Source organism: Dromiciops gliroides, chromosome 3, assembly GCF_019393635.1.
Source record: "Dromiciops gliroides isolate mDroGli1 chromosome 3, mDroGli1.pri, whole genome shotgun sequence".
In the NCBI taxonomy this organism is placed as follows: domain Eukaryota; kingdom Metazoa; phylum Chordata; class Mammalia; order Microbiotheria; family Microbiotheriidae; genus Dromiciops; species Dromiciops gliroides.
Window position 1 is genome coordinate 140,358,927 of NC_057863.1, and position 72,089 is coordinate 140,431,015.

General features: G+C 34.5%; 1 pseudogene; it reads right to left on the reverse strand.

Moving 5' to 3' along the window:
• Nucleotides 1-11,888: 11,888 nt before the first annotated feature.
• LOC122747241 lies at nucleotides 11,889-41,318 on the reverse strand (annotated as a pseudogene).
• Nucleotides 41,319-72,089: the final 30,771 nt, after the last annotated feature.

Below are 72,089 nucleotides of genomic sequence, written 5' to 3' on the forward strand. Positions count from 1 at the left end.
AAATAAAATATTTATTAAAAATGGAAAAAAATGTAGATATTAGGTTTGGTTATTTCTTCAATGGTTATCTTTCAATTTTATGTCTCCTTTAATTATCAGTATTTCAAATTTGGTGTTTAATTGACCATTTAAAATTTGTTCTTATTTTTTACTATTTTTAGTTTCATGACCAAATCATTGAGCTCTTTTTTCTCTATTTTGTAGAAGTTAGATTTTAGAAATATACATCTTCTCTTAGGTAATGCTACGGCTACATTCCATGAGATTTAGTATGTTGTCTCATTGTTGTCATTCTCTTTACTGATATTATTAATTTTTCTTGATTTTTTCTTTTACCCTCTCATGTTTTAGGATTAAATTATTTAGTTCCCAGTAAATATTTAATATATATTTCCATTAACCCCTTTGCTAAATGTATTTTTATTGCATTATGGTTTGAAAATGATGCATTTAACATGTCTGCTTTTCTGCATTTAATTGTAATTTTTTCACCCTAATATGTGGTCATTTTTTGTGTAGGTGCCACATAGGTATATTTATTTCTATTCCCATTCAGTTCTCTCCAGAGATTTATTAAACCTGTATTTTAAAAAATTCTTTTCATTTTCTTAACTTCTTTGTTTGTTTGGATTTGACTAGATCTGAGTTGGAAAAGTTGAAGTCTCCCACTTATATATTTCCTTCCGTAACTCATCTGTTTTCCATCAAAAAAATCAAATGCTATACTGTTTGCTGAATATATGTTTAGTAATGATATTTCTTCATTGCCTATCATATCTTTAGCAATATGTAGTTTCTTTGCATCTGTCTTTTAAATAGATGTATTTTTTAATTTTGTTTCATGTGAAATCATGATTTCTACCCCTCCTTAAAAACAAAAAAAACTGCAGCATAATAGAATCTGCTCCAAACCCCAACTTGTACTCTGTATGTGCCTCTCTGCTTTAAGTGTCTTTGTTGTAAACAAGATGTTTAAGGGTTCTGGTTTGAAATCCACTCTACTATCAGCTTCTGTTTCACAGATTAGTTCATCACATTCACATTCACATTCACATTTATGATTACTATGTATTTCCTTTCATTCTGGTTTTTTGCACTTTTGTTCCTTCTCATTCTTTTATTTAACTCTGTTCCTACTAAAGAGTGTTTTGCTTTTGACCACTGCCTTTCTGATCATCCCTCCCTTCTATCAGTCACCCCTTCTCTTATCCACCTCCCCTCTTACTTCCCTTAGGTTAACATAGATTTTTATACTCAAATGAGTGTATATGCTATTCCCATTTTGAGTGAATTCCAGTGAATAAAAATTAAATACTACCTTCTCTTCCACTATAAAAGTTCTTTTGTGCCTCTTTTGTATAACAGGATTTACCCTGCTCTACCTACCTCTTCCCCCTTTTCTTAGAGTATCTTTCTTTCTTACTACTTAATTGTTTTTATCATCCCTTCAGTCAACTTATTATATATTATGTCTATGCCCCTTCTTATTCCCCTAATAGTGATAAAGTTCTTGGGATTTACAAGTATCATCATCCCACATCAAAATATAAAGTTTTACCTTATTACAACCCTTTTTATTTCCCTTTCCCGTTCACCTTTTTAGGCTTTCCTTGAGTCTTACATTTGAAAGCCATTTTCTTTTCTGTTTGGCCTTGATCTTTTTCATCAAGAATGCTTGAGAATGCTCAACATCATTAAATGTTTTTGGGTAGGTCATTCTTGATTGCAACCCTAGGTACTTTCCCTTTCAGAATATCATATTCTAAGCCCTCTCATCCTTTAATATATTTGTTTCTCAATATTGGATTATACTGACTGCTGCTTGATGATATTTGAATTATTTTCTTTCTGGGTTCTTTGCAATATATTGTCCTTTACCTGAGAGCTCTGAAATTTTGGTATATGAATTTTCATTTTTAAATCTTTTCAGGAGGTAATCTGATCAGTAGATTCTTTCAATTTATATTTTACCTTCTGGTTCTAGAATATCAGGGCAGTTTTCCTTGATAAAATCTTGAAATATGATGTCTAAGCTCTTTTTAAAAAGTCATTTCTAAGTTGTATTTTTTTTTAATTAAAGGTGCTACTAGGTGACACAATAGAAATGCACTGGCCCTGGATTCAGGAAGACACGAGTTCAAATCCAGCCTCAGACACTTGACACTTACTAGTTGTGTGACCCTGGGCAAGTCACTTCATCCTCATTTCCCAGCAAAAAATAAAAATAAAAAATCAGGTAGTTCAACAATTCTTAAATTATCTCTCCTTGATTTATTTTCCTGGACAGTTGTTTGTTTGGTTTTGTTTTTTCAATGGGTTGTTTTATATTTTCTTCTTTTTATATTATGTTTTATTGGTTCTTGATGTCTTATGGACTTTTTAGCTTCCACTTGCCCAATTCTAATATTGAAGGGATTATTTTCTTGATTAAGATTTTGCATTTTCTTTTCCATTTGGTCAATTCTTCTTTAAAAGGAGTCCTCTTGTCATCTTGACAGTGCATTTTGGTGTCTCCTTTGCCATTTTACTGATTTTTAATAAGATGTAATTTTTAGCATTAATTTTTGTGCCCTCTTTACCAACCTCTTGATCATTTTTCCCATAATTTTTTTGGATGACCCTGGTTTTGCTCCTACATATCTGACTGCTCCTTTTCCTCTCTCCTTTGCTAGATCCATTTCCAGATCACAACCTCTATATATAGGTGTTTCTCAGGTTTCCATCCTAGGCCCTCTTCTCTTTTCCCTCTATATTACTTCACTTGGTGTCTCATCAGTGTCCATGGAATTAATGACCATCTTTATGCTGATCTATCTATCCTGCCCCACTACTGATCTGGTTTCTCTAATTGCCTTTCAGATATCTCAAATTGGACATCTAGTAGACACCTTAAAATTAATATGTCCAAAACAGAACTGATTATCTTGTTCACTAAACCCTCCCATCTTTCCTATTATTGTACAAGGTAGTACCTCCCCCCTCCCCTTTTATCTAGTCTCTAGGCTCACAACCTAGTAGTCTTCCAATATCTCTCACTATCTTTCACCCACCACAGCCAAGATGTTGCTATTGCCCAATTTCAAGTTTGCAAAACCTCCTTCCTTCCTCTGACACCACCACCACTACAGTGTAGGCCCTCATCACCTCATAAATCAATTCACTGAAATAGTCTGCTAGTAATTCTGCCTGCTTCAAGTCTCTCTACACTCCAATTTATTTTCTCTTCAATTACTAAATAGAATTTTCTAAAATGTAAATCTGATCATATAATCTCCCAACTTCCACCCAATAAACTCTTGTGACTTTGTAATGCCTCCAGGAACAAATAAAAAAATGCTCTGTTTGGCTTTCAAAACCCTTCATAACCTAGATCCCTCTTCTATTTCTAGTCTTCTTATGCCATTCCTCAATGTGTCCACGTTGAGCCAGTATCACTGGCTTCCTGGTTATTTGATGAACAAGAAACATTATATCTTTGCTCTGGGCATGCTTTCTGGCTATCTGCCAAGTCTGGAATGCTCTTTCTCCTCCAATATGACTGCTGACCTCCCTGGATTCCTTTGATTGCCAAATAAATTCCCACTTCCTACAGGAACCCCTCCTATTTTCAGTGCCTTCTCATTTCATTATAGCCTATTTATATTGTATGAAGTTTGCTTTGTGAATATCTGTTTTCCTATTGTTTCCTCCATTACATTTTTTTTTTAGTGAGGCAATTGGGGTTAAGTGACTTGCCCAGGGTCACAGAGCTAGTAAGTGTTAAGTGTCTGAGGCTGGATTTGAACTCATACTCCTGAATCCAGGGCTAGTGCTTTACCACTGTGCCATGTAGCTGCCCCTCCTCCATTACATTTTAAGGTCCTTGAGGACAGGGACTATCTTTTGACTCTTGTATCCCTAGTACTTAGCAAAGTGCCTATCACATAGTAGACATGTAATAAGTGATTACTAAATGAATAAATGAATGAACCAAGATAACTAAGGTAATTGCTTCTTTGATATTTAAGTTTAAGCTTAAAGGACTATGGATGATTAGACAAGAGAAGAAAGTTATTAAGTAGTATCTATTTTTTTTCTTGAAAGATAAACTCGATGAGAAAAGAAATGCTCATATGCTTTGTATATGTTTTCCTATAACCAAACTATAGCTATTTAATACATGTTTTCACTGACTTGAAAGTGTTTGAGGCTAGTACTTACTCAACCCAATTCCCTGGTAGTTTATATCAGAGGACAAAATATTCATCAATAAAAGGTAATAAAAAGAAATTTCTTTCTTCATAGCAGGAGGATCTCAACAAAGTTTGGTATTGAGGACATCTTGTGTTGATTTGATAAAAGCTACCTTTCCTGAGTTGCCCATCATTTCCCACAAATCATGTATCTGAAGAGCCTGGCACTTCATTTCCCTAAAGCAATCAAGTCTTAAAGATGCTTTCAACAGCTTTAAAGGAAAAAAAATCTAACTTTGATGGTAGATTGAATTTGATATTGCTCCTCACAAAAGAGTTGTAAAACTGCACAGAAATTAGATTTGTTCTAGCTGACAAAAGATTACAAACTCTAAAAAGACATGCTCAAAGATTTGGGGACAAGTTCAGAAAATGTCACACTTTATCATTTATGCCAATTAGATTTGATAAAATATGTATATTAGAAATTATTTATCTGTTCTTTTAAATGTCAAAGCTGACACTGATAAGTCATTATTTAATCTCTCTGGGCCTCAGTAGTGCAATCTGCAAAATGAGGGAACTATAGCACATCATTTTTAAGATCTTTTGCAATTGTAACCATACATGATTCTGTGAGGCAGCCACTGGAAATTACAGTGCATATTTTCTTGGTATCAAAACCCTGTTTTTTATTAAGAAATTTGGAATTTGGACTTTATAAAAATTGCCAAGTGTTACTGCTTTATTATTTTCTATTTACAGATAGAAGAGGAAAAGCCATGAAGTTAAGCATACAATTCAAAGTCTCAGAGGGAGCCAATGTCACAGCTGGTATTAGAATTCAGAAGTTCTTTCTGCTCAGCCTTTGTTCAGACTCCTCCTCCCTAATTAAAACTCATCATTGAGATTTCCATAGAGAATTGTAAAGGAATTTCATAATGATTGGCAGTAATTAAACAAGACAGTAGAAAGCTATGGAAAAGACAAAATCTGTTTTATCGTTCCAAGCAAAATGCAAGTGTACTACCTTCGATCTTTTCAAACTACTTTATGCATATATGTCTTATATTTGCAGTGTAAATAAAGGTATTCATAAATATGCTTGTTAATATGGGAATTGAGTTGAAGAGCAAGGTTAACATTAAGGCTACCAACAGCAGGAGCATAATAGCACCACACAAAGAAGACTTAGAAATGCAGAGTGTGGTCTATCAGCAAAATAATCTGTGTCTTTTAAATATGTATGAAGTTTTAAGCAGACAATTTTCTATAATTTATCTCCCCACTGCATACTATCATTACATCTTCCTGGATAAAGAGATCAGCATGAATTATGTAAATTCTTGATTGTGTTATCAAGCACTCTTGTACCTTGATAATAGCTGCTTGATGCTTTGCACTCTGGAAATAATGTCATGCAGAATTTTCACAACCAAACTTGTAATTAGGTGAAGGAATAAATACAAAAACTTATTCATATGATAAAAAATTAGCCTTCCAATTAAAAGGCATGGCTACCATATGTTGAAAAGCAAGACTATTCTGTTATGTTTAGCACAAATTGCTTTTTAAAAAAGATGAAGTTAGTTGTTTAGGACAAATTTGAAATAACCAAGCTACTTTAAATGGTCTAAAGGTCTAAAGACTTTTATTTTTACTACCAGCAGTAAACACTCTCACTGTCTTGATTTTCTTCATACCATGAACTGTAGTACTTATAGTTCTATTACCTCTACTAAAATCAAACTGCATTACACTATATGTTTGGCATTGTATTTTAAGCACAGCTACACAAATTGTAGAGGACAAAACCAAAACAAAACTAAATGTTTTAAATAAAACATGCATAATTTAGTGCCATGTGAAAATATATTCTATTGAACAATTCCATGAAATGTGGTATTGCTGACTTCTATGTGCAAAGAATTAAAATAGGTCATGAGGATACAAAGAAATCTAAGAGTATGCTGGTATATGTATGTATGGCACACTTCTAAATTTAATCTACATTATTAACATTTTATCTCTCACTTTCTTAAGTCTAGAGAGTCAATAAAATAATAAATTCATTCCAGGTTTTAGGCATTCACTAATATCCTAGGTAAAAATCCTCATGCTCAAAATTTAATAATCAGCTCTGAAGAGCCATCTGAGCTGAATCTCAAAACACATCCTAAACCCTACTTTATTTTTTTAATTATAAAAGTATTTCATTATTTTCCAGTTACATGTAGAAATAGTTTTCAACATTTATTTTTATAAGATTTCTAGTTCCAAATTTTTCTTCCTCCCTCTCAAGCCTCCCCCCTTCACAAGACAGCAAGTAATCTGATATAGGTTATATATATACAATCACATTAAACATATTTCTGCATTAGTCTTATTGTGAAAGAAGAATCAGAACACAAGGGAAAAACCTCAAAAAAGAAAAACAACAGAACCAAAAACAAAAGAAATAGTATGGTTCAATCTCCAACCATATTCCAAAGTTCTTTTTTTTTCTGGATTGGGAGAGCATTCTCCATCATGAGTCCTATGAGAACTATCTTGTACCATTGTACTGCTGAGAAGAATCAAGTCTATCACAGTTGATCAACACATAATGTTGTTGATATGGTGTACAATATTCTCCTGGTTCTGCTCATCTCACTCATCATCCGTTCATGCAAGTCCTTCCAGTTTTCTCTGAAATGCGTCTGCTCATCATTTCTTATAGCACAATAGTATTCCATTACATGCATATACCACAACTTGTTCAGTTATTCCCCAATTAATGGGCAATCCCTCAATTTCCATTTCCTTGACACCACAAAAAGAGCAGCTATAAATATTTTTGTACATGTGGGTCCTTTTCCCTTTTTTATGATCTCTTTGGGGAAAAGACCCGAAAGTGGTATTGTGGGGTCAAAGGGTATGCACACCTTATAAAGCATATATGAAGTTTATGCCCTTTGGGCTTACTTCCAAAATGCTCTTCAGAATGGTTGGATCAGTTCATAGTTCCACCAGCAATGCATTAGTGTTCCAATTCTTCCACACCTTCTCCAACATTTATTATTTTCCTTTTTGGCCATATTAGGCAATCTGATAGGTGGTACCTCAGAGTTGTTTTAATTTGCCTTTCTCTCATAAATAGTGATTTAGAGCATTTTTCATATGGCAATAGATAGCTTTGCTTTTTTCATCAGAAAACTACCTGTTCATATCCTTTGACCATTTCTCAGTTGGGGAATGACTTGGATTCTTATAAATTTAATTCAGTTCCTGATATATATATTTAGAAATGAGGCCTTTATCAGAAGTACTGGCTATAAACAATTATTTCCCAGCTTTCTGCTTCCCTTCTAATTTTGAATGTATTGTTTTGGTTTGTACAAAAGCTTTTTTAAAAATTTAATGTAATCAAAATCATCCATTTTGCATTTCATAATATTCTCTATCTCTTGTTTGGTCATTAACTGTTCTCCTTTCCAAAGATCTGAGAGGCAAACTGTTCCTTCCTCTCCTAATTTACCTATGGAATCACTTTTTATGTCTAAATTATGTACCCATTTTGACCTTTATTTTAGTATAAGTTGTAAGATGTTGGTCTATCCCTAGTTTCTGCCATACTATCTTCCAGTTTTCCAAGCAGTTTTTGTCAAATACTGAGTTAGTGTCCCAGAAGCTGGAGTCTTTGGGTTTATCAAACAGTACATTACTAAGGTCATTTACTACTGTGTCTGTCTCCTGTGCCTAGCCTATTCCATTGACCCTCCACTCTATTTCTTAGCCAGTAGCAAATAGTTTTGATGACTGCTGCTTTATGCTTCAGATTAGGTATAGCTAGCCCACCTTCCTGTGCATTTTTTTTTCATTACTTCCCTTGAAATTCTTGACCATTTGTTTTTCCAGATGAATTTTGTTAATATTTTTTTCTAGCTCTGTAAAATAAATTTTAGGTAGTCTGATTGGTATGACACTGAATAAGTAAATTAATTTAGGTAGAATTGTCATTTTTATTATATTAGCTCAGACTATCCATGAACAATTAATATATTTTTCCAATTATTTAGATCTGATTTGATTTCTGTAAGAAGTCCTAAACCCTACTTTCAAGCAGATTGTGCTATAATACTGGAAATAACATGTAAATAATTGTTTTATAATGGATGGTGAAATCCACTTTACATGAATATATACACATAAATGTACATGTATATGTACACATACACCTACATATTCATGTCAAATACCCTATCAGAGTGTAAAGTCCTCAACATTAGAGACTTTCACTTTTACTTTATAATTCCTATATCTAGCACACATAATTAGGACTCAATAAATAAATGGGGATTGATTGATTAGTTGATTTAATAGGAAAGAGGATATGTCAAGAAAATATAAGTTATTTGAGAGATGCATCTCAATTTCATTTCTGAGTCAGCACGGAGAGAGAAAGAAAGGCTTGATGGAAAAGGTGGCAAGTGAGTTGTGTTTAACAATCCAATATAGATAATAGATAATGTTTATCTGCAGTTTTCTAAATCTATTTGTGGCTTGCAAGGATCCATTTCTATTTGAGTTTGACATCACTGTTCTAGAAAACAGATTCAAATTTATACAAATAAAAGCCACTACCCAGTTTGTAAGTACTCAAATGATATAACTAGGCCATCAATTTTCAAGGGAAGAAACCTAAGCTATCAATAACCATATAAAATTATACTCTTTTACTAGTAATTAGAGAAATGCACATTTAAACAACTGAAGTTGCAGAGTTGGCAAAAATGGAAAAGGACAAATACTGAAGGGGCTTTGTGAAAACAAGTATATCAATGCATCACTGATGGCCCAGCCATTCCAAAAAGTGACAAAATAATAGAATTTGGCAGATGCTCAGGGGTCCCACCTGTTTGATCTAGTGTTGTTTCAGAAAGTAAGTACCTACTTGGGATGATTAGATAGGGGCCACACCTGGCCTGACCTGAGTGACACATACTACTGATGTCACCATGTGGGACCACTCTTGGCCATGCAACTTGAAGGACCTCCCTTTTGGGGGAGGGAGAGAAAAAGTAGAAAAAGAGAAGGCTGAGGTTGGGAGCTCCCTTTTTCCTGCTGGTGAGCTTCTGAGAGTAGACTAGAGAGGGGCTACACAGCTGACTACAGACCCCAGGTAGGGAGTTAATAGAAATGAGGCCAGCTCTTTGAATTAGCTGAGCTGAAAGCAGGTTTGGGGATTGAGTCATTCTTTGATAGAGCCAGGGAGCTTATCCATTTTTCTCTTCACCTATTCCCTTGTCACTGGCTTGATTAATTTCACCTTTGTTTTATATTTTATTCCCATTAATAAAACCTTATTTGTTTGTGGAAAAGATATTGTTAATCTCCTTTCTTATTAGCCTGGGAGAAAAAAAAAACTAAAAAAATGCAGTTTGGAAGAGAGGAAATTTTGGACCTAGAGGTCCTTCATTTTTTCTGAACCCCAATATTGTGGTGCGCCACCAAATTAACTCTCCCCATATTAAATTTGGCTGCTACAGTTTAACTTATGGGTTATAATGTGATCAAAGTCCTTCAAATGGAAGAGGGTTGAACAGAATTTGGGGATGGTGCAAAAGAGTACAGTTTGAATTATATAGAAGATAGTTAAAAGATAATATGAAATAAAGCCATGTATGAAAATCAGATAGGATGAGGTCTAATATTCAAGCAAAATTACATGTACTACATGTACTGAGGAGCCACTATAAATTTTAAATTAGAGTCCCATGATCAGACCAGCACATTAAAAAAAATTATATGAGGAGAAAGAAAGTAGACTAGAGACAGAAATTCAAGAGAGGCTATTGAATTAGTTTTTATTAGAAGAAATCAGTGTTTGAACTTGGATGTATATAATGGGAATGAAGAGAAGAGATTTGTGAGAAATCCTGCAGAAATAGTATTAGTCAGTCTTGAAATTTATTTTATGTGGGAGTTTAGAGAAAAGAAATAATATTAAGGTGTATTCACAATTTGGGAGTGAGAAAAGGATAAAAATCCAGCACAAAAGGAAAGAAAAAAGTACTTTTAAGGAAACAGGGGAAGCAGCTACAAAGTGTAGTATTACAAATTCCAATTTGGAAGTGCAGCAAAATGGATACAAACTAAGAAGCCCATTGGCTTTAATTATAAGGAAGTCATTAGTGTTCTTGGAAAAAATTATTTGGCTAGGATGGTGGGAGGGAAAAAATTGCAAGAAGTTGAGAAAAAAAAGAGTGATGAGAAAGAGGAGTCAGGGATTGGAGACTTTACTTTCTAGAAGTGTTTCAGTAAAAAGGAACAAAATAAGGTAATAGCTTAAGGGTATAATAGTGCCAAGAATAGCTAGGTTGTACAATGGGTAGAGCCCCAATCTTGGAGTCAGGAGATGTGAGTTAAAATCCAGTCTCAGATACTTATTAGCTGTGGAACTCTGTGCAAGTCACTTAACCCTTTTTGCCCTACTTTCTTCTTTTGTAAAATGAATTCAAGATAGAGTCGCAAACTATGCTAGTCTTTTTTCCAAGAAAAGTTCAAAAGGGGTCATGCAGAGTTAGACATCATTTTAAAAACTGAATAACATTAGTAGAGTTAAAGAAAAAAATTATTAAATTTTAATTTAATTTTTTTTTATTCTAAGGGAAACTTTAGCTTGTGTGTTGGCTAATGGACAAAATGAGTACAGAATGAAGATTTATGTGATAAAGAGCATTTATTTCTTCAGGTCAAGACATATTTGCCATTGACAAGATCTGTATGGAAACTTCAATTATGTCAGAAGTTAAAGAAAAGAAAGTATTGAGTGAAGAATAAAATGAGGCAACATATCCCAGTGTGCTTTCAATAAATAATAATGATGGGCTATCAGGTTTAAGCTTCTTTCTTCACTCTCTTCTATATGAAAGAAATTGTGCTAAGTATTAAGGATATAAAAATGAATATATAAATCCCATGTCTCAAAAGCGTTTATACTTTCAAAAAAAAGTAAAGTCAAAACCAGACCATATACAATGTTCATATAATTGCTTTTGTTTTTATACTTATCAAATACCCGTTTTTTTTTTAAGCTTAGAAAAAGTTCTGGAATTTGAATCAGAATAACATGGTTTTGAATCTTGACACAGATACTTAAGAGCTTTTTGATCCTAGGTAAAGTTACTAATACCTAAGACATTTCCTTCCCAGTGTGAACATACTAATCAATTGTCACTGTGAGTATGTGTATGCATATAAGCATGTGCATTTTCAAGCATTTGTATTATATCTATATAAAGTATATAAAGCACATTGTAGATCTTAAAATATAAATGTATCATCATCCTCATCATCTCATCATCATTGCAATAATGACATTTCCCACTGAATTTCTTTGGAATTTAATCTGTTCTTCCTTCCCCAGACCCCAACAAATATTTGAGTTGTTTAACAATACCATAGTATTTCAATCCAGCTTTTGGATGTTAATATTCATTATTCTTTTTTATGGTGCCAATTTTAAATAGATTTTATTCTCCAAGACAAGAATTGTATTTCCACTTGTTTATAGTACTGATAAAGTGCAATGTTGTTCACTTCTCTCCCTCTGCAAATATTAAAGTATTCAGAATGCTTAGATTTATGCAGTAGCTTAAATGTTATTTTTGAACTGCCTTAGCTACCAATTTGAGTACTTAAAATTTTGGAAAGCTATGTGGAGTGTTCTTTGTTCTAGTCAACCTCTTCAATCATGGGTCCAGAAAATGTACCTCCAGATGGCACTGCTCCACTCCCTGGGAACCCACCAGGCATGCCTCCTAGCATGCCCCCTGCACTCTGGTACATCTTACTAATGACGGGATTGCAGAACTTCTCTAATTCATTCTGCTGATGCTCAAATTCTTTCATCTCAACAGTTTGGTTCTTATCTAGAGAGCTGATTGTTTCATTACATCTGTCAAGAATCTTCTGTTTGTCTTTATCACCAATTTTACCTTGCAGTTTCTCATCCTCTACAGTCGCCTTCATGTTGAAAGCATAAGATTCAAGGGAATTCTTGGAGGACATCTTATCTCTCTGCTTCTCATCCTCAGACTTGTATTTCCTAGTCCCCTGGACCATACACTCAATGTATTCTTCGTTTAGATGACTTTTGTCATTTGTGATGGTGATCTCATTCTCCTGGTCTGTGCTGTTGTTGTCAGGAGAAACACTGGGGATATGATTTTTATCAATGTCAAATGTTACTTCAATCTGAGAAATACCCTTGGGTGCTCAGGAGATTACTGTGTACTCAAATTTGCCAAGAAGATTGTTATCCTTTGTCATTGCTCTTTCACCTTCATAAACCTGTATAAGCACACCAGGCCAATTGTCAGAATAGATATTAGAGGTCTGCGTCTGGTTGGTGGAGATGGTGGTATTATGTTTGATCACATGTGTCAAAACTCCACCAGCAGTTTCAATTGCAAGGGAAAAAGGAGTGACATCCAACAACAGCAAGTCTAATAAAATTTCAGATTTTATCTCCACACAAAATGGTAGCCTGAACAGCTTCACCATAGGCATCAGCCTCATCAGGATTAATACTCTTGTTCAGCTCCTTGCCATTGAAGAAATCTTGCAGAAGCTTCTAGATTTGGGGGATTCAGTGGAATCACCCACCAGGACAGTATCATGAATATATGATTTATCTAGTGTTAAGGGCTAAAATTCTAGCTAGTCTGTCTAAAATATCTAATGAGTGGTCACCAATAAATTATAAGCTTTAGCAAGAATTAGACGTTTAGGCATTTATTAAGGAGAATAAGAATTTGGTAAACAGAGAGAAAGGTCTACATTCATCTATCTATTAAAGGGAGAGCAGGTTTCTAGCTCCCTTCTCTGCCAGAGTCCCCAGGAAAGAGAGTGAGACAGAGTGCCAGTCTCTTCCTTTTTCCTCCCACTACCCAATGTCACTTCCTGATGCCAAAGAAAAAACTCCTGGTCTTGCCCTCAAAGACCTTCGCTTCATGGGCGGAACTCTTCTAGAGTAAGTCTCCATCACGTGGTGTCATTCCAATCGTTACAGTTCCCCGCTTTGTTTCCTCAAGAAACAGTACGTTTCCTTGATGAAACTGTCAAAAATAACAGAATATAATAACCTATGCTAACTAACAATATGTTAATAACAATATAGAAAAGGGAGAGAGGAAAGTTTTGTCCAAAGGGGCGATTTTTTTGTCCTCCTGAACCGACGCTTTGACATTGGTCTTGCAAAGGGAGGACCTCTGCAGAGAGTACATGTTACCGATGGTGTATATTATAACAGAAAGAGAAAAGAAAAAACAACAACAACAACAACAACACAAAACTGTTCATTTAAAGTCTCTGAAAGTCTTTTCTCAGATGTCCTCTAGGCATAGTGGTGGAATGGAAGTCTTTTCAGGGGTTGATGTGTGGATACTGGTAATCAGCCAGGAAAATTTCCTACAATTTCCTAGCTTTGTCAATAATCAAATCAAACAATGAAAGTTCTCAAAAACATGTCTAAGGGAATTCAGAATCTTAGTTGTTACACATGAAACATATAATAAAACAAAAATTGAAACATTCTTTAAAATTATAATATTACTATAGTCCCCCCTTATGGAGGGTAATTGAGAAGACAATTGCTGCAATATTAATTTTTTAAAATAATTTTTATCCTTGTCTCATCACTTTTTGCATCATCTGCCTAATTATCCTCATGCCATTGTGAGAAATTTTAAAATCTAATATAATTGGTAACAGATGTCAAGGCCAAATTCAACACTGTATTTATCATGACACCTGAGATAATTATGGGGGTTACCATAAAAGAACAGAGAAATCATGGGATATGAGCATTCCCACACTTGAGCAATATGTACTGCCCATACAGTATGCCAGGCTTAAAATAGGTGGATGGAATATATGTCCATGCCACCGAATATATTTGAGGAAACTGAGTCAGACTTAATCAGAAGCATGGGATTCAGATGTCCATGGCATCAGGCATATAGGAGAGGGCATAGAAGCCAGGTGTAGAATGAGATGGGTGGGATGAATACTCCCAGCCATCTGTACAGTATTGTGGGGAAAAAGAAAATATTAAACCAAGAGAATCAAACCTCAACATTTGTCAAAAGCCATTCCCTCGGCCATACCTTGACTTCATGCATGTCTCCCCTCATGTGACAGTTCAGTGTCTGCTCTTACATGTATTCCTCATTTTGTGATTGGATGGCATCTTGGCCAACTGACATCTGATAACTCAGAATAAAGGCAATTAATGTCTTAAATGATAAGTTCCCATAATCCATGTCTCATATGGATTTAAAAATTGAGGATGATAAATGATTGCAAAAAATGTGAATACATCTTGACTCAGAATATAATATATAATTATGCAACAATTTCAAATAATACCTTTTTTTACTTAGTATACAATTACTTTTGTGAAAAATCTGAACATATTTAAATACAAGTTAAAGCACAACACAATCCTAAAGAAAATTTTTACAAATGTTCCCCTCTTTTTTTGGGGAATATGCTTATCAAAAATAATACTTCTAGAATCAATTTACACTTGCCATGGCAACCAATTTGCCAGGGAAATGCTTTAAAGAGTTTGATCAAATAATCAGTTCATTACACTAGCTTGGGATCTCTTAAGGTCTTTTTCCACAGTATCCAGTATGCCTCAGAAGAAATGAATATTCAGCTTGAAATGGGCTCTGATGATAGAGGTATAGAAGTTGAAATCTTAATAGAGGGAATCAATCTCAATAATGGCTGGAGTATGAAATAGAGGGTGCACTTTTTAAAAAAGTTTTATAAAAGTATTTTATTTTCCAGTTACATGTAAGGATAGTTTTCAGAATTAGTTTTCATAGGATTTTTAGTTCCAAATTTTCCTCCCACCCTCCCTTCCTTTCCCCCTCCCCAAGATGGAAAGCAATCTTATATATATATATATATATATATATATATATATATATATATATATATATATATATATATATATATATAACAATCTCATTAAACATATTTCTGCATGAGTTATATTGTGAAAGAAGAATCAGAGCAGAAAGGAAAAACCTCAAAAAAGAAGCAGAAAAAAGTACTCCAAAGTAGCAGCAGTATGGTTTAATCTGCATTCAGAATCCACAGTTCTTTGTTCTGGATGTAGAGAACATTTTCTATCATTAGTTCTTTGAAATTGTTTTTGATCATTGCACTGCTGAGAAGAACCACGTATATCACAGTTGATCATCACACAATCTTGCTGATACTGTGTACAGTGTTTTCCTGGTTCTGCTCCTCTCATTTAGGATCAATTCATGTAAGTCCTTCCAGCTTTCTCTGAACTCCTCCTGCTCATCGTTTCTTACAGCACAATTGTATTCTATTACATTCATATACCACAACTTGTTTAGCCCTTCCCCAATTGATGGGTATTCCCTCAATTTCCAATTCTTTTCCACCACAAAGAGAGCTGCTATAAATACTTTTGTACATGTGGGTCCTTTTCCCTCTTGCATGATCTCTTTGGGATACAGACCTAGTAGTGGTATTACTAGGTCAAAGGGTATTAATAGTCCCATAGCCTTTTGGGCATAGTTCTAAACTGGAAAGGGTGCACTTTGAATATTTACAAGTGGTGTGCAGATGGCAAATAGCCATCTTGTTCTCACTGATGTCCTTCTTGTGTTTTTTCCTGAACTTGGAAATAAAATGGTTGAACCTGTGGTTGTCAAAGTCCTCCCAACCCAAGAGGGTGTCCCCAGCTATAAATTTGCCCTCAAAGATTCCATCTTCAATGATAAGAATGGAGATATCGAAAGGACCACATCACCACATTTTTCTTGGCAGCAACCTTTTTGTCCAAGCCATAAACAATAGCAACAGCAGTTGGCTCATTGATGATTCAGAGCACATTGAGACCAGCAATGGTTCTAGAATCTTTGGTGGCCTGACATGGGAAATCAGTGAAATAGGCCACAGCATTTGTGACAGTATTCCCAAGATAAGCTTCAGCAATTTCTTTCACCTTAGTCAAGACCATAGAAGATACTGCTTCTGGATAGAAGCTTTTGGTCTCCTCTTTGTACTCTCCTTGGACCTTAGACCTGCCTGCATCATTCACCACTAGGAAAGGCCAATGCTTCATGTATGATTGTACAAGTACATCATCAAATCTTCTACCAATCAGATGTTTGGCATAAAAATCTGTGTTGGTGGAGTTCATTGCAACTTGATTCTTTGAAGCATCACCAATTAAATGTCCTATGTTATTGAAGGCCATGTAGCTTGAGGTGATCTTGTTTCCTAGGTCATTAGCAATTATCTCTACTTTCCCATGTTTGAAGACTCCCACAGGAATAAGTGGTACTGAGATCATTGACAACTGTGAGTCCCTTCTATATGGCTGCTGGGGAGTCAGGGATCATAGCTGACCACTGTGGAGCAAGAAGGACTGCTGGATTGTGCTGAGTAAACCATATATTCATTACTTTTATATCACCCTCATTTTGTCTATTTACAGATTAAACCAATATTATGATGTTGCTATTTCTTACTCTTTCTCTCTCTCTCTGTCTCTATATGTATACATCTATAGGTATGCATATATATTTATTTATATATCTCTATCTACCCTCTATCTACCTCTTTCTGTGTGTCTATCTATCTATTTACACTGTATAAAACCCTCTAATTTTTAGGGAGGAGAGAAATATAGTGTTATACATATACATATATTCAAGAATATATATAATATATCTATACATAGATATATACAAATACATCAATATTAATGGATGATAGAACAAAGGAAAATACTTTTTAAGGCCAGCATTTCTACTAAATGCTATTGTCCTTTGTCTAAGTTAATAGCAATTAAAATTGGTAACCAAATTAAAAAATAATCTAGGCAAAAAAAGGCTTTTCTCTCCACCCCCAAAATATCAACTTGCCCTATACAAAGTTTAGAAAGTATTGCAAAAGATTGACTACATTGTCCTATCAAAGTAAAGGACCTAGGTTTTGTTTTCTTTTTCTTTTTCTTTTAGAAGTGGAAAGATAAAGTCAGTATCATACAAAGTACATCCTCTAAAAATGCCTATAATTAAAATCCACACATTGTTGCTTGTGTGTTCCTAACTTTGTGAGATGTTAAGAAAAAAGGTGATCTTTATATTAAGAACTCCAAAAAAGAGAGATTATAGGGTTTTGTAACTCAAAAGTCATTTATTTGAGCTACACAGGAAAATGAGTAAGTAACACTGCTTATTTTACAAAAGAACTTAATATCAGCCTCATGTCCTCATTTATTTAGGCAACTGAGCTTTATATCATTAGAATTTTCTGTACTTTTAAGTATGATCCCAAATATAGCACACATTAAAATCACAATTAGAAATGGGGGGAGGACAGAATATGTGAGAAAAGTTCCTATTAGAATAAAGGTTGCAATCCACAGGGTATTTTCTAATAAAAGGAGATAATATTTACTATGGAAAGAATTCCCATTTAACTGGGGAAGACAGTAGGAAATTACATATAATCATTTTTTAGGAGGAAGAAGCCAGATGAAACTTGAAGTTCTGGGCCCTATACGCCTCTTTTATGGTTTGAATAACAGCAGGATAAAGATGAGAAGTGTTTAAGACTCTTGGCTCCCCCTCCAAAAAAGAAAAATCTTACAGCTAGATTTCTTTCCTGTGAAACAACCCTTTTCTTCCAAGAAGTTGTTCCCATTCTTTCACCCTTTACCCCCAGGCTTGCTACCTGATCTCTAAGTTATATTACTCAAAAATATTTGCTGAATGATTAAGTTCAAAATACTGTTAGGTCCTTGAGGAATGTATACAGTTCAGTTGAAACATTGTCAGAGACAATGATTACCCTCCTTACTTTTTATTCCACTTCTTTCTTCTCTGTTTTTATGCAAGGTGATAGGAATTTCACAAGATCAGAAACAAGAAAGCATCAGAAATAAGCATCAGAAAAAATTTTAATGTGGGCATAACCAACAAAATTTAGTTGCTGTGAGAACAACTGTGACAAATGAGGTATAAATAATATTTTCTAATATTAGGGCACAGTTGGAGGACATTCAAGGTGTACTGATTCAAAAAGATGGAGGAATGGTGGCTAAAAGCATCTCTCTCTTTATAATTGGGTCTTTGACCTTTCCCTAAAGTTCCATTAACAATGAAAAACTAGAGCCTATTGAGTAAGAAAATTAAGATGCGACCTGATTATGAGGTCTGCTAAACCTTGTCTTGATATCACTAGGACTATTTATGTATGGAATTCAGCTTGATACCTGGCTTCATTGAGTTCTTACTAAACCCTGCTCTGATTTTGTGGATTTACTTAAAATAATCTTTACTTCCTTGCCTAAACCTGGAAGCTGATTGCTAAGGACTTCTAGCCACTTCCATTTTACTTTAATCCGTGTTTATTACTTCTTTTTAATAGGGTCATGGGAAAAAATGAGAAGTAACTTTGTAACATGAATGAAGGAATCTGGGGTATTTTTGATAAGGGCTGAGTTCTCTATGATACTGAGAGTCTGTGTTTCAGGGTTTCAATGAGGATACAATAATGGACATGGAGGCAAAAGTCAGGTTCCAAAACCTATCTTTGATTCTTACTTAGCTGTGTAACAATAGGCAAATAAAGAACACTGTGATCCTCAGATTGGTCATCTAAGGAGTAGAGACAATAATTCTTGGAAATAGGATAATCTTTTTGTGTCTCTCTTCTCGATTTTAGACTGAGAGTTCATAAACGAGATCTACAATGAAAAAAAAAATATTGCCCTTAGGTTCAGTCACTATCTTCAGTTGGTTTTACTATTATGTTGTATTCTTTTATGTTACTCTGTTAAGTGCCTTGACATTCTTCTTAAGTAAACTTCTTTTTAAAGTTTACTATAGTTTGGGGGAGTTTCCTGTCCATCACCATTGTTATGATTCAATAATTTTCTATTTTTTACAAATTAGCAAACTGAAGCTTAGAGAGGTGCATTGACTTGCTCAAGGTTCAGTCATGTCAGTCATGTCAGTCATGTCCACCTCTTTATGGCCTCATTTTGTGGTTTTTTTGGCAAAGATACTGAAATGATTTGCCATTTCATTTTTACAGATGAGAAACTGAAGCAAACAAGGTAAAAAGTGACTTGCCTATAGTCACATAGCTGTGGAGTCTGAGGCTGGATTTGAATTAATGAAGATGAGTCATCTTGATTTCAAGCCCAATTCTCTATCCACTGAGCCACTTAGCTACCCTGCCCTTATCCACATTAGTTTCTTGAAAGAAATTCAAATTTTATTATTTCCTTGATCTCAGAATTTCATTCTTAGACTTCTCTTATAGCTGCTGGGCTGACTTCCCTTAATAAATGCTTATTCTATTGTATCCAACCTCCTATTTCTAAATTTTTAAAGATGTGATTCCTCTGGGGACAGCTAGGTGGCACAGTGGATAAAGCATCAGCCCTGGATTCAGGAGGAGCTGAGTTCAAATCCGACCTCAGACACTTGACACTCACTAGCTGTGTGATCCTGGGCAAGTCATTTAACCCTCATTGCCCTGAAAAAAAAAAGATAAGAAAAAAAAGATGTAATTTCTCCAAATACAAGATATATTTTATAATTTTGCCAAGATTTCCTTTCCTCTAACCCAAACTCTAGGAGGGAATCATGATTTTCTATAAGGATTTTTAGCATTTATATATATTAGCAGTTGTTTGTTCCATGTTAGCTGGAATAAGATGTAAAATTGTCATTGATTACTCTTCCAGCTTTTGAAGTATAGAGTTTTATATTTTAAATATGTGTTAGCATATTTAAAAAACAAAAACAAAACTAATGGCCAATTATAGAGGAAATAAATAGCTGTGTTCTATTTTATATTTAATGTTTTGTAGATAGAGTGTCTTTCCTAGAAGGGATGTAAATTAATTTGCACAAATTAATTGGATTATTTTCAGTGGGGACTTTAGATATAGAATATACCTAACTGTTTAAAACTTAATTCTACAGTTTTACTCTAGGACAGAAACATAATGAGTTAGAGAGTATGAGAAAATCATGAATTCTATCTTTTCAGATTTAGACTTCTTCTGTACTAAACCTAGTACACAAGTATCCACAGCCCTGGCCCATTTGTGGGAAAGGGTTCCTCACCCTGAAGTGATAAATATATATATATGGAAGAGGAATTTTGCAAATATTACCATCCTCTCTAAATGTCACTTGACATTATCATGTAAACTCTGACATGTAAAATTAAATTTGGGGTAACCTTATTTCTCTCCCAAGTTTGGGGAAAATTAGCTGGGGTTAGTAATATATTTGTTACTTATAAAGGAGAAGCTTTAGCACCAGTTTTGGGCATTAAACATTTATTAAAACATACCACGTATTAGTAAAAAGAGAACACCTGGGGGGCGGCTAGGTGGCGAAGTGGATAAGCACCGGCCCTGGATTCAGGAGTACCTGAGTTCAAATCCGACCTCAGACACTTGACAATTACTTAGCTGTGTGACCCTGGGCAAGTCACTTAACCCCCCATTGCCCCGCCAAAAAAAAAAAAAAAAAAGAGAACACCTGGGTCAGAAAGTTAAGAAAAGGCCTACCTAGCCTAGTGCTCTAGCCTGGCTTGCTTCTTCCTCCAAGTCCTCCACCACCTATGGTATCACCTTTTATGTCTAAATCATGTGCCCATTTTGACCTTATTTTAGTATAAGGTGTAAGATGTTGGTCGATGCCTAGTTTCTGCCATACTATCTTCCAGTTTCCCCAGCAGTTTTTGTCAAATACTGAGTTCCTATCTCAGAAGCTGGAGTCTTTGGGTTTATCAAACAGTACATTACTAGTGTCATTTACTACTGTGTCTCCTGTGCCTAGCTTATTCCATTGATCCTCCACTCTATTTCTGAGCCGGTACTAGATAGTTTTGATGACTGCCACTTTATAGTATAGCTTCAAATTTGGTACAGCTAGCTCACCTTCCTGTGTATTTTTTTTTCATTAGTTCCCTTGATATTCTTGACATTTTGTTTTTCCAGATGAATTCTGTTATTATTTTTTCTAACTCTATAAAATAATCTTTTGGTAGTCTGATTGGTATGGCACTACATTTGCACATAATTCAGAAAAATCTAAAAATGTCTTACTGATCAACCTGCATCCCAGGGTAAACAAGTAGTTTTGCCTAAGACAAGATTGCCAAGTTTTAATCAAGTCTTCACTAATTTAAATTTACTGAAAAATAATGTATACGTGAAGCAACTTGTGACTATATAGAAAACTAGTTTGTTCAAACCTTTGGGTCTAGATATCAAAAACATAGTCAAAACATTTACATCTAAAATTTTAATAAATAATATTTCAGTTTAGTTTATTCAATAAAGTAATATAGTATTAGGCTATTCTAATACAGAAATTATTGATTTATGTAAATAGGCATTATGCAAATACAACTTTACATAAAGAATTCTATAATTTGTATTCCAAAAAATGCCAAAGCTCACCTATGTTAACTTTGTGGCACATTACTTTGCTCTGTCTCAGCTCCTGCCCCTCCACTCAGCTTCTCCCACCCTCACACATACAACACATATACATACACACACACACACACACACACACACACACACACACATACATACACATCTAAAAAAAATCTTCTAAGTTAAAGCAAAACAGACCCGGGAAAGAAATCCAGCACTTTAGGATGAGGAGCCTAGTTTGAGACATCTTGCAAAAAAGAATAGATTTTTGCTCCCCTCCACCCACACAATTATTGTGACCTGTGCTATAGGTCTGTCATAAGTCCACACTTGTGTACCTATGTGGTCCCCCAGCCCCTAGATTTCAACTCTCCTCTCCTCTCTGTAGCCATGTCTGGTCCTCACATCTGCCCCAATTCTTTTTAAACTTGGAAAGAAAAAAATTTTCTGAAAATTCCAACTCCTTCACAAATGTGCTGTTTGATGCCAGGGACATTATAGGATTGCAAAGTAAGAGTTGAAAGAGTTTTTATTTATGTACATAGATACATTATCTATTACTATAAATTTCCAAATTGATGTTTTAACTATATATTACTTATAATTAGCAAAAATAATGATAATGAGTATGTGTTCTCTGAAAAACTTAAAAGTGCATATATTTTATTCTGGGCGATGTGTTCTTTTTTAAGAAGATCACAAGAGTGTATATTTTAACTGTTTTAAGTAACTATGTCTGACTCTTCCAAACTCATCATATCACTGTAGTTTGATTATACCATTATAATATCAGTGTGTAACTACATTTGCAACTAATTAATTGTTAGAGGTTCTATGAGTAATATCATGCTTCTTTCTCAAAAGGGGGAAGAAAAAGAATGTGACACTTTGATGAAGAAGGCAAATCACTTTAAGTATTGCCATTTTAAGAATATTTTTACTGCCTTTAATTAGAACGATTAGTCATTTGTGGTGGGTTAAAGATGAAATGACTGAGGAAACAAAGGCTTGATCACTTTTAAGTATGTTTTTATTGTTTCCATACCTATGCAATTATGTTTTTAGAATAAACCATAGATACTGATTAAAACAATAGTACTTTACTGTTAATATCTCTAACTCCAAATAAGCAACTTGCGAAATGGAATTATTACTTAAAAAAACATTTCAGTCACTTCGCTAGTATAACTGAGCAAACTTGAATTTGCTTCAATTGCCAATTACTAAACATTAGCATCTACCTTTAACAATGTGTTTCCATGTTTCATTATGGTATTGTGGTGTTAGGTCAAGAGAAACTAAATTAAAATAAGACGTGTGTCAATAATTATAGACAGAAACCAAAAATAAATCTGCTCTCACCTGGAATTATGTATAGAAAGAAGACCCAGTATCTTTTGGTCTTTTGGTTTTTCTCTGTCTCTTTCTCTGTCTGTTTCACTGTCTCTTTCTCTGTCTCTGCATCTCTCTCTGAATATCTGTCTCTGTCTGTCTCTCTTGTCTCTGTTGCTGTGTATCTCTGTGTCTGTGTCTGTTTCTGTCTCTGTCTCTGTGTCTCTCTCCCTCCCACTCCCTCTCCCTATCTCTCTTTTTCTCCTTCTACATGTAGCACACTGGGGGCTATGATTAGGGAATAGTTTGTTACAGTTCTTAACAGATCTTTTCAATTTTCTTTTTTTTCCTGTTGACATAATAGTTTTGACCTAATACCTTTATAAAGCATAATGGTGATAAGAGTCATTCCCCAATTGGTAGATGATCAAAAGATATGAAGTTTTGGGGCAGCTAAGTGGCACAGTGGATAAAGCACTGGCTCTGGATTCAGGAGGAACTGGGTTCAAATCTGGCCTAAGTCGGGGCAGCTAGGTGGCGCAGTGGATAGAGCACCAGCCCTGGATTCAGGAGTACCCGAGTTCAAATCCGGCCTCAGACACTTAATACTTACTAGCTGTGTGACCCTGGGCAAGTCACTTAACCCCCATTGCCTCACTTAAAAAAAAAAAAAAACTGCACGAACAAATCTGGCCTAAGTCACTTAACACTTACAAGTTGTGTGACCCTGGACAAGTCACTTAACCCTCATTGCCCATCCCCCTCCATCTAATTAAAATAAAAAGATATGAAGTTTTCAAATGAAATAACCAAAGATGCCTATAGCCATATGAAAAAAATGCTCTAACTCACTATTGATTGGAGAGATGCAAGTCAAAACATACTAGGATATGTCTTCATACCTATTTGATTGAATAGGACAGCAGAGGAAAATTAAAAATGTTGTATGGGATATGGGGAAAATGAAACATTAATGCACTCTTGGTGAAGTTGTAAACTGATCCACACATTCTGTAGAGCAATTTGAAATTATGGCCAAAGAGCTATAAAAAAACATGTATACCACTACTATTTTGGTATCCAAAAAAAGACAAAAAAACAAAATTTGAATTTGAATTTGAGGAAATACCTATCAATTGGGGAATGGCTGAACAAAGTGTAGGATGAGATTATGATGGAACACTATTGTTCTATAAGAAATGATGAGCAAGATGCTATCAGAAACCTGGAAACAAATGAGCTGATGGAAAGTGAAATGTATTGTATACAAAGTAACAGCAATATTATAAGATGGTCACCTGTTAATGACAGCTATTTTCAGCAATACAATGATCCAAGACAGCTCTGAAGGACGTATGAAAAATGTAATGGTGTCTGAATACAGATTGACGCATATTTTTTGAGTTTCTTTAAGTTTTTTTCTTAAGTTTTTCTTAAGGTTTTTTTTTTGTCTGTTTTCAACTCAACTAATGTGGAAATGTTTTGCATGACTACACATGTATAACTTATATTGTGTTCTTAAGGGAGGGGAGTGCTAAGAGAGGGAGGAAGAAAATTTGGAACATGTTTTAAAAACTTATGTTAAAAATTGTTTTTACATGTAATTTGGTGAAAAAATAAAATAAATAAATGGGGAAAATTTTTCAAAAAGAAGGCATATGGATGATCTGGTTCTGGATTTCTTAAACTTTTTCTACTCACAACCCATTTTCACCTGAAAAATTTTTTGAAGTAATCCCAGTTATATACTTGTACATAATAGGGATACATAACCTTTTACAATTGTCAATTTTTTTTCCTACCCCCACATTCAGTTACATGACTCCATATTGGGTTATGGCTCATAGTTTAAGAAGCTTTGATATGGTATAATTCAATCTTCCACCAAAGTTTCTCTAAATGTGTTTTCTTTTTTATCTGTCTCTATTACCTTTCAATTAAAACATATTGTTAATCTTCCATCTATCTTCTTACTCTAAGAGATTTTATTAAGCAGTTAATATTTTGAAACTTTGTTGACATTGGCTCCCACATCTCAGGACTTAGGGGAAAAAGTAGATATTAGTTAAGGTGGATTCTAGCATCTTTTTAAAAAAATTAAAACAAATGCATTATTCACCCATTTTTATGATAGGGTAAACAATTGCTTACTCAGAAAAAAGTGTGGTAATATTTAATAATGAGCATATGCAGAAGAAAAACAGAAAGGTCAGGACCATGAAGATCTTCTATTAGAGACAGGTTTATACATAGTAAATTAGAGGGACAATTACGGAAACTGCATGAGGGCTCTCTCCCTTCATGAGTGATAAACCAAGGAGCAAATTCCATAGAAGGATTTGGAGGACAACACAAAGACAAATTCTACTTACTGTACGATGTCCCCTTGGGCCAGTTCTGGGGATTTAATATTCAATTCATTTAAATAGTCATGATCTTATGAAACCAAAATAGAGATTCAATTGTCTGATAACTAATTTGTGAACTATGGAAATTATATTGAAAGATGATTTTTTTCAAATGAAGGAAAACAGCACTGTGCCTAGTTCTTATGTTAACTCTCATAATTGGAATATTATTCTCTGTCATAGTATTAATGCTGTTAAAGTACCTAGCATTATACAAAATTGATATTTAATGTTTTAAAGTTATAAACATGTTGTGTATACCTATAATCTATTCTATGTTTCATTATAAGCAAAATAATTCAATAGAATTTTAAAGACTTTTCTTTAAGCTCACTGCCTATATTTGGATACATACTCAAAGAGTTCTTTCTTGCTTACAAGGAGAAAACATCAAGGAAAAACTTGTTTAAATGAGAGTGAAATTAAACAATTTAAGTCTTCTAATGTCCCCTACATTTCAATAAGCACCATACCACCACCATTATCATCATCATGATTCTCTTAAAAAAAAACAAAACAGTTTTGGTGTAGTAAATAGGAAAATGAGGTGGAATCAAATATCATGGATTTGAGTATTGACTCTAGCACTTATGAGTAATATAACTATGGCCATATGTCTTAACCTCAATTAATTTCAATTTCCTAGACTGTAAATTGGTGATAGAAATATTCACACTACTCATTTCAGACAACTGACTTCTTGTTAGTAATTAATTAAAGTTAATTTATGGTACTTAGGGCTTGGATTCAAACTCTTATTTCAGTTTGTGTTCACTAAAGACTCTTTTCTAATTAAATATAGGAAAAAATAATAATACTTTATATCCAATACCAGGATTTAAACAGTGGTGATTTACTTAAAATATAAACCAATAGGATTTCAAAAAAATATACAAACAATCATTGCAAATATTTCTGGTAGCAAGCAAATTCATCACCTGCTTGTAACATCCCAGGGATAGAAAGGTGTAAATCAGGTTAATCCAAACTTTGGTATAGATCTCTGGAAGATGGAACATTTAGGATGAGAAGTTGCCCATCACCATAGAAATACTGTATCATTGAGATATCATTATTGGTCTATCACGGCAGAAATTTCCTCATGTGCATAGATAAGGAGCTTATGAATATGAAGTTGAAAAGTCTTGGTAAATCATTCCCTTTGGGGAATTATATGAAGAGTGAAGAGTAACAGATACTTTTGAGGAAGTAGTATCCTTAATACAAATCAAGAACTAAGACTGCCAAAGGGCAGATTAGAACTGGCCAGGGTACATGTTGGAATGGGATATAAAAATATGATTTGGTCTGTGATCAGCAAAATGTAATAGAAAAGGAAGAGAGGGAATAAACATTAATAGAGTACCTACTATGCACTAGACCCTGTGCTAAGGGCATTATAAATTTAATGCCATTTAATCCTGGAAAGTAGGTGCTATTGTTATCCCAATTTTACAGTTAGGCAAGATTGTATTCACTTAGTCACAAAACAAGATAGATTAGCCTTTGACTGGAAGTTCCAAAGCTTCATGGAACTGAAAGCTTTTGTCCAGGCTATGATGTAAAACTTTCTTACAGTATCTACATTTTGAATATACAGTGTATATCAACTAGTCACAGAATTGTAAAAAAAGGGGGTGGGTCCATTTACATAGCATTTTTTTACATTTCTTTTCATTTACATAGCATTTTAAGCTTGCTAAGTGCTTTACACATTATATTTCATTTGATCCTTAATAAAGTCATGAAAACCATGATCAAGAAAAGAGTCTGGGCACAATATTCCAAGAAATTATCAAGGAGAACTGCCCTGAAATTATAGAATCAGAGGATAAAATAATAACTGAAAGAATCCACCTATCCCCTCCTGAAAGAGACCCCAAAAGGAAAACTTCAAGAAATATTATTGCCAAACTCCAGAATTATCAGGTGAAGGAGAAAATGCTCCAAGTAGCCAGAAAGAAACAATCTAAACATCATGGAGCCACAGTCACAATTGCATAGGACCTGGCAGCTTCAACATTAAAGGATCTCAGGGCTTGGAATATGATCTTCTAGAAGGCAAAGGAGCTAGGATTACAACCAAGAATCAACTACCAAGCAAAACTGAACATTCTCTTTAAGGAGAAAAGATGGATATTTAATGAAATAGGGGACTCCCAAGGTTTCCTGAGAAAAAGACAAAAACTGAACAGAAAATTTGATCTCCAAATACAAGACCCAAGAGAAGTATAAAGAAGAAAACAATGTGGAGAAAAAGATTGTTCAATGAGGTTAAACTGATGACATCTCTATGAAGGAGTATAATATGTTTAAATCTTGGGACATGTATATCTATTAATGTATTGTTATTAAATTGACTTTGATGTGATGATATGAGGAATAAGGGTCAGAATAAGAGGGTACTAGGAGGAAGAGAGGAAGAGGGAGGTTTAATGGGGTTAATTACATCATATGAAGAGGCACAAAAAGAACCCATTACAATAAAGGGGAAGAAGGGAGGGGTGCATTGTTTCAACCTCAGTCTCATCAGATTTGGTTCAGGGAGGGAATAAAATACACTCTCATTTGTATAAAGGAACTTAGATTTTTCTTTAAAGAAAAAAAAGTGCAAAGGAAAAAGAGTAGTATTGATAGAAGGGAGGGCAGAATCTGGTGAACAAAAGGGTCAGGAAAATGAAGGGCTGCTGATATAAGGGAGGGCAGATTGAGGGAGGCAGTGGTTAGAAGCAAAACACTTATCAGGAGGAATAGGGTGAAAGAAGGGAAAAAGTACACACAAAGGGGAAAAGAAGATGGAGGGAAATAAACACTTAATAATTTTAATTGTGAATGTGACTGGGATGAACTCTTCTATAAAATGGAAGCAAATAGCAGAGTGGATTAAAAATCAGAATCTTACAATATGTTGTTTACAAGAAACACATTTAAAGCAGAGAGATACACACAGAGTAAAGGTAAAAGGTTGGAGCAGAATATATTAAGTTTCCTCTGAAGTAAAAAAAAGCAGGGGTAGCAATTCTTATCTCAGACAAAGCAAAAGCAAAAAGAGATATAATTAAAAGAGGTAAATAAGGAAACTGCATCTTGCTAAAAGGTATAATAGACAATGAAGTAATATCAATACTAAATATGTATGCATCCAGTGATATACCATTCAAATTCTTAGGGGAGAAATTAAATGAGCTACAAGAGGAAATAGACACCCAAACTAGTAAGTGGGGCATCTGAACCTCCCCCTCTCAGAATTAGATAAATCTAGCCATAAAATAGATAAGAAAGAAGTTAAAGAGGTGAATACAATATTAGAAAAGTTAGCTATGATAGATATCTGGAGAAAACTGAATGGGGATAGAAAGGAATATACCTTTTTTTTTTCTCAGCAGTACATGGCACATACTCAAAAACTGACCATGTATACCTTTTCTCAGTGCTACATGGCACATACTCAAAAAATGACCATGCATACCTTTTTCTCAGTGGCACATGGCACATACTTAAAAAATGACCATGTATTAGGGCACAAAAACCTCATAGTCAAATGTATAAAGGCAGAAATAGCAAATACATCCTTCTCAGATCATGATACAATAAAAATTACATGTGATAAAGAGCCATGGAAAGGGAGATTGAAAATTATTTGGATAATAAACAATCTCATCATAAAAAATTAGTCGGGCAAACAACAAATCATAAAAACAATTAGTAACTTCAAGAAAATGATAATAATGAGACAACATACCAAAACTTATGGGATGCAGCCAAAGCCATGCTTAGGGGAAATTTTATATCTCTAAATGTTTACATGAATAAGAATGAGAAAAAGGAGATCAATGAATTGGGCAAGCAACTAAAATAATAAGAAAAAGAACAAATTTAAAAACCCCAACTAAATACTAAATTAGAAATCCTGAAAATTAAAGGAGAAATTAATAAAATTGAAAGCAAGAAAATTATAGAATTAATCAATAAAACTAAGAGCTGGCTTTATAAAAAAAATGAAATCGATAAACCTTTGGTTTATTGGATTAAAAATAAGAAAGAAGAAAACCAATTACCAGTATCAAAAATGAAAGGGGTGATCTTACCACCAATGAAATGGAAATTAAAGCAATAATTAGGAGCTATTTTGCCCAACTGTATGCCAATAAATTTGACAATCTAAAAGAAATGGATGAACATTTACAAAAATACAAATTGCCCAGGTTAACTGAAGAAGAAATAAAATCCTTAAATAGCCATATTTTAGAAAAAGGAATTGAAAAAGCCATCAATGAACTCCATCAGAAAAAAATATCTAGGGTCAGATCCATTTACAAGTGAATTCTACCAAACATTTGAAGAACAATTAATTCCAATTCTATACAAACTATTTGGAAATGTAGGTGAAGAAGGAATTTTACCAAATTCCTTTCATGACACAAATATGGTGTTTATACCTGATCCAGGCAGAGCCAAAACAGATAAAGAAAATTATAGACCAATTTCCCTAATGAATATCTATGCAAAAATCTTAAATAAAATATTAGCAAGGAGATTACAGCAAGTGGTCACCAGGATAATACACTATGACCAGGTGGGATTTACACCAGGAATGCAGGGCTGGTTCATCATTTGGAAAACTATTAACATAATTAACCTCACCACTATCAAATTGGCTAATATGACAAAAAAAAAAAGGGAAATAATAAATGTTGGAGAAGCTGTGGAAAAATTGGAACACTAATGCATTGTTGGTGGAGCTGTGAACTGATTCAACCATTCTGCCGAGCAATTTGGAACTATGCCCAAAAGGCTATGGGACTGTTCATACCCTTTGACTTAGTAATACCACTGTTTGGTCTGGATGCCAAAGAGATCATACAAGAGGGAAAAGGACACATATATACAAAAATATTTATACCAGCTATCATTGTGGTGGCAAAGAATTGGAAATCAAGGTAATGCCCATCAATAGGGGAATGGATACACAAGTTTTGTTTGTGGCATATGAATGTAATGGAATACTATTGTGCTATAAGAAACAATGAGCAGGAAGAGTTCAGAGAAAACTGGAAGGACTTAAATGAACTGATGCTGACTGAGAGGAGCAGAACCAGGAGAACATTATACACAGTAATAGTAACATTGTGTGATAAACAATGATGATAGACTTGGCTCTTCTCAGCAGTGCAACGATCTAAAGCAGAACTCATGATAGAAAATATCCTCAACATCCAGAAAAAAAAGAACTATGAATTATGAATTCAGATTGAACTATGCTGTTTCTATTCTTGGACTGTTTCTTCCCCTCTTTTTTGAGCTTCTTCCCTTGTGCTCTGATTCTTCTTTCACAAGATGACTAATGTAGAAATATGCTTGATGTGATTGTACATATACAGCCTATATCAGACTGCTTTCCATCTTGGGGAGGAGGGAGGGAAGAGAGGGTGGGAGAAAAAACTTTGAACTAAAAATCGTGTGAAAAATGTTGAAACCTATCCTCATATGTAACTGGAAATAACAAAATACTTTTATTTATCAAAAAAGTCTTTTAAAAAAGCTAGTGTAACATGTAATGGAAAAGATTGGAGACTTTCCAGATACAGAAATAAAGCAAAGAGGAAAAAAAAAGTAATGGATATTCTTCCTGTACTCTAAGACACCTAGGAGATTTAGAAAACAAGTTTTGTAGCCAGTCAAAACCTTGGCGTCATTCTTTTGTCACTTATAAGGGTTTATCATTTTGTAAGGTTGTGATTGTAACTCCTTAGCTAAGGTTTGTACTTGTCCCTTCATAAGAGCAGAGGAAGACCTATGGAGCATTTATTGAATTATGGTCCAATTATGTGTACTTTCTTTATAAGGGGAGACATACATTTTTCCATGGTAACTGGAATTTCATAAAATATTTTATCTTTCTAATATGTCATTTTGGTTTTCCCTTAAATATAGTATGGCAACCTCTAAGGCTTCAAGTTTAGGTATTATATGCTTATGTATTTTTGTTTACTCAAGCATTTTCTGGGTCATATTTGTCATTACACTTTGTATAGTATTAGCAGTATGCACTGATTGAATAAGGGATACAACGGCAACAGTAGTTAAGGTTATAATAACAAGAGAATAAACTATTAATGAAATCAATGTAAAGAGGAAACACCTTTTCCTGGCCTTAGATTTATCTGAATTTTCCATTCCATAAGGGTCAGCAACCAAATGCAATTTTTTTCTTGACATACATTCATTTTTTGCACTTTTTACTTGCTGTTCCTATTCATTTTTTGAAATTCATTATTTTTAGAAACTAAGGCAGATTGATACCTTAGTTCATGAAGTATTAGAAAGTAAGAACTGAATTTGAGTAATTCCTTTTTCACATGACTTATAAATTATGAAAAGGGCATCTCCAAATAGGAAAGCAATTGACTCGGTACTTTTGTTTTTTGTACCAACATATAGCACAAAACTTAGGATCCAGAGCAAGAAAAAGAATATATGTGGGGGCTAGATTGTAATGGGTTAACAAAATATAGTATGATTACTGTACTTAAGCAACAGCCCTTGCGTCATTAGCTGGAAGACCAGCAACATGACATCAGGGCTGTAGCCAAGATACAAGGTTATAGAGGTACATTGAGAAGGAAGGATTTCAGGTATTTTTTACGTAACATAAGATTATAATTTGCTAGATAAAAGCTATGTTATATTAATATAGCTATATTTTCCAAGAAAACAATGTAGTTCTACTTAAATTATTCTAATAACTGGAGAGTATCTGATGGATTCTGAGTACCAGCATACATACTCAGAATTTAAGATCATATCTGAAAATTTTCTAAAGAAAATTGATGAAAGCTAGCTAAGACTTAGATTTATCTGAATTTTCCATTCCATAAGGGTCAGCAACCAAATGCAATCTGAAAATTTTCTAAAGAAAATTGATGAAAGCTAGCTAAGACTTCTACTTAGTGGTCTATAAAGTTCTTCCCTTTTAAGAGGGATATTAAACTTAGAAGTTCATAATGATTTTATTATCTGAATTTGGTTTCACTAGACTTTCCATATGCAGACTTTCTAGAACTCAATTAAAAGGGTCAGCAGAAATTGTGATACTTTAGGGATATAGTGTTAAGGATCAGTTAATTTTGTAATAACCTAACAGCACATGGGAAAATGTTGTTCTTCCTATTCTATATCCTGTATACATTGATAATATAAAGTATATTTTGTTCCTTTGAAATTTACCCCTAGGTTTTTTATATTTGAAGTTCTTAGGGGCAGCTAGGTGGCGCAGTGCATAGAGCACCGGCCCTGGAGTCAGGAGTACCTGAGTTCAAATCCGGCATCAGACACTTAACACTTACTAGCTGTGTGACCCTGGGCAAGTCACTTAACCCCAATTGCCTTACTAAAATATATATATATATATATATATATATATTTGAAGTTCTGCATAAGGAAAAATGGAAGGTTTTTGTGTATTTGGCTTATTCTAAGTAAAATATATAAAATAATTGGACTTTGATTTAATTATATTAAAGGGGGGAAAACTTTCTCATTAATGGTTAAAGTAAAAAATCCTTCCATACAAAGCATATAAATTCCTCAATCTTGGAGATTATTCCATTTTTGTCTTTGTACCCTCAGTACCTGAGTACCTTGTACAACATATTTTTTTTAATATTTATCATTGAATTTAAGTTATTTGATTTTCTTTAAATTGTTCAATCATGATCATTATGATCTCCATCATCATCTCTATATATCAACATCCATGTGTCAGAAAAACAGCATATATGTCATGATAGGGAGGGTGATGGATTTGATGTCAGGAAGACATAAGTAAGTCATGCTCTGATACTAGTTCTCTGACATGGGGAATTCACGTAACCCCTCCATTTGAGCCCAAGGCAACTCACTAAAACTTTATGTCAAAGACATTGAACTCTACCAAGGTGGAGGATATTTTGATTCTCAAATAATTTCAAGTCCTTGATGTAGTCATGGTATAAGGATGATGTTGAAATCACCACACCCAATTTGTTCCTTATTATGAGAAATGATTAATAAACTTCAAGATATCAGACTGGTGGTGCTTCTTTTAGACGAGAGACAGAATTCCAGAATTTGTCTTGACCAAGATGAGTAAATAACAAACACTGAGAACTGATTGAGTTCATTTAGTTTAATTTCCACAGACCAAAAATGACCAGGGGCTGACAATTCTTTGTCAAATTATAGCCTCTGATTATTTAGTAGATCTTCCAAAAATAATCTCATTACTTTCAGCTTGTTATGTAAAATAATTTACCAGGTGAAACAAAAGGCAATAAACATCAAAGGCAGCATTTTCATGTGTTCTGGTTTTTTGTTGCTGTTGTTGTTTGTACCCTATATAAACTCTGTTTTTAACACCCCTTTGGGTACTCTTAGTTTGCTATGGTGGTATCACATGTTATAACTCCTGCACTAATTTATGACTTCAATTTTGTTATGTTGATTGCTTTAATAATTTTTCAGGTTGATAGTGTATAAATATTAATATAATTATAATAATTAATAATAAACAAAAACAACAATAATTTTATTGGCTATTCAATTGTAAATAACATTATTTCTATTCATTAAATGAAATAATTTAAAGCTTAAACTCTTTTAAATTAACAATTAAACCACTTTAAAATCCAAGTTTTTGGAAAAAGGAACTTCAATGATTCAGCATGGTGGTAACCCATGCCAACAATCTTTGCCACCTGGAGAGCTTGAGCCTCATGGATTATTTTAGTTTGTGAGCTAAAGTGGATCACAGGTTCACACTAACCTCAGCAGTGTTAGGATGAATGTATGGACCACCTGGATTTGATGGAATTATTTTATTATCCGAAAGGATTTTATGAAACCCTGCATTAATAGGAGTGAAATGCCCTTTGACTTCACTTCAAACTGAACCCAGATAGCTTGCAGATAAGACCCTATCTGCCGATGTCTTTCCTCAGGATAGTAAAAACATCTGGGCATCCTCCTCTTATCCAGACTTTTTTTTTTATTTTGGGAATAATATATTCTTATCATAGTGTTTCTCTTAAGTCAAATTATCAAACTTATTGATATTTCCTACATTCTTGTAATAACAGAAATTGTTAAACTGGCTTGCATTAAATCCATTCTTACTATAGTATTTTCTTTTAGGTTGATTTGTATTTTACTAAATGTTATGGGCCTGGGTACCTCATTTGAATGGCCCTGGGTACCCCAGAAGTTTTGTGGGGTAAATCAAAAGAACCTTCATCTTGAGAAACTAAACCAAAGGACAGACACACATAACCAGTCTCCCTCACCCCTCTAGGAGATAAGATTGGGTATGGATGCTGCCTTTGTGGCATGAGGAGCAGAGAGATAGCTTGAGAGATCCAGAGTCGTCCCTCACCCAACTTGCTCCAGCCACCACCAGTGTGTATGAGATGATTATGGATTTGAGTCAGATTAAACTCTGAGGATGGGGTCTGGAAGATACGCAGCCCTGCCCCAGTATAGTTAATTTAAAGGTTTATTGCTTGTCAAATTATCACTGTCTCCTTTAAGTTTTTTTTCCAATTAACAGTATTTTTACTTCTGCTCAGTCTCCCCACTTGTCAGCTACATCTCAGTTTTATCTGGAATCCATCATGTGTCAGAACCCAAGTCCCTGTTGAGTGGGTTGGGGAGTTTGTCCACCAATTCAATACTTGGGACTCAAGAAGAAAGGGCAGGTGATCATAGGGCCTGGCACAGGATGCGGCAATTGAATTGAGACAAGATGTTAAGTGACATGTTTCTTTTTCTCAGTGCAGAATCCCCTTGACCCTAGGGTCCCAACGATGGATTATTCTTTTATTCTTTATTCTATTTCTTTGATTTCCCAACATAGCCTAAGATAAATTTTAACCCTGTCATCCTTCTAAAATTAACGTGACTACAAAACAATGCTAAAACACCTGAGTGACTCTTCCTGTTATTCAAGTTGAATATCTTTAGAGATAGGGGCCAGGAAAGGGGAGGGGAGAGTCATTGGGAACTGTGATTCCTCTCACTGTCACTCCCCCTTCCCTCTTTCTTCAGTTTGACCTTGTTCTCCCTCCCCTTTTTCCATTTGTTCCTGGAACATGTATGCATGTCTCCATACAATGATAATGAGCTAAGCATGCACCCTGGGTGAGACAGGTTTGAATGTTAGATTGTGAGCTTGCCCTAGTGTGTGTGGGGACTTCCCCCCCCCCCCGACCAACATTCCTATAAAAGCTCAAGGCATGTGTTAGCTATTGCAACTCAGTTATTGAGTTTGTCCATTCTTGCAGGAATGTAATAAATCTGTCTTTGCTTGATTTCATGGTCTCCTCGAGTTATTTGGGTAAACTGAGGCAGTTTGCCCCAAACAAGTGGGGGATGGTCCTCCCCCAATAAGGGAACTTTCCACAGTCAGACAATCACCTCATCAGACCACCAGGGACCTCTATAAATGTACCTACCTGTCTCCTGCTCGAGGAGATAGGGATTTCAGAGCCATGCCTCTGTGTGTTTTCCCCATGAGAAGAAATAGAAATAGTTCTCTCTTGATTTCCTTTCCCTAGCCCCTAAATAAACTATTATTGTATTCTAATTGGATTTGTGTTCAAGAGGGTATAATTCTATAAAAAGGAATTCCTATGAACCCCTATCCCAAACCCCTAACCCAACCCCCACCTATTTCCCCCTTAGCACTAATGAAACTGATAACACCCTGTAACCAATAACAAAGAAGCCTTATTTGCCCACAGAAAGAGGGAGTCTTTCAGATCCTTCTTTAAGAGATGTCTCTGAATGATTCTTGCCTGGTTGTTCTTGGGACAAATAAGCTGGTACTATGTTTTTTCCCTCGCAGTTCTCTGATATTTTTGTTTTGTTTTGTTTTGTTTTGTTTTGTTTTTTCTTTGTAGGAGGACAGGTACATAAATAAAATTTGACAGCTCTTATATGGAGAATATTATGAGTCCTCACATAACAGAGGGCCACAAGTCTTCTTAAAAAGGGAAGAAGTGTTCTAGATCTGAAAAAAAAATGGATCAGATTAAAACTATGTGACTGATCAGTATGAAAGCAACCTTTGAAAGGCCATTATATGTCCAACCCATTGCCAGATCCAGGAGAGAGATAGAAGAGGAGAGAAGGCAAAAAAAAAAAAAGTGCCAAGAGGGGACAGACACACAATTGAAATATAACCTAAATATACTGGTGTTTGGGAGGGTGGGTAAGGGCTTTCGCCTGACTGTTAGTCCCATTTCAATCAATCCCTATCTAGTAGAAAGAAATAAAAAAAGAGACAGAATCGGTGTAGTGGAATGGTTCTCAAACATTTTCGTTTCAGGACCTCTTTACAGTCTTACAAATCATTGAGGACACCCTCCTGTTAAGGTTTTGTTTATGTGAGTTATATTTATATATTTTTAGAAATTAAAATGTCTTTATATTACCACAAAAATTCTTTAGAGGGGTACCTGGAATTCACTTTGAGAATCAATGATCTAGTCATTAAACTGTTTCTCTGCATATGATATTCTACCTCCCATTTACATGCCTTTGGGCACTGTTCTGTTTGCCTGGAATGGCATTAATCCTCAAGCTTCAATGGCTTTCTTTAAAACTCAGATCAAAATCCCACTTCTGCAGGTTTTTAATGATTCCCCCAAATTCCAGTGCCTTCTCTTCTAAGACTACGAAATACATGTTTGTATATTCACAAACATGTAAGTACACATTAATATGCATGCACACATGAATATCGACAAATTTGCACTGTGTATATACATATATTCATATATAAAATTAAAAGCATGTATCTATATACATATATTTTACTTTGTATACATATGTACAAATATGCACAATGAATACACATGTACTTGTACAGATAGTTTACATTGCATGCACATGTGTGAACAGGTATACTTGCATGCACATGTGTGCATTAAAAAGTTTATTGCATTTTGAGTTGAAAGAATCCAGTTTGAATTCTGGCTGGGTCTACTATTTACATCTTGTTTAGGAGCTCCCAGACAAGTAGAGGAAACTGAATACTAAGGATGTCCATGATTTCTATTTTGCCTCCCTAGAGATTTTGCAGACTTTCCGTTTGGGCGAGATAAGAACTTCTCTTTTGTTTTGAACTAATGTCTTCTTTTACTCCTGGTAAATAAGCTATTGATCCTTGTGCATTTTCTTTTTCATATATCTCAATATGTATTACTTCTCAAATGCCAATTTGCTGATTTACTTGGATAAATGAGTTTACATACTAGTCCCTATTTTTTTTTTGGTGAGGCAATTGGGGTTAAGTGACTTGCCCAGGGTCATACAGCTAGTAAGTGTTAAGTGTCTGAGGCCAAGTTTGAACTTAGGTCCTCCTGAATCCAGGGCTGGTGCTCTATCCACTGCACCACCTAGCTGCCCCCACTAGTCACTATTTTTTTTATTTTTTATTTATTTATTTTTTTTTGGTGAGGCAATTGGGGTTAAGTGACTTGCCCAGGGTCACACAGCTAGTAAGTGTCTGAGGCTGGATTTGAACTCAGGTACTCCTGAATCCAGGTCTGGTGCTTATCCAGTGTGCCATCTAGCTTCCCCCTAGTCACTATTTTTAATGGTCTTTTGTGTAAATCAGTGTTTGGTAGGAAGAAGTCAAACCAGCAGGTATAAACTGGGGGTTGCATTCCTCCTAAGGACTAGAAAGCTGTAAAATAATCCATTGTACCCCAAGACCAGCAATATTTAAGGGGGCAAGTAGGTATTGTCCTAGATTGATACCTTTCTTGGAGATAGGCAGGTAAAAAAAACAACATGGCCCTTCCTTCACTCAAGAAGGAAATTGCAGTCTCCATTGGAGAGGGGAAGGTCTGATTAAAGAGATGTCTATTCATAATACTTGTCAGTAACATTTTAGACAACTTAATAGATCATACAAAACTTACAAAAGAACACATATATCCAACACTGAATGACTTTTAAGGGCCTTTTAACCCCAAACTAAATGATTATAGTTGTAGTCTGCAACATTAGAATGAGTCACTGTTGGGCTCCTGGAATACGCTGAGGTTTTTCATATACTATAATTTGTTATATAACATTTACAATAGCCTGTTGGTGACTATGACAACATATTCATAGGTTACCTCAAAACTGAGGGTCAAAAGTTCTTCCCACACCCCACACCTCATTATGATGATCTATATATCTGATCCAAGGATAGAGGTTACCTCTGCCTTTCACACTGAAAAAACTAATAATGGTCCTTCCAAAATGAAGTCTGGTTGGAGATATTGGATCTCCTAAGCACTATTTCCTCAAGGACCACTTCTTGACTTAAAGATATTTGGTTAACCTAATTTATCATCACAGTTTAATAATGCCAGGTAACAGTTCACTACACAGTTCTAGGTGAAATTTGTCAGCATCTTTTCAAGGCATCATTATTGATTATATAATTATTATTAGCTCTTCTTAGCTTATCTGCACACTTGAGATATTTTAGACAGGGTAAAAATGAACAATTCTCCCTTTAAACCTGTGATTCTGAATATTACTATCATGAGTTGTCCATGATGTTTACAAATATAGCTAGGATCTTTTCAGTTCCATGGATAAGGTCTTCTAAGTTCTAGAGAATTTTGAGCAAATTACGTTCCCTATTTACAGGTTGAAGTCAGGCTGAAGTCAATTTTGATTTTCTTTTACTTAGGCGATCAGAAGTCTATTAAGAATTAACATAATCCTAAACATCTCCTTGAGACAACTTATATTGAACTAAAAAACCCTTCACAAATAGACTTAGGAAGACTATATATTTTTATAAACAAGTTACTTTTTCTTTTTTTTTTGAATACGGAAAAATGCTTAATACTTTATACATCTGCCATGAACAATCAGCATATTCAGCATACAAAAAAAATATCTAGGCCAGGCTTTGGGAGGTATAATTATCTAGGAATCCCCAAACCTGGAGGCCTAAAGGTCTGATTTATACGGATCACCCAGCTTTGCTAACCACATTTAGATTGGGTATAGTTATAGAAGAAAAAAATTAGGGGCTGGTAGAGATCTCATTAACCATATAATCAAATCTATAACTGAAAGGACCCCCGCCCATTATACAATACTTGACAAGGGGTCATGTTGCTTCTGCCTGAAGACCTCCAAAGAAAAGAAACACACCATGTGCCCAGGCAGCCCATTCCACTTCATTCAGACAACTTTGGGGGATTGTTTTAGTGTGTGGGATGCCTTCAAAGCTCCATTTTCATCCTGACTTATTTTCTCATGGTAGCAAGGAGATGAACATGAGTCTGTGAAGGCCATGCCAATTTGTTCAGTGGTCAAGTCGACAAGCATTTATTAAGTGTTAACTCTTCTTGACCTGGGATTATAAACATAAGCAAAAAGAAAGTTTTAGTCCTCAAAGATGGAAATTACCCACACAATATGGAAGGAAAACATAGCAGACATGGCCAATTACTTTAAATGGTGGTTTCAGGAGGAACTGGCCAATCAGAGTTAGCTGAGATATATTCCAGGGTAAATAAGCTTCTCAGATATGGAAGATCCAATCAAGCTGCAGATTTCACTATGATCCCAGCCAACATTTCACTTTTTAACTGATAATTTTGACCTGGAAAAACATCTTCATGGAGCAATTTCCAAATCCATTCAATTATTTATTATTCCAGACCCTTGTTTCCCTTTGTGTAATATAGACTTGTCCTCATCATCTGTAGGAATTGAGTACTTGAGGCAATTGGAGGTTTTCTATATGAGTGAGCCAGATCATTTCCATATTTCTTTTTCTGTTTAGTTGTTTCAATCATATCAAACTACTCATGACTGCATTTGGGGTTTTCTTGGCAGAGATACTAGAGTGACTTGCAATTTCCTTCTCCAGCTCATTTTGCAGATGAGGAAACTTGGGTAAACGAGGTTAAGTGACTTGCCCAAGGTCACACAACTAGTAGGTGTCTGAGGTCAGATTTGAACTCAGGAAGATGACTCCAGACCTGATACTCTATCCACTGCCACCCACACTCCAGGTTCTTCCTTCAGTAAACCTTTACTGAACCTCCACTACAGAGTCTAGCATTATCCTTAGATGTATGGGAGATCTTAAGAGATATAATTTTGAAAGATCTGGTAAATACAAATTATTTCCAGTTAACTAAAACTTATTTATTGATTGTATATGCAGGAAAGGTTTCCTTATTAGTGGCATGAATTCCTTTTTTTCTAACAAGTTACATTTTCAAAGGCAATTGACTATATTGGGATTTATTCTTAGTAGTAAAAGTCATTACCGAAGGCAGATTTTTGAATGTTGTTAAAAATACATGACTACTATAAGAAGAATAACATAAACTGAAATCTTTATTGGTTATTAATAATAAACATTTAAAATAAATGACAAAATCAATAAATAATTTATTAACTTCTTGCTATGGGCAAGATACTCCATACTTTTTATACCAATTATCATATCATTATCATTTGTTAAATAAGCATATAATGATCTCTTTATTTTCTAGATCCTTGGTTTCATCTTACCTTGTATCCAGTTAGTTGTCTACTGTAAAAAAATTAACTATTAGCTTAAAGCTGAACTTATTAAAGAAATATTTGTACACATGACTTTCTGATTACTGAGTACTAGTTCTTTATTAAAATTTATTAAGTCAACAACAAAGCCCAATTCTCTTGGCATGAAATCAAAGAATGTTTTAATCAATCTTCAAAATAAGAAAACTTCTATTTCCTTCAAATTACAGACCCATTCAAGTATTTCTAACCTCCTGCTAGTCATCTCCATCTATATGTCTTACCTGGTAATTCAAACTCAACACATCTAAACCAGTTATCCATTTTCCCTCAGGAAATTAGTTTTTATTTCTATTAAAATTTGCAACCTTCTAGTTTAGTCCTTTCATGATGTAATTTTCAGGTACTTCTCTTACCTCACACACCTACCTCATCCAAAGAAATATCATTTCCATAATATAACTTCCATTAATCTTCTTTTATTTTCTCTAATCAATGGCTACTATGAGTTCTCATTACATTTTACCTAAACAAGAACATTTGTCTCCATTTTATACAGAAGTATAAAATTTTATACCGAAGTATTTTGGACTCCTTATGATGGCATTTTGGGGTACCACCATCTAGTCTCAACTTATTTTTTTAAAATTTTGTCTTCCTGTATTCTCCATTATGGGTCCTATAATAAAAAAAAATGTTGACAGTAACATCAGAGGACATTTTATCCCATATTGTATTTAAACAGTGATGTCCTAAGCCACATACCTATATAAAATTCATTTAGTATATTATTGAAGCTTTTCATGATTAGTAACCCAAAGGATTCATTAACTTTTGGATAGCAGCCAAACATCAATAAAAGAATATAAAATAATTTTTTTTCAAACTGGAAAAAAGATGCACAGGATTTAGTGAACTGCAATTTCAAGATGAGTCAAAAGTGTGATAAGACAGTGAAAAAAATGCTAATATAGTCTTAGACATGTGTTTAAAAGTTACATAATGCCTCCTAGAAGGTAGCCATTAATAATCCTTGACCAGAACAAATCTGGAAAATGTTGTTCAGTCTGGCTGCAACATTTTAAGAAACATATTAAAAATCTCCAGCATAGATAGATCATTGGACCTGAAATCTGTAAGACCTATGTTTAGATTCAGCTTCAGAAACTTATGAGCTGTGTGAGTGTGAGAAGCTCCTTTAACCACTGTTTATCTCAATTTTCTCATCTATGAAAAGGGTCTAATAAAACAATCTTCCTCTCAGGGATTTTTTTAAAGTAAGAAATGAGAAAAAAATTGCAAAATACATCAGAAACCTTAAAACAATATATACATGTTAGAAGTTGTTATTGTTGTTGTTGTACGTCCAAAGGGAATCTTGTTGAATGGTCTAGTAAAAAGAAAACTTAGTATTTTAAAGGCTTCCTTTTGGGGAAAATGATTAGCACTGTTCTGCTTCTATATACACAGATTCAAAACTAGAAGCAATTTGTAAAGAGAAAAATTAAGGCCTGACTTAGGTATGATATGATAAAAAACTTTCTAACAAATAACGTTCTCCAAAAGTGAAATAAATTGGCTCAGGTCACAGTCATTTTGTTTCTTTCTTTCTTTCTTTCTTTGATTCACAGAACAGCTCAGAATTGCTCAGGGTGGAGTTCAGTTTCCAAACTGCAATACCCTTCCATAAAATTTTACATAGAAATGATTGTCCATTCACAGATGCCATATTTGAGTTTACTATATTCAACTCACACACACACGCACGCACACACACACACACACACACACACATATGCAAACAGTAGTGATGGATAAAATCAATTTGATGCTTATCCAGAAGCACAACATAGCTTATAAGTTCTTTCAACATTCTTTTCCCCAAAAAACTTTACAATAATGCCCCAAGTGGAGGTATAGAGTAGGAGAAACAACAAAAGATCACAGTAAGATATTCTTCCAGCCCCAAACAATTTAGGAGGTCAGAAAGACAAATCTAAGACATAGGGGGTAAAGACTGATCTCTAGCCTACATAGATGAAATGACTATGATAGTAGAAGATGGTGGTGACAGTAGCAGCAACTTCAGGAGCTCTTAAGTCATTAAATGGACATGGAAACCAGTTAGAAAGATATTGTAGGGGCAGCTAGATGGGACAGTGGATAGAGCACCGGCCCTGGATTCAGGAGTACCTGAGTTCAAATCCGGCCTCAGACACTTAACACTTACTAGCTGTGTGACCCTGGGCAAGTCACTTAACCCCAATTGCCCCTCAAAAAAAAAAAGGAAAAAAAAAAAGAAAGATATTGTAAGGGATCCCTGTGTTTTTACTGCAACCAAAACCACAACTTCTTTGGCAACTCTATTGTTGATGCCCACTTATGGATCAGAGTTCAGGGGGAGAGAGGAGTGATTTCTGTCAAGAGCAATGGGTTCCCTGAGTGGACAATATTGTTTTTGAACTCAAGAGATCAGGGATGCTGAGGAAAAGTATCACTTTAGATCCCAAAGTGTCACAGAACTTTCCTGGATAAAGACCACAGTGCAGAGCAGAAGAGAAGTGAGAAAAACTCTTCCCAAATCATACCACCATGGAAGTATTTGAAAACTTAGGGATTTCAGAACAAGCTCAGAAACCAACAGTTTGAAAAGTCTGAAGGTTGAGACAGTGTCCCTCCCTTTCCACAGTGGAAATAGAGCCCAAAGTTAACAAAAACTTCAAAATCAAGAAATAGGGTAGAAAATGAGAAAACAATGATAATAAAAAAGAAAGAACTTGACTATTAAAAATAACTTCTATGGTGACAGGGAAGATCAGGACACAAACTAAGAAGAAGACAATGAAGTTCAAGCAGTTACAAGAAAAAAAAGAAAAATATAACAGAACTAATTCATCAAGAATTCATGGAATAGGTTAACATCATTTTCACAATAAAATAATAGAGATTGGAGAAATCTTAGACAAAGGCATGAAAGTAAAGGAAGAAAATTATAAAAATATCATTCACAGCTTAGTAAAAGAGATACAAAAATGCTGAAAATATAAGACCTTAAAAACAGAATTGCCCAAATGGAAAATGATGTACAAAATCTCATTGGAGAAAATGATTTCTTAAAAATTAGAATATGTAGAGGGGAAGAATTTATGACCAAACATAAGATAGAAAACATTATGAAATGCAAAATGGATCATTTTGATTACATTAAATTAAAAAAGGTTTGCACAAACAAAACCAATGGAAACAAGATTAGAAGGGAAGCAGAAAGCTGGGAAACAATTTTTACAGCCAGTGTTCCTGATAAAGGCCTCATATCTATATTACATAGAGAAATGAATCAAATACATAAGAATGTAATTCATTCCCCAGTTGAGAAATGGTCAAAGGATATGAACAGGAAGTTTTCAGTTGAATAAATTTAATCTATTGAAAGCCATATGGGAAAAATGTTCTTAATCACTACTGATTAGAGAAATGCATTCAGGGTATATTCTAAGTAATGATGAAAATAACATATATATATATATATATATGTATATATATATATATTGTTTTAAACTTTACTGTATGATGAAATCACCTTATCACATTTGAGTAATAATCAACAAGTTACTTAGATACACAGACACACACCACATACATACATGTTATAGATGAGGAAACTGAGACTTGTAGACATTGGTTTGTCCAGTTTTATAGTTAATAAATTTTAGAAAAGGAAATAAAATGTCTCTTGTCTTCCAGTCTAATCTTTTTTTCCAAATATTTAAGGCAACAAGGTGGTCCAATGAATGTAGCTCTGGACAAGGAGTTAGGAAGACCAGAGTTTAATCTCACTTTAGACACTTGTAAGAATTGTGTAAACATGATTAAATTACTGAAGGTTTCTCTTAGTTTCTTCATAACAAATAGATAATAATTTTTACTTATTAAGGTTGTTATGAGTATCAAATGAGTCATGATTTTAAAGTATTTTTCAAAACTTAAAGCACAATAAAGGTATGAGTTATTATTATTAATTTTATACTGTGAATGAGTGAGTTTTCTGTTTCAGGCTGTGTGAAGGACCAGATGAGAACCATGCTGAAAACCCTCACTAGTGAAGAACACAATCTTTCCATTTTTTCTCAAAGAGTGCAATTTGAGCTGGTGGAAGAAATATTCAAATTTATGAGGATTTGGATTCATTGATATATTCAAGTAGGTGATTAATGAAACATGGATACTCTAGCTTTTCTATTACTTTTTATTTTTCCTTTACAATTCTGATCAATGTACTTCTCTTTAATTGAGGAATCCTAAAAAATCTCAGGAGTAACTCTCATATAAAATAAATTTACCTCTGATTAATTCATTCCAAATTCTTAAAGCATTTATCATTTCCACCATCATCAGTTTTCTTTTTATTCCATATGAGTAATCTCTTACTATTTACTGACCTTCCACACAGGTGCCTCCTGCTCTGCCCAAACTATTTTTTTGAATTTTTCTTACCTAGCTCTTTTCCCTATTACTATTGTAGCAAGAACAAGATATAATAATAAATTGAAATAATAATTGATATTATCATACACTTGTCTATTTATTTACAGAGCATGTTATGATAGATTATTTTAATTTTGAAAATAAAAGTCTCATAGAATCAGAAGTTTAGAGATAAGAGGGACCTCAGATGTTATTGTAGTGGGTGTAGTATGACATGGGACCTCAGCAGCTAGAGACCCAAACCACTAAGACATTAAAATTGAAGAGTACTTAAGTGAAAAATAGTTCCACCTCCCACCTCAGTAATGTGTGTGGCCAACCACAAAGACCTGGTATCATGTAAACAAGAAGGAGCAAAAGATAACTTACTGATATTCCTCCCAGTTGTTTTGTCATCTCCTTATTTGGCATGCAGCTTTCTTTGTAAACATATAAAAGATCTGATCTTTTCTTACTCAGAGATCGCATCCATAGTGACTCTGTCTCTCAGTGATATATTTCTTTCTCCTAATAAATCTTTTGTATTTAACAAGATTCATAGTGAGCCTATATTTCTTTTGATGAGTTATATCCCCTGAACCAGACTGCAAGTTCCTCTCACAACATTATTATGGCCAATTTGTTTTCTTTCCTTTTTGGTGAGGCATTTGGGGTTAAGTGACTTGCTGAAAGTCACACAGCTAGTAAGTGTCAAGTGTCTGAGGTCAAATTTGAACTCAGGTCCTGCTGAACCTGGAGTCAGTGCTTTATCTACTGTGCCACCTAGCTGCCCCATGGTCATTTTTTTCCATTTTATTGAAGAGGAAAAGAGGCCTTAGCATAAATAATGACTTGTCCTGCATGCTCCAATGAATAAGCATCAGAGGTAGAATTTAAATCTATTTCTTCCTGACCTCAAATCCAGCATATTTTCTACTATAACACAAAACCTCCACTTGAATAAAATGTTTTATACTTTTGTGCCCTTTTTACAAATAAAAGTGAGGATCTGAGAGATGAAAAGAATTCATATATAAACATATGGAGAGAAAGAGACACAGAGAGACAGAGAGACACAGAAAGAGAATAAGAGAGAGAGATCCTCAAGTGTTATTAAAAAATAAATTTTAGAGGTTTAAAAGAAGAATTTTTACACTCTATTTTGAAATTTCAGTCAATCTTCGTGAGAAATGACCACTCTTCTATGCCACTTACTTCCCCTACTGGGCAGTGGAAAGGAAAGCCCCACTTCACTTGGTCTATAATATACTTTATCCAGCCCTGCTCACTTCAGAGTTAGATATTTCCTAGAAATGTAAGAAATCATCTGCATTTCAGCTTTCAGAATATAACCTTTAGTTATTATTCCTTTGCACCTCAAAGCGCTCCTACTTAGGGAGAAACCTATTTTTTTAATAGAGATTGAAATCTGTGGACTGGTTAAATTTTTTGTATTTCCAGCTAATTGCTGCTATTCTCCATTTTATCTTTCCTTTTATGGAATTCACCTATAGGAATTCATTGTTTAGCATTAGTCATAAATGTTTTTACATCTATAGAATCAGGCAATCAAGTTTAAGGAAATAGTCTGAAAAATCATATAGCTCATGTGACTCAGCAGACAGAAACTGGTAACACCAAAGGTTACTGTTTCAGAATCACTGAAGAGTGATATGCACAGAAAGTTATATTTAGTCTCTGAATCTACATAAAAAATGTCTGCAGAAACTTTTTTTCTCCTTCTTTAGTTGTTCATTCTTTTCTCCATCCCTGCCCCCTCTCTCTCTCTCTTCTTCTCCCTCCTTCCCTTTCTCTCTTTCCTTTCCTCTACCGCAGATCAGTTTTTTAGACTTCCAGAAAGTTAAGATGTTATGCTGGGGTGGAGCCAAGATGGTGGAGAGAAGCTAGGAACTTTCCTGAGCTTTCCTGTATTTCCCTCAAAAACAACATTCAATCAAGCCTCTAAACAGATTCTGGAACTACAAAACCTACAAAAAGAGAGACAAAGTCCTGCTACATGAGATAATTTAGAAGACTTCAGAAAAGGTCTGTCTCACCTGGGTGAAAGGGGAGGGTGGCTCAGCACTATGCATCCCAGCTGGCAGCTCACGTCAGCAAACCTCAGCTTAGTGGGCAGCTCTCTCAGCATAGGTCAGCTCAGTGGGCAGCTCAACACTGTGGCAACTCGACACAGCTGAGAGTGGGACAGCAGAGAGTGAGGCAGCTGAGAGCAATAAGCAGCTTCCAAACATGAACCCTGTGCCCCAGAAACAGACTTCAACTTGATAAGTTTAAAAATAGCCTACAACTTGAGAAAGAAACAAAAAAGGACCCTTGCCATTGACAACTTCTATGGTGAAAGGGAAGAACAAAACTCAAACACAGATGAGATGGTCAAAACGCCCACAAGTGAGGACTTGAGAGGGAAGATGATCTTGTCTCAAGAACAAATATTCTTCTTTGAAGATCTCAAAAAGGCTTTTAAAAACCAAATAAGAGAGGTGGAAGAAAAAATGGAAAAAGAAATAAGACAAATGAGAGTTACAGTGCAAAAAGAAGCACAGAAAATGACTGAGGGAAATAATCCCTTAAAAAATACAATTGACCAAATGAGAAAAAAAAAATTGGCCAAACAGAAAATGCAAAAGCTTACTGTGGAAAATAAGACCCTTAAAAATTAAAATTGAACAGATGGAAGCTGATAAATCCCTGAGGCAACAAGAATCTAACCAGCAGAATCAATAGACTGAAAAAATAGAAAATGTGAAATACCTCATTGGAAAAACAACTGACCTGGAAAATAGGTCCAGGAGAGATAATCTGAGAATTATTGGACTACCTGAAAGCCATGATCAAGAAAAGAGTCTAGACACTATATTCCAGGAAATTATTAAGGAGAACTGCCCTGAAATTGTAGAACCAGAGGATAAAACCATCATTGAAAGAATCCACAGAACACATCCTGAAAGACACCCCAAAAAGAACACTTCAAGGAATATTGTAGCCAAATTCCAAAATTATCTGGTGAAGGAAAAAATACTTCGAGCAGCCAGAAAGAAACCATTTAAATACCATGGAGCCACAGTCAGGATTCCACAGGACCTGGCAGCTTAAAAATTAAAGGATTACAGGGCTTGTAATATGATATACATGAAGGCAAAGGAGCTTGGATTACAACCCATGATCCACTACCCAGGAAAACTGATCATTCTGTTTCAGAGGAAAAGATGGACATTCAATGAACAAGGGGACTTTCCAGGCTTCCTGAGAAAAAGACCTGAAATGAACAGAAAATTTGATCTCCAAATACAAGACTCTAGAGAAATATAAAGAGAGAAACAAAGGGGATAAAAGGGTTGTTCAATGATGTTAAACTGCTTGTGTCCACATAAGGGAAGATAATATTTTTAACTCTTGAAATCCATATCTCTGTAAAAGTATTATTATTAAATCACCTTTGACGTGATAATATAAAGAAACTTAAGGGGCAGCATAGAAAAGGACTAGGGGGAGGATAGGAAGGGGGCAGTGGAAAGGGGTTAATTATATCATATGAAGAGGCACAAAAAGAACCCATTACAACAGAGGGAAAGAAGGGAGGGGTGGGCATTGTTGCAATCTTACTCTCATCAGATTTGGTTCAGGGAGGAAATAAAATACACTCCTATTTGTATAAAGAAACTTAGCTGACTCTTTAAGGAAACAAAAGGCGAGGGGCAAAAGGGTGGTATTGATAGAAGGGAGGACAAAAGTGGGAGAAAAAGGGGCAAGAAAAAGAAGGGCAGCTGATAAAAGAGAGGGCAGATTGAGGAAGAAAGTGGTCAGAAGCAAAACACTGTTCAAGTGGAATGGGGGAAAGTGGGGAAAAAAGTGTACAAAGGGGAAAAGAAGATATGGGGAAATAAACAGTTAATAATTTTAACTGTGAATGTGAATGGGATGAAATCTCCCATAAAATGGAAGCAAGTTGCAGAGTGGATTAAACAACAGAATACTACAATATTCTGTTTACAAGAAACACATTTGAAGCAGAGAGATACACACAGACTAAAGGTAAAAGGCTGGAGCAAAATATATTATGCTTCAGCTAAAGTAAAAAAAAAAAAGGGTAGAAATCCTTATCTCAGACAAAGCAAAGGCAAAAATAGATATAATTAAAAGAGATAAGTCAGGAAACTACATTTTGCTAAAAGATACTATAGATAATGAAGTAATATCAATATTAAACATGCATGTGCTAAGTGGTATAACATCCAAATTCATAGAGGAGAAGTTAAATGAGTTACAAGAGGAAATATACAGTAATACTATAGTAGAGGGGATCTGAAACTTCCCCTCTCAGAATTAGATATATCTAGCCAAAAAATAAATAAGAAAGAAGTGAAAGAGGTGAATAGATTACTAGAAAAGTTAGACATGATAGATGTCTGGAAAAAATTGAATGGGGATAGAAAGGAATGTACCATTTTCTCAGCAGTACATGGCGCATTTTCAAAATTTGACCATGTATTAGAGCACAAAAACCTCATAGTCAAATATAGAAAGGCAATAATAGTAAATGCATTGCCTTCTCAGATCATGATGCAATAAAAATTACATGTAAGAAAGAGCCATGGAAAAGTAGACTGAAACCGAATTACCAGTATCAAAACTGAAAGGGGTGATCTTACCACCAATGAAGTGGAAATCAAAGCAATAATTAGGAACTATTTTCCCAACTGTATGCCAATAAATTTGACAATCTAAAAGAAATGGATGAACATTTACAAAGATACAAACTGCCCAGGTTAACTGAAGAGGAAATAAAATCTTTAAATAAGTCCATATTAGAAAAAGAAATCGAAAAATCCATTAATGAACTCCATAAGAAAAAATCCCTAGGGCCAGATGGGTTTAGAGGTGAATTTTACCAAACATTTTCAAAAAATAATTCCAATATTATACAAATTATTTGGAAAAATAGGTGAAGAAGGAGTTCTACCAAATTTGTTTTATGACACAAATATTGTGGTGATACCAAAACCAGGCAGAGCAAAGCAGAAAAAAAAAATATAGACCAATTCCCCTAATGAATATTGATGCTAAAATCTTAAATAAGATATTAGCAAGGATATTGCAGCAAATGATCACCAGGATAATACACGATGACCAGGTGGGATTTAGTCCAGGAATGGAGGGCTGGTTAAACATTAGGAAAACTATTAACATAATGAACCACATCAATAAGAAAACTAACCAAAATCATATGATTATCTCAATAGATGCAGAGAAAGCTTTGGACAAAATACAGAACCCATTCTTAATAAAAACACTAGAGAGCTTAGGAATAGGTGGGGTTTTCCTTAAAATAATAAGCAGTATCAACCTAAAAGCATCATCTGCAAGCATTATATGTAATGGAGATAAGTTAGAGGCCTTCCTGATAAGATCAGGGGTGAAACAGGGAGGTCCATTATCACCTCTATTATTTAATATTGTACTAGAAATGTTAGTGTTAGCAATCAGAGAAGAAAAAGGAATTTAAGGCATAAGAGTAGGCAAGGAGGAAACAAAACTATCACTCTTTGCAGATGATATGATGGTATACTTAGAGAAACTTAAAGAATAAACTCAAAAATTACTTGAAACAATTAACAACTTTAGCCAAGTAGCAGGATATAAAATAAATCCACATAAATAATCAGCACTTCTATACATGACCAAAAAAGTCCAGCAGAAAGAGATAGAAAGAGAAATTCCATTTAAAGTAATGGTAGATAATATAACATACTAGGGACAGGAACTCTATGAACACAATTACCAAACACTTTTAACAAAATCAAATCAGATCTAAATAATTGGAAAGATATCAATTGCTCATGGATAGACAGAGCTAATGTAGTAAAATTGACAATTCTATCTAAATTAATGTACTTATTCAGTGCCATACCAATCAGACTACCTAAAAATTATTTTATACAGCTAGAAAAAATAATAACCAAATTCATCTGGAAAAAGAAAAAGTCAGGAATATCAAGGGAAATAATGGGGAAAAATGCACAGGAAGGTGGGTAAGCTGTACCAAATCTTGAGCTCTACTTTAAAGTAGCAGTCATCTAAGCTATCTAGTACTGGCTAAGAAATAGCGTGGAGGACCAATGGAATGCGCTAGACACAGGAGACACAGTAGTAAATGACTTTAGTAATGTACTGTTTGATAAACCCAAAGACCCCAGCTTCTGGGATAGGATTTCAGTATTTGACAAAAACTGCAGGGAAAACTAGAAGATAGTATGGCAAAAATTAGTCATAGACCAACATCTGACACCTTATACTAAAATAAGGTCAAAATGGGTATGTGCTTTAGACAAAAGAAGTGATACCAGAGGTAAATAAGGAGAAGAAGGAATAGTCTACCTTTAAGATATTTGCAAAGGGGAGCAGTTTATGACCAAACAAGAGATAGAGAATATTATGAAATGCAAAATGGATGATTTTGATTACATTAAATTAAAAAGATTTTGTACAAACAGAAGCAATGCATTCTAAATTAGAAGGGATGCAGAAAGCTGGGAAACAATTTTGATGGCTAGTACTTCTGATAAAGTCCTCATTTCTAAAATATATAGGGAACTAAATCAAATTTGTAGTAATCCAAGTCATTCCCCAATTGAGAAATGGTAAAAGGATATGATCAGGCAGTTTTCTGATGATGAAATCAAAGCTATCTATTACCATATGAAAAAATGCTCTAAATCACTACTGATTAGAGAGATGTAAATTAGAGAAACTCTGAGGTACCACCTCATCCCTATCAGATTGGCTAATATGGCAAAAAAGGAAAATAATGTTGGAAAAGCTGTGGAAAAATTGGACCACTAATGCATTGTTGGTGGAGCTGCGAACTGATCCAACCATTCTGGAGAGCAATTTGGAATTATGCCCAAAAGGCTATAAAGCTGTGCATACCCTTTGACACAGAAATACCACTTTTGGGTCTTTTTCCCAAAGAGATCATAGAAAAGGGAAAAGGACCCACATGTACAAACATATGTATAGCTGCTCTTTTTGTGGTGGCAAGGAACTGGAAATTGAGGGGATGCCCATCAATTGGGGAATGGCTGAACAAGTTGTGGTATATGAATGTAATGGAATTCTATTGTGCTGTAAGGAACAATGTACCGGAGGACTTCAGAGAAACCTGGAAGGACTTGCATGAACTGATGATGAGTGAGATGAGCAGAACCAGAAGAACATTATACACAGTGTCATCAATATTATGTGTTGATCAACTGTGATAGACTAGATTCTTCTAACCAATCCAATGGTACAAGAAAGTTCCAAAGGACTCATGATTGAAAAGACTCTCCAAATCCAGAAAAAAAAAGGAACTGTGGAATATGGATGCTGATTGGGCCATATTATTTCTTTTGTTTTTCATGCTGTGGGTTTTCTGTTTTGAGGTTTTTCCTTTTTGCTCTGATTCTTGTCTTATAACATGACTAATGCAGAAATACGTTTAATGTTATTATGTATATATAACCTATATCATATTACCTGCTGTATAGTGGAGGGGGGAGGGAAGGGAGAGAGGGAAAAAAAGAATTGAAATTGGAAATCTTATATAAACACATGTTGAAAACTCTTTCTACATGTAACTGGAAAATAATAACATACTTTTATTTTTAAAAAAACAAAGTTATGCCACAACCCATAACTCATGATATTCATAACAGACAGTCATCTTTCAAAATGTAAACAGAACACTTTTCTGGCATGGCAAATAATAGGGTTCACTTAGTTTTTGAAACATTTGTTCTGTCTTTGGTAAAATCTGGCAGAATATGTATCAATTTTTGTTCATATATATAATTTACATATACATGTTTAAGTAAATTAGTATATTTCAATTAGAAATTATGCTGCAATGCTTATATTGATAGACATGTGTGTATATGTATATGCTTACATATGTAAATACATGTGTATGTAAAATTCATTTAGATACATACCTGAACACACATACATTCATACTAATGTATGTGTATATACATATGTATATTTGTGTATATGTATTGATGTAGGGGTATCCAATCAATACCTTTCCAATGTTTCAAGTATAGGTCAATAGACATTAATTTTTCTTCAAGTATTTGTTGAAACATGGTAGAAACACAAGAAGGTTAGGCAAGGTAATCAGACACCTGTTCTATAATAGGCAAAGCATAGAGATTTATGACACTTGTTATATATGCATGGATACACACATATATACACACATATGCACATGTATATAAATTCAAAATACATTTTAATATTAAAAATATTGACTTTTGAGTTTTCTGCAGGAAGTATTTTGAAGTAAGCAAATAATGTTATAGTAAAAGGTTAAATTTTCTAGTGGACAAAAATATGTGGAGAAAATATTTCAATGCAGGAAAAGCATATTATTCAAACATTTCTTATGATGTTCAGATACTTTGCCTTGGCATTGGAGTCAGATCACATATTTTTGTTCAATTATACCCCTAGTTTAAAAAAAAAACTCTTCCCAAATTCTAGGTTCTTTGGTGTACATTTTTATGTAGTCTTAATATTATCTATAATTATTCTCAGTGGGAGATAAGTGGCTGTAGAGTTAATGCTTTGAAAAATTAGTCAAATATTCATAGAGTTTATCTTTAAAATGGCATTCTCAAAATTGGTGCAAATGCAAGTTCAGCTAGAAAAAGTAATTGAGGAATTTTTTTTTCTTCACCCTTTTCACCATTAATCACCATCCACTGAAATAATTTAATTGAGAGGAAGTTACCAAACATTCTTTGAACAGAGGTTTTCTTCACTCTTTAAAGAAACATCTATCTTCAGACTTTTGTAGACTAAATTAATTAGCATGCATCCAGTACTTACTTACTCATTTACATATCAATAACTGTATAAGGTATGATTTCTATATTTTAAAGGCTCCATTTTAACTTTGATTCTTTTCTTTAAAGGATCATAAGATGTAGAGCTTGTAGAAACCTTAGTTATCAACTATTCCTACTCCATTATTTAACAACTTTGAATACGCTGTCCTGAATGACTGACCTAATAACTGAAAGTTAATCTTAGAGCTGGGATTCACATCAGAATTCTCTGACTCCTAATCCACTTTATTTTGCATTAATCTATTTAACAAGTGAACCATTTTTTTTTTTAATTCACTGGCTGTAACTGACATATCATGTCACCAACAAGATGGAAGAGTATACATCTTCTCCAGTCACCACTTTCAGAAACAAAGCAATACAAAACAAACTCAATAAGGAACTTTTTGCCAGAAGTAGAACAATTACAGCTTAATCCACCTTATGAATCAACAGTAGGTTATGCTAATCCTAAAAACACTCACTCACAGCTCCTTTTTACAGTCAATTATGGTCAGAATGATCCACAGGCTTTCATTTTGGAACTGACTCAGAGATGTGCCCTATTCTACAAAATCTCTGTTAGTCCAATACCATCCCTTTTCATATCCTTACCAGTTATAATATGCAGTAGACAATCATTTTTCCCATCCATGTGAAGATGGTAGGGAGAATAGAAGGAGTTAAACAAAGCCTCTTTCATATTGGGGACACTGTTAGGTTAGAGGAACTGAAAACTTCAGAGACTTCTACTCTCCTGCCTCCATATACAACCCCAGCAGGAAAAAAAAAATCAGGTGTTTCAGAAACCTACTCATCTAAGTCAGATAACTAAAGGAATCATTTGAGGTTATTATCGACTTGAAGGATTGGGGATTAGAATCCAACAAGGGACAACTAAGGCTTGACACCACAGAAGCTACTTCTGGTAAAATCTAATGGAAAATTAAATTCTTCAATATGAGAAGAAGCTAAGATAGCTTTCCCATACAACTCTCATGATAAAGGCATGATCAAAGTTGGAGTCAGAAAATAATGGGTGGGGAAATATAAGGGGAAAAAAACTGAAACTTCAAAATATTTCAAGATGATGATAATTCAATGAAAAAAGCAAAGCATGTGCAGATAAATCAACAAAGAATTCTTATTTTTATAAACAGAAAAAAACATGAGTACTAAAATATCTAAAAGATAATAACATTTCCTAAGTAAATACTATAAAAAAAAATATTGGGGGGGGGCAGCTTGGTAGAGCAGTGGATAAAGTACCAGTAATGAATTCAGGAGGACCTGAGTACAAATCTGACCTCAGACACATGACACGTACTAGCTGCATGACTCCTGGCAAGTCATTTAACCCTCATTGCCCCACAAAAACAAACAAATGTAAAAATATTGAAAAAATATTTGATGAAGGATAGACTTCTTTAGAATCATAAGACAACATGGAACAGTAAAATGATGTGACAGCATGATTCAAAGAAGAAATTAAATTCTTAAAAGATAAAATTAGAAGGGAACAAACATCAAAATGTATGACTTTCAAGGGAAAATAATTAGCAGGATAAGAAAAAAAGAATTTTCAATGACATTTATTTACAAAGGGGGAACATAAATAATAGTACTTGATTAGGAATACAAATATTCTGAAGTGAAAGAGAATCTGGAAGAAGAGAAAAAATGAATAATGCTAAAAGAACATATTATCTCTATCTAAGGAAAGACTATAAATCTTAAAGACAGGATTCATGGAGACAACTTAAGGATCATAGGCCTCCTAGAAGAATATGACAAATTGAAAAACCTGAAGAAAATAATATAAGGAACTTGCCACTGCTTAGAACTTGCATGATTTTGACTATGGGGCAATGCGTCTATCTTCATTATTCTCCTCAGGAATACAACAGGAAAAAATGTAAAATGAGGTAGCATCTTCTAAGGTAGTAACAAAGGATTTCATTAGGAGAAATTTAAATAAATAATTCTGAAGCTTTTATCCCATAAAAAAACATAAATTTTAAAAAGCAAAACATAAGCATAAAGACCCTGTCAATCAATAATAAAATATCAGAATATAAATAAAAGGAAAAGAATCAATTAAGAGAACAAGGTAAAGAAATCCTTCTCAGAAATGAATGTGGGGGGCAGCTAGGTGGCATAGTGGATAAAGCATCAGACCTGGATTCAAATCCGGCCTCAGACACTTGACATTTACTAGCTGTGTGACCCTGGGCAAGTCACTTAACCCTCATTGCCCTGCACAAAAAAAAAAAAGAAAGAAAGAAAAGAAAAGAAAAGAAAGAAATGTGAACATAAATCAGACAAAAGTAAACAAGAAATGCACATTGGAAAAAAGTTAAGGTTTCAATTGAAACACAGTAAATATACAGAGATGACAAAATATGAAAATAGAACATGTTGGAGGCATTCGTGAGAGACTAATGCACTGTTGATGAGCTATGAATTGGTAAATCATTCAGAAAAGCAGTATGGAGTTAATCAAACTTTATGATTAAAGTATTTAAACCCTTTGATTCAAAGATTACACTGCTAATTTAGTCTACCAAAGTAAATTATTGTTATTATTATTAAATATTGCATTTCCAGAATAATAATATTTCAAATAAATTATTTACAAAAAAATAAGGCTCCATACACACCAAAATATGAATGGAAGTATTTTGTTGTAGCAAAGAATGTAAGAGAGAGGCTTTCATGACTTAATGCAAAGTGAAGTAAGTGGAGCCAGGAGAATAATAAAGCTAATGGCCTAACAAGGTAAATACACAGAACAAAATATCTGTTTGTAATAAGGGATGGCTGTTTCAGAGGGGTGTTAGAAGTTTACATCAAGGCAATATAAAAATCAAAGATATTTGTAAAAAATAGTTTTTAAGGTCATTAATGATTCGACAGCGGAGAACTTGATGATTACCATTTTCCAAAGATCAAATGACTGTCAAGTATATATATTTAGAGTGAAAAAAGTGTTGAATGCATCATATGCAAATAAAGGAAGCATTAGAAGTAGCCTGAGAAAGGAATACTTATAGAAAGAAAAAATACAAAAAAAAAGTCTATATGTATATGTATACACATATATATGCATGTAATCACAACTTGGGGTGATTTATTTTGGGATTTTGTGGGTTCTAGTTATGAAAAGTGATTAATAATCTCTGTCAGTTGCCAGAATTCATTGGGAAATCAATGAATAGACTAAGGGATAGAGTATGAAAGAATAGCAAGAGTTCACTTCAATGGTTAGACGTTTTTCAGTAATGGGTAGCTAGCTGGTACAATGTATATTGTCCTGGTTCTTGAGTCAAGAAGATATGATTTCGAATTTGGCCTTAGACAGTTACTAGCTGTGTCCCCAGTGTAAATTACTTAATCCCATGTGCCTCAGTTTCCTCATCTATAAAATGAGCTGTAGATTGAATTGGCAAACCATTCCAGAATCTTTGCCAGGAAAATGCCAAATTAGTTGAGGAAGAGTCAGACAAGGTTGAAAATAATAACCAATAACAACAATAATTTGTAGAACAAAGAGTTGTAAAAAAAAAAAAAGACAGTGCACAGAGAATTTACTATCTCTTAGGAATCTGAAAGAAGTCTGAAAAGATGTATGAAATCCAAGTTCAAAAGAGAGGCCAAGGGATTTTCAGATAGAAGCAGCCACTTGAATAGAAAACTAGATTTCAGAGAAAATGAGAAGAACAAACAAGCTAAAGAGATTAATTCCAAAAGATGTATGATATCTAAAAAGTAAATTAGACTGTGATCCAGATATAAGCAGAGAGTCAAAGTAGATCTGATTATTCTCTTTTATAGATATGATATTTGGGGAGAAAATACATAAGGGATGCATTTAGGGTATTAGTCTTAGTACAGATATGGTGTATTAGAGGTAATATGTGAGGATTTATGACATATGTATGATGTAATTCAGAAAGTATTTCATTAAAATAATAGCAAAACATTGGAAGATAAAGCAATATAATTTATCTGGAAATATGCTTCTATGGAATGAAATGTTTGCTAATAACAACATAATAAAGTAATAATTTTTATACTTTGGGGGTGTTGGAACTTCTGTACTATTACTTCATTGGTGTAGTGCTTTCTTCTTCACTGTGGAAAAATTTGTACCTTATTGTTGTGGTCATACAATTCATCAACTATTGGCCAACAATCTAGTGATAAGTCTCACCAAACTAAGCTTAAATTGTCATTAGAATTGGTATACAGTAGGGAATAATACTGAGTAATATTTATGGGATCTTTACATACTTGTTTATACAAAAAAGGACCTTAAGCATATTACCATTTGATTTTGTTTAATTCACCTGTTTTATTAAATTGATTTTATTTTGTTGTTGCTAACATTTATATTCCTACATTCATTCACTAGGTGCTGATGCATCTCCATTGACTAGGAGCTTGTTTAATTTTTGTTTATGCTTTATACAGAACCACCACCTTGATTTATAATTAATAGATTTAGAATGATACCCAACTACACAAGATCAAGTAGATAAATGATAGATAGATGATAGATAGATAGATAGATAGATAGATAGATAGATAGATAGATAGATAGATAGATAGATGATAGATAAATAGATAGATAGAGCGAGCATACATTAAATCTTTATTATGTGGCAGGTAATGTGCTAAGTGGTAGTTATACAAATAAAATTACCAGGAATACTTATAGAAATAGATTTCAGCCTAGTCTGGAATTGTCTCTGGGAAAACTAAAAAAATATAGCTTAAAGAGAGGTCAGGTCAAAATTTATAAAAGTATAATTAATAGGGTATTCTTATTTCATATCAGCATTAAAGTTAACCTTGTATATAAGAACCTTTAATTGATCACATAGAATATGCAGGAATCACATATAAATACCCAGAAGCACATGAACAATATAATTTTCCTCTTCTAGTTAATTTCAAACTTACCCCCCAGACATCCATATAGGCATTGAGCTTTATAGTGTTACACAGAGGAATTTGATTTGGTTTGGGGTTGCTAGACAGTAAACTCCAAGATCTTTTATTTGTTTGTTTTTGTACATGGAATTGCAAATATATTGTGTATAACTTGCTATTTCCTTTTAAATACATATTAAAATTATGATTTTTTTCTTCCTTCCCTTCCATGCCCCTGAACTTTTGCTTAGTTCTACTTTCTTCCTAGTTCTGCGTCTAGTCATTGAGTTCCACAGTACTATTGAGATACTGGCCTTCTGTCAAATGCAAGATACACTTGAGATTGATAGATAACTCCCTTTTTGAAAATACACTACTTTAGTAATTCATGGTAATAGTTTCCCTTTTTTAATTTCCCTTTTTTCCCATTCAGATTTCAGAGCCATTTTTCATTCTATTCTTTCTTTTTTTCTTTTTTTTTTTTTTACAAAGGAAACTAATTATATTAAAATTAAAATGGAACTTTTTTCAATCCAAATTCACAGGCCCTTTGAAATCTTTCCACAGACCCCTAAGACCCCCTGACTGGTCTACAACGTCACCATATATTTTGTCTTCCCCATAAAGGATGTACTGGTCTTACTAATTCTGGATGCTACTTACAGACTGGAAAAAAAATCTTAGAGCTGAAGGGGACCTCTTCCTTGAGGAGACTGAGGCACCAAAAAGTGAACTGACTTGAACAAAGTCTCATAGTAAGTTGGTAGTGGGGACAGAACTAGAACTCCATGCCTCATGAATCCTAATCTGGTATTCTTTCTACAATATCACATTGTTGTGGAGAAAGGGGGAGAGGTGGTGATTAAGAGACCACCCCCCATCAACTGAGTCCCCCAGCCTGCCAGATGAAATTACAGGATATAAGGGGACATTTATCATAGACAATGAGGTGTTACGGTCATAGAAATTGTAATAAAATATTTATAATGTGTTACTCCTTTAGGGAGAGTGAATAAGTTATTCAAGCAGCTTCTTAATGGAACTAGAGCATGGCTGGTTGAAGGTTCAGGCAGACTCCTGGTAGCTTTTTTTCTTGGCAGGGCAATGAGGGTTAAGTGACTTGCCCAGGGTCACAGAGCCTAGTAACTGTCAAGTGTCTGAGGCCGGATTTGAACTCAGGTCCTCCTGAATCCAGGGCCAGTGCTTTAACCACTTCGCCACCTACCTGCCCCTCTGGAAGCTTTTTTTTTTTTTTTTAACATATAAGGTATTTTATTTTTTCCATTACATGTAAAGATAGTTCTCAACTTTTGTTTATACAAGCTTTACAATTTCAAATTTTTCTCCCTCCCTCCCCTCCCTCCCCCCTCCCCTAGACAGCAGGTAATCTGATATAGGTTATGTCTATATATCTATATACATATACATATATATATATCCATAATAACATTAATCCTATTTCTGCATTAATCCTGTTATAAGAGAAAAAATCAGGGCAGAAATGCAAAACCTCAAAACAGGAAAAAAAAAACCCAGCACCCAAAACAAAAGAAATAGTATGGTTCAATCAGCATCTATACTATACAGTTCTTTTTTTTTTCTTGGATTTGGAGATCCTCTTCTATTATGAGTTCCCTGGAGCTCTTCTGTACCATTGCATTGGTGAGAAGAATATAGTCCATCACAGTAGGTCAACACTCAATGTTGATGATACTGTGTACAATGTTCTTCTGGTTCTGCTCATCTCACTCATCATCAGCTCACATAAGACCCTCCTGGTTTCTCTGAACTCCTCCTCATCATTTCTTACAGCACAATACTATTCCATTGTATTTATATACCACAACTTGTCCAGCCATTCCCCAATTGATGGGCACCCCCTCAACTTGCAATTCCTTGCTACCACGTAAAGAGCAGCTATAAATATTTTTGTACATGTGGGTCCCTTTCCCCTTTCCATGATTTCTTTGGGAAAAAGACCTAAAAGTGGAATTGCTGGGTCAAAGAGTATGCACAGCTTTACCGCCCTTTGGGCATAATTCCAAATTGCTCTCCAGAATGGTTGGATCAGTTCACAGCTCCACCAACAATGCATTAGTGTTCCAATTTTCCCACAGCCTCTCCAACATTTATTATCTTCCTTTTTTGTCATTTTAGCCAATGTGATAGGTGTCAGGTGGTACCTCAGAGTTGTTTTAATTTGCATCTCTCTAATCATTAGAGATTTAGAGGATTTTTTCATATGGGAATAGATAGCTTTGGTTTATTCATCAGAAAACTGCCTGTTCATATCCTTTGACCATTTCTCAATTGGGGAATGACTTGGATTCTTATAAATTTGATTTAGTTCCCTATATATTTTAGAGATGAGGCCTTTATCAGAAGTACTGGCCTCAAAAATTGTTTCCCAGCTTTCTGCCTCCCTTCTAATTTTGGATGCATTGCTTCTGTTTGTACAAAAATTTTTTAATTTAATATAATCAAAATCATCCATTTTTGCATTTTATAATATACTCTATCTCTTGTTTGGTCAAAAACTGTTTTCCTTTCCAAAGATCTGATAGGTACACTATTCCTTTCTGTCCTAATTTACCTATGGTATCACCTCTTATGTCTAAATCATTTATCCATTTTGACCTTATTTTAGTATAAGGTGTAAGATGTTGGTCTATGCCTAATTTCTGCCATACGAACTTCCAGTTTTCCCAGCAGTTTTTGTCAAATACTGAGTTCCTATCCCAGAAGCTGGAGACTTTGGGTTTATCAAACACTACATTACTAGTGTCATTTAATACTGTATTTCCTGAGCCGAGCCTATTCCATTGATCTACCACTCTATTTTTTAGCCAGTACCAGATAGTTTTGATGACTGCCACTTTATAGTAAAGCTCCAGGTTTGGTACTGCTAACCCACCTTCCTGTGAATTTTTTTTCATTATTTCCCTAGATATTCTTGATTTTTTGTTTTTCCAGATGAATTTGGTTATTATTTTTTCTAGCTGTATAAAATAATTTTTAGGTAGTCTGATTGGTATGGCACTGAATAAGTAAATTAATTTAGGCAGTATTGTCATTTTTACTATATTAGCTCTGCCTATCCATGAGCAATTGATATCTTTCCAATTATTTAGATCTGATTTGATTTGTGTGAAGAGTGTTTGGTAGTTGTGTTCATAGAGTTCCTGGGTTTGTCTTGGCAAGTAGACTCCCAAGTATTTTATATTATCTACTGTTACTTTAAATGGAATTTCTCTTTCTATCTCTTGCTGCTGGACTTTGTTGGTCATGTATAGAAATGCTGATGATTTATGTGGATTTATTTGATATCCTGCTACTTTGCTAAAGCTGTTAATTGTCTCAAGTAATTTTTGAGTTGATTCTCTAGGATTCTTTAAGTATACCATCATATCATCTGCAAAGAGTGATAGTTTTGTTTCCTCCCTGCCTATTCTAATTCCTTTAATTCCTTTCTCTTCTCTGATTGCTAAAGCTAACATTTCTAGGACAATATTAAATAATAGGGGTGATAATGGACATCCCTGTTTCACCCCTGATCTTATTGGGAAGGCCTCTCATTTATCTCCATTGCATATAATACTTGCTGATGGCTTTAGGTAGATACTGTTTATTATTCTAAGGAAAGCTCCCCCTATTCCTAAACTCTCTAGTGTTTTTATTAGGAATGGGTGTTGTACTTTGTCAAAAGCTTTCTCTGCATCTATTGAGATAATCATATGATTTTGGTTGGTTTTCTTATTGATGTGGTTGATTATGTTAATAGTTTTTTCTAATGTTGAACCAGCCCTGCATTCCTAGTATAAATCCCACCTGGTCATAGTGTATTATCCTGGTGATCACTTGCTGTAATCTCCTTGCTAATATATTATTTAAGATATTAGCATCAATATTCATTAGGGAAATTGGTCTATAATTTTCTTTCTCTGTTTTTGCTTTGCCTGGTTTTGGTATCACTACCATATTTGTGTCATAAAACGAATTTGGTAGAACTCCTTCTTCACCTATTTTTCCAAATAATTTGTATAATATTGGAATTAATTGTTCTTTAAATGTTTGGTAAGATTCACCCGTAAACCCATCTGGCCTGGGGATTTTTTCTTAGGGAGTTCATTAATGGCTTGTTCAATTTCTTTTTCTAGTATGGGTTTATTTAAGGATTTTATTTCTTCTTCCGTTAACCTGAACAGTTTGTATTTTTGTAAATATTAATCCATTTCATTTAGATTGTCAAATTTATTGGCATACAGTTGGGCAAAATATTTCCTAATTATTGATTTATTTTCCACTTCATTGGTGGTAACATCACCCTTTTCATTTTTGATACTGGTAATTTGGTTTTCTTCTTTCTTTTTTTTAATCAAATTAACCAATATTTTATCTATTTTATTGGTTTTTTCATAAAACCACCTCTTAGTTTTATTGATTATTTCTATAGTTTTTTTGCTTTCAATCTTATTAATTTCTTCTTTAATTTTCAGGATCTTTAATTTAGTGTCTAATTGGGGATTTCTAATTTGTTCTTTTTCTAGCTTTTTATGTTGCATGCCTAATTCATTAATCTCCTCTTTCTATTTTTTATTCATGTAAGCATTTAGAGCTATAAATTTTCCCCTAAGTACTGCTTTGGCTGCATCCCATAGATTTTGGTATGTTGTCTCATTATTGTCATTCTCTTGGATAAAGTTATTGATTGTTTCTATGATTTCTTATTTGGCACATTCATTCTTTAGAATGAAATTATTTAGTTTCCAAATGATTTCATTCTACTTTTCCCTGGCTCTTTCTTACATGTAATTTTTATTGCATCATGATCTGAGAAGCATGCATTTACTATTTCTGCCTTTCTACATTTGACTATGATGTTTTTGTGCCCTAATACATGGTCAATTTTTGAAAATGTGCCATGTACTGCTGAGAAAAAGGTATATTCCTTTCTATCCCCATTCAATTTTCTCCAGACATCTATCATGTCTAACTTTTCTAGTAATCTATTCACCTCTTTCACTTCTTTCTTATTTATTTGTTGGCTAGAATTATCTAATTCTGAGAGGGGGAGATTCAGATCCCCCACTAGTATAGTATTACTATCTAATTCCTCTTATAACTCATTTAACTTCTCCTCCAAGAACTTAGATGCTATACCACTTGGCGCATACATATTTAATATTGATATTACTTCATTGTCTATAGTACCTTTAAGTAAGATGTAATTTCCTTTCTTATCTCTTTTAATGAGATCTATTTTTGCCTGCACTTTGTCTGAGGTAAGGATTGCTACCCCTGCCTTTCTTACTTTAGCTGAGGCATAATATATTCTGCTCCAGCCTTTTACCTTTACTCTGTGTGTATCTCTCTGCTTCAAATGTGTTTCTTGTAAACAGCATATTGTAGGGTTCTGGTTTTTAATCCACTCTGTAATTCGCTTCCATTTTATAGCAGAGTTCATCCCATTCACATTCACAGTTATTATTACTGACTGTCTATTCCCCTCCATTCTATTTACCCCCTTTGTACTTTTCCCCCCTTCTTTCACCCTATTCCTCCTCACCGATGTTTTACTTCTTACCCCTGCCCCCCCCGATCTGCCCTCCCTTTTTATCACCCCCATCTCTTTTCTTTACCCTTTTCTCCCTTGCTTTTGTCCTCTCTTCTATCAGTCCCCCCCTTTCCCTTCCCCTTTTGTTTCCCTAAAGAATGAGTTAAGTTTTTTTATCCTAATGAATGTATATGTTATTCCCTCTTTGAGTCAAAACTAATGAAAATAAGGTTGAAACAATGTTCCCCCCTCCTTTCTTTCCCTCTATTGTAATAGGTTTTTTTCCACCTCTTCATATGATATAATTCATTCCATTACACCTCCCCTTTCCCCTCCTCCCCATAGACTCCCTTTTAAACCCCTTAATTCTTTTGTATCATCACATCAAAGACAATTTATATTTATGCCCTCTATATAAAGTCCTTCTCTCTGCCCAAATACATTTACAGTTCTTAAGTTATGAGTCTTATCTTCCTGTGTAGGGATATAAACAGTTTAACCTAATAGGGTAACCTTTTTTTTTTTCTCCCCCTCTGTTTACCTTTTAAAACTTCTCTTGAGTCTTGTATGTTGAGATCAAATTTTCTATTCAGTTCTGGTCTTTTCACCAGGAAAGATTGAAAGTCCCCAATGTCATTAAATGTCCATCTTTTCCCCTGAAAGAAAATGCACATTTTTGCTGGGTAATAGATTCTCGGCTGCAATCCAAGCTCCTTTGCCTTCCGGAATATCATATTCCAAGCCTTGCGGTCCTTTAATGTTGAAGCTGCCAGGTCCTGAGCAATCCTGACTGTGGCTCCATGATATTTAAATTGCTTCTTTCTGGCTGCTTGGAGTATTTTCTCCTTCACCTGATAATTCTGCAATTTGGCTACAATATTCCTTGGAGTTTTCCTTTTGGGGTCTCTTTCAGGAGGTGATCGGTGGATTCTTTCAATGATGATTTTATCCTCTGATTCTATGATATCAGGGCAATTCTCCTTAATAATTTACTGGAATAGGGTGTCTAGATTCTTTTTCTGGTCATGGCTTTCAGGCAGTCCAATGATTCTCAAATTGTCTCTCCTCGATCTGTTTTCCAGATCAGTTGTCTTTCCAATGAGGTATTTCACATTTTCTTCTATTTTTTCATTTTTTTTATTCTGCTTGACTGATTCCTGGTGTCTCATGGATTCCTTATCTTCCAATTTTCCCACTTTAATTTTTAAGGCATTCTTTTCTTCAGTGAGATTATGCACCTTTTTTTCCATTTGGCCAAGTGAATTTTTTAAGGTATTGTTTTCTTCAGTGAGATTATGCACCTTTTTTTCCATTTGGCCAAATGAATTTTTTAAGGCTTTGTTTTCTTCAGTGAAATTATGTGCTTCCTTTTCCAAGCTGCTGATTCTTTTTTCATAGTTTTCTTGTTTTGCTTCATTTCTCTCCCCATTTTTTCTTCTACCTCTTGCAATTGATTTTTAAAATCCTTTTTGAGCTCTTCCAGGAAGGCTTTTTGTTCTTGAGTCCAGTTCACCTTCCCTTGTGAGGCTTCAGATGTAGACAATTTGAGGCTATTGTCCTCATCTGAGTTTGTGTTGCCTTCTTCCCTATTGATACAGAAGCTCTCAATGGAGAGGGCTCTTTTTTGCTTCTTACTCATGATTGCAGCTTATTTATTTTATTTTTTAAGTTGAGGTCTGCTCTGGGGGCACCAGGGCCCCTGTTTTGGGCTTCTTGTGCAGGGGTATAGGTGCTGTATGATCGGGTTTTTACTCTGAGGCCTTTATGGTATGTGGAGATCCCCCACCCTGCACTTCCTGTCTGATTGTGCTCAGCCAGCCAGGTGCCGGACCCCGGCGTCTGATCCTGCCTGACCCGTTTGTCTCCCTCCTGGCCGGTGCAGGTAGGTTTTTCCACTGTCCTTCTTGGCCACCAGATTTTTGAACCATGTTCTGGGAGCCTCAGTTGTTCGGCTGTGGCCCGCAGCTCCTGCTGACTTGCCCCTACCCCCTTGGCGCTGGGTTGCTGCCCTGCGCTGGGCCTCCCTTTTACCCAAGTCAGACCGACCTTTTCCTGAAGTCTTCTAAATTATCTCTGGTTGGAGGACTGTGTCTCTCTGTCTCTTTGCAGGTTCTGTAGTTTCAGAATACATCCAGAGGCTTGATTTAATGTTCGTTTTGAGGGAACAGAAGGAGAGCTCAGGCAGCTTGCAGCTTCCTCTCTGCCATCTTGGCTCCGCCCATTCTATTCTTTCTTAATAACCGCCATTTCCCAGGAATTCCTCTTTCCTTATAGAAGGCTCTGTCCTAGAACTTTCTAACTTGAGAGCACTGGTAAGGTGATTCACTTGTTTGGCTTTGAACAGAGTATCTCCTTTTCTTTTCTTTTTTACATAAAAGTATTTTATTATATTCCAGTTACATGAAGAGATAGTTTTCAACATTTGTTTTTACAAAATTTCTATTTTCAAATTTTTCTACCTCTTTCCCTCCCCTCCCCGCCCTCGGCAAGACTGCAAGTAATCTGATATAGGTTATATATTTACAATAATATTAAATATATTTCTGCATTAGTTATGCTGTGAAAGAAGAAAGAGAGTGAAAAGGAAAAACCTCAAAAAAGAAAAACAATAGCAACAAAAACAGTAGAAATAGTATGGTTCAATTTGCATCTAGATTCCACAGTTGTTTTTTTTTTTCCTTCTGTATTTGGAGAGCAATTTCCATCATGAGTCCTTTGGAACTATCTTAGACCATTGTATTGCTGAGAAGAATCAAGTCTATCACAGTTGATCAACACATAATTTTCTCCTGGTTCTGCTCATCTCACTCAGAATCAGTTCATGCAATTCCTTTCAGGTTTCTCTGAAATCTGCCCATTAATCATTTCTTATAGCACAATAGTTTTCCATTATATTCATATACAACAACTTGTTCAGCCATTCCCCAATTGCTGGGCAACCCCTCAATTTCCATTTCCTTGCCACCACAAAAAGAGCATCTATAAATATTTTTGTACATCTGGGTCCTTTTCCCTTTTTTATGATCCCTTTGGGAAAAAGACCCAATATGGTATTGTGGGGTCAGAGGATACGCACAACTTTATTTATAGCCCTTTGGGCATAAGTCCAAATTGCACTCCAGAATGGTTGGATCAATTCACAGCTCCACCAGCAATGCATTAGTGTTCCAATTTTTCCATAACTTCTCCAACATTTATTATTTTCCTTTTTTGTCATATTAGCCAATCTGATAGGTGTCAGGTGGTACCTCAGAGATGTTTTAATTTGCATTTCTCTAATTAATAGTGATTTAGACCATTTTTTCATATGGCAATAGATAGCTTTAATTTCTTAATCAGAAAACTGCCTATTCATATCCTTTGACCATTTCTCAATTGGGGAATGACTTGGATTCTTATAAATTTGATATTGTTCCCAATATACTTTAGAAATGAGGCCTTTATCAGAAATACTGGCTAAAAAAGTTGTTTCCCAGCTTTCTGCTTCTCTTCTATTTTTGATACATTGCTTCAGTTTGTACAAAAACTTTTTAATTTAATGTAAACAAAATCACCTATTTTGCATTTCATAATGTTCTCTATCTCTTGTTTGCTCATAAACTGTTCACCTTTCTGAAGATCTGAGAGGTAAACTATTCCTTCCTCACCTAATTTACCTCTGGTATCACCTCTTATGTCTAAATCATGTACCCATTTTGACCTTATTTTAGTATAAGCTATCAGGTATTGGTCTATGCCTAATTTCTGCCATAGTATCTTCCAGTTTTCCCAGCAGTTTTTGGCAAATAGAATTCCTATCCCAGAACCTGGAGTCTTTGGGTTTATTAAATAGTATCTTTTCTCGCTTAAAAAATAGCACTAGGGGACAGCTAGGTGGCATAGTGGATAAAGCACTGGCCCTGGATTCAGGACTACCTGAGTTCAAAATCGGCTTCAGACCTTTGACACTAGCTGTATGACCCTGGGCAAGTCACTTAATCCTTATTGCCCCACAAACCAAACCAAACAAAACCAAAACAAAACAAAACAAAAAAATATCACTAGATCATTCCCAATCAGTCTTTGCCTTTATCTAGGACAGGGGTCAGGAACACATCACACATATTCAGAAAGCTGTTTTTAGGAAAATATATTTTGAGAACCCATAGTTCCCTTCTACACTGCCCAGTATGTCACTTTCCTGCTCCTGTCCCACTTCTACCTACAAATTTTCAAGAACACAAGTACTCAAATATAGTATTAAAAATAGAGCTGAAGAAATCACACAAATGTTTATATAAAATTGTGTATAATATTTTCAAACTCTATGTAAATAAAGTTTTCTTTCACTGAAAATTATTTATCCATTTAAAATATCTGATGGAAAGTTTTCAAAGTAATTTAGAGTTTTTAAAGGAAGTTAGTGGAGTCTCTAAGAGGAAGGGATCTATACTGTGTGTGTAAGTGACTAATGAATACTTTTCTTCCCACAAATCTGAAGCTGAAAGTTAGACATTTATTCAAACTCTGATTTATAGCATATATGGATTCCCCTTGGAAGCTGGAAATGAGCAGTTACAAATAAAATGTTCTCCTTTTCTTACATAACCTACCTCTACTAACCTATCATTAATAGTACAAGTACTTTGAGATATTTTTACGGGAATGGGGATGGGCTTTTAGTGTTTGTGTGTGTTTGTGTGTTTATGTATGTGTGTTACTTCATGCATTTTGAGACAAGATTCATGACATTAGGTATGTTACTTATGTGCAGATAAATTCTCTAACACAATGAAGTTCATTGAATTAATATTTCTTGTATTTTTTATTTTTATACTTAGGATATTTTTTTAAAGAAACTGACCCCAAAAGAAATTAAGCAATATTCCCATATTCATACAACTTGGAAGGTTAACTAGAATCTCTTATGGTCCTGATTTTCAGAGAGGGAAACAGGAAAGGTTGAAGTGGAAACAGAGAAATGTGATATATTCTATCTGTCTTATGAACATTTCTAAGGGAAAAAATGCTAACAAAACAGCAGAAAAGGGAAAGGCCCAAAGGTTATGCAGTAGCCATATTTTAATTTTGGATTATTAGAAAATAAAATACACATAGTATGGAAACCATGTCAAACACTCATCTCCCAGTCATCTAAAAAAGCAGATAGCTATAGAAATAAACAAATTAGTAAAATTGCAGGAAAACTACAAAATTATATCACTGTTTTCAATGGAAATGTTGTTAAAGAAGGGAGAGAAAAAGTAAGATGCAACAAGGCTGAATATTTAACTAAAATCTATCTAAGTGGAGTCTTAAGTTTATTTAATCTTTACTACAACTGGTATATATATGCATTTACATTTAATTTGATGAAGATTACATTTGAATTCAGTCTGTGCTCTCTAGTAGTTTCCCACTCGATTTAATTTTCCTCTTCCTTTCCTTGGAGAAAGAAAGTGGTGGAGATTGAAGGAAAAGTACATTTTGCTGGAGTAGATAATCTCTAAGGAGTCTTTCAGTAGTAAACCTTTTGTTGTTGAGTCATTTCAATTGTGTCTATTTGTGACCGCATTTGGGGTTTTCATGGAAAAGATACTGGAGTGGTTCACCATTCCCTTCTCCAGCTCATTTTAGAGATGAGGAAACTTAGGCAAATAACATTAAGTGACTTTCCCAGGGTCATACAGTCAGTAAGTTTCTGAGGTCAGATTTTAATTCTGGAAGAGGAGTCTTCCTGATTGCAGGACCAGCACTCTATCTACTGCATTACCTCGCTATCCCATGTAAACTTCTATATCCTAATAATCTACAACTAAAAGCAACTCTGTGAAAATAACTGTGCCTAAATTGAAGTTTCATTTTATAGGCCTTACCAAAATTACTTTCTGTATGTCACATTAGAGGCAGGTACATAATTCATTAGATAGAGTGCTGGGCCTAACTAGAGTCAGGAATACCTGAGTTCACATCCAGCCTCAGATATTAGCTGTGTATCTTTGGGCAATTCACTTAACGTTTATTTGCCTTAAAAATACAATAGAAAAGAAAGTGGCAAAGAACTTTAGTATCTTTACTAAGAGCAGTATGATCCATGGGGTCACAAAGAATTAGACATACCTGAACAACATGAGTCACATTAGCACTGTCCAGAGAAACTCTATGGGGACATAAGAATCACCCTTGTTTTGAGCTTTTTTAAGGATATTCAGTTTCTTTCCTTTAAGTATTGTGATGTTTAAAATCTAAATTGTGGTCACCTTAAATCAGAAGCTTCAGCACCAGTCGTTAGGCATTAAACATTTATTAAAGTATAGAGGTATTCACAAGGGGTTAAGAAAAAGAAGTCCTACTGAGCCTAGAGTTCCATCCTGGTTGGGTTCTTCCTGAAGTCCTCCTCCATGAGCCTGCTTTAATCAGGAACTCACTGGCAAGCTGTTTGTGGAAGCTTTTTATAGATCTGGAACAGAGGCGGTCCTTACACACTGCTTCAAGGTGATTGGTTGGCGTCATCCAAATCCATTGGCTTTGAAGGTGTTCTCAAGTTGAGTTCACAGTCTAGTTTCTGAGAACAATACCTTCTTAAGGGATAGCCAGGTGTGATTACAATCCAATTAACTTGAAGTAGGCTTAATCAGCAGTCAATCACTCTCACTTGATTCAATCAGTATAGATTAATACCCAGGTGAGTCTTTGAGTATCTGCTAAATCCCATTATTTCATCACAGTATCCATATTTATTAAAATTTTACTCTAAGTAAATTTAATTTAAGATATGTAATAGATAAATCCCAATTCCTAGTGAAGAGAATATCCAACTTCTCTTCTTCCAAAATGACTGTATATCAGACCCTATTAAATAAATAAATAAATAAATAAAAAACCTTATACCACAAATAGTGGAATTCAACTGATTTGCTTCCTTTTTCTCAACCATTTTGGCTCTGCTACTCTCCCATGATTTTATATTATACTTTCCCCATCAGAATATAAGCTTCTTGATTGCAAGGGCTGTCTTTATTTATGCTTCTATTTGTATTCCTAGCATTTAGAGCAGTTCCAATCATATACTAAGTGCTTAATAGTTGTTTGTTCCTTGATTGATTGTTTGGGTATGACAGAAAATCATATGGTATTGACAGTGGTGAATAGATAACAGCACAAAATAGGAACTGGGATAAACAAAACACATGCATGACCTAAAAAAAAAAACAATCCCATGTAGATGGAGGAGCACCTCTAGGAACTAAAATAGCAGTATCTTCATTCTACTGG